Source organism: Mytilus californianus, unplaced genomic scaffold (assembly GCF_021869535.1).
Source record: "Mytilus californianus isolate M0D057914Y unplaced genomic scaffold, xbMytCali1.0.p SCAF_4, whole genome shotgun sequence".
In the NCBI taxonomy this organism is placed as follows: domain Eukaryota; kingdom Metazoa; phylum Mollusca; class Bivalvia; order Mytilida; family Mytilidae; genus Mytilus; species Mytilus californianus.
Window position 1 is genome coordinate 25940977 of NW_026262690.1, and position 52256 is coordinate 25993232.

At 31.6% G+C, this 52256-nt stretch overlaps 1 protein-coding gene across 3 annotated transcripts; it reads left to right on the top strand.

Annotated features, from left to right (window-relative positions):
* Positions 1-783: 783 nt before the first annotated feature.
* On the top strand, positions 784-40654 carry LOC127737798 (run domain Beclin-1-interacting and cysteine-rich domain-containing protein-like). Of its 3 annotated transcripts, none has more exons than XM_052248714.1 (23): positions 784-827; positions 8458-8611; positions 9895-10120; positions 11128-11234; positions 11788-11953; positions 12372-12869; positions 13867-13997; positions 15176-15349; positions 15811-15853; positions 17621-17680; positions 18791-18838; positions 19918-19998; positions 20402-20447; positions 21966-22116; positions 23719-23799; positions 24241-24314; positions 24825-24889; positions 26986-27286; positions 27616-27694; positions 28882-28956; positions 29876-29969; positions 30723-30795; positions 35469-40654. In XM_052248714.1, the coding sequence occupies exons 1-23, from the start codon at positions 793-795 to the stop codon at positions 35527-35529; spliced, it is 2823 nt and encodes a 940-aa protein (XP_052104674.1). In that variant the 5' UTR covers positions 784-792; the 3' UTR covers positions 35530-40654. The 3 variants fall into 3 exon arrangements, with proteins under 3 accessions (XP_052104674.1, XP_052104675.1, XP_052104676.1); XM_052248715.1 differs by having other exon boundaries at positions 17624-17680; XM_052248716.1 differs by having other exon boundaries at positions 13879-13997.
* Positions 40655-52256: the final 11602 nt, after the last annotated feature.

Sequence of the window (52256 nt, forward strand, 5' to 3'; positions counted from 1 at the left end):
ATACTTGAACATTTTTTTTATATACCTATATGTAAATGTACAGCTGGAGATCCTCAGATCAATAAAATGTTATCTAAGTATTATATATTAGTGGGGGGGGGGGGGGGTAGGACCTTTATCGGGACTCCGGGATCGGGTGTTTTTAAGCTCGGGATTTCGGGATTGATCCTTTCGGGATCCGGGAATTCTTTTTTCGAATTTCGGGATGTCGGGATTTAATTTTTTTTTAAATTCGGGACCTCGGGATTCCATGTTTTTAAGCCCGGGATTTCGGGATTAGGATCCCTCCTAACCCCCCTCATTAGTACTATGTATTTTCAGTGTTTTGATTATTTATCCTTATTTCTTTTTGGTAGGGGGGATTTCAAAAAAACTATTATCATTATTATCAAAATCAAGAAAAAAGTAGAACAAAGCATTGCAATCTCTTTATTTAATATATATTATGTTATATTTATTTATGTATGATTCATTGTAATTATTCTGCTCCTTGTGGGCGCTTTGATTAGCCAACTTGAAATAAAGTATCTGCATCTGTATATGTATCTAATAGACAATTCCTTTGTGAAACATACAGATGATTCGGCAATGTACCGTTGTAGAGAATTGAAGCTTAGTTATCCATACAAACAAGGCCAGTAAGTCCTCAGATTTGCTGTTCATAATGTAATGTTCAAAAGTTTGTATTTCCCGCTATTTTAACTTGTTGAGTCCTTCTGGATCTCTTATGATTTTACCTTGCAGGTAAACAAAATTGTGTTTTCCGAATGTAAATTAGTGATGTAAACAGGAATGGCGGACGAGGAAAATCCTCATTTGAAACATAGGTATTTTGTGTATTTATAGCAAAATTTTCTATTTTAAAAGCTCAAAGACAAAACTTAAACTCATAATTTTACTTTACTGAACGTTCTAACAAGTTGTCATTTTGTGAGTATATATGGAAACGTGTTTTCATTTCGATACGCCCTCTGACTGAGCCCTCCCTCTCTCAATTTAATAAGGACCTGGAGTATGAAGGCGGAGACATGTATAGTAGTATATATGTCTCTGAAGAAGGTGACTTTTTCTACTATGTCAGTATGATTGATTGCTTGCTGAGGTCCAGTCAATGATAAATTTGTTCTACAGTTCTCATCTGCTCATGGATCAAGATTGACAACTAAATTCAGTATGTATGTGTAGTGGTTATAGTTAATTTTAGATAAAGATAGCGAGCTGCAGAAGGTAGCTCTTTGGTTCTGTACTGATATCGCTGCTAATATAAGATTTATGAGGCCCATGGCCATGGGTCTATAAAATAAAGGCAACAGTAGTATACAAATGTTCCTGTATACCGCTGTTCAATAGTCATAAATCGATTAAGTGAAAACAAATCCGGGTCACAAACCAATAACCGAGGGAAACAAATCAACTATAAGAGGAAAACAATGGAACAACAGAAACACTGAACTACTACAAAAACAAACGCCAACATACATAGAAACGGACTAATTGATAACAACTGCCATATTCCTGACTTGGTACTCTATACATTACCAAAATGACCAATAATTTCCAAAGGTTCTTTTAGAGAGCTACAGTCACAATTGTGGGGACAACCCTCCAAATGAGGAAAAGTTCCCCAAATGAGTAACTCTCCCTCAAATTTTCCAAAAGATGAATAGCCCTCACAAGGGCTCACTTGATTTACTGTGAAGTTACAAGCCAATGAAAACTTAAAAAATGGACATTGTGTTAGGGAAATGTTTCCAATTTGGTGGGCTGTCTCCAACCTGCTCACAGCTACTGTGGTCCATGCATGTCTTACACATACATCATCATTACATGTGACAGAGTTGTCAAGTCACAACTGGAGATTTGAAAATTTTCAGCTGGAGTTTGGGCCTCATAACGAGATTTTTTATAGACATATTTATCGCCGTTTTCAGTGTTCATTTTGATGATAAAGCTACGTTCTTCCCCTTTTTTTTAATTATAACAGTATTACTATTAATGTATTCTCTCTGTACTGTTACCATGTGAAATATTTGTCAACACTAAGCAAAAAAATATTATTTGTATGTGATTTTGTTTCCTTTCCTCATCTTTGTCATCATTAGTGTGTTTCTCAGTTCTATCATCCAATAATTATAAATGTGTTTTACAGTGTTATTCCATTTTTGTAGCTAATTTTGATTTTGCCATGTTTAGCATAAACACTCACTCAGTCCTTATATGATGTTGAGAGCAGGCATGGGGTAATGCAAATTTGTAATTGTAATGCATGGTAATGTGTCATGGTGTGTTATTTGACTTATATTTGTGTTAGTGTTATTTTGGATAAAAAATATGTTTTATTTTAAGAAAGAAAATTTTATGTTTGTATTTTGCAAAATTTTTAATTAAGCCGTTTAATTAATTTTTACCTATGTAGTGGCATTAGTACTCAAAATGCCACAGTTTGCTCAAAGCACTTTGTATTGAAATATTAATTGTAATTAGCATATGTCACTTTGAAAGTTTAAGATTTTATCAAAACATTATAGGATTAGGCTTTGTTAATTAAAGTCTATTTTTGCTAATGAGAGTAATATTAACATGTCGAGATATATTTATTTATTTTTGGATTTAGTATAAATATCGTTGTGAAATTTAGGAAAGGCAGTCACCTTTCGGAAACCTAAACTTGCACTGCTAAAGTCTACTATACTGGATCTGTAAGACTGTTGATCAGTCTACCAGTTGACTTTGTAGTGTTAGACAAAAATGTTATTTTTGACTCACCTTTTATTTTTGATAATTTTTTAGAAAACAGTCAGTGTTTCGGAAGCGTAACCTCTCACTACTCACGTCATGATACTGGACCTATAAGACTGTCTACCAGTCTACCAGTTGACGGTTTAGTGTTGAGACAAAATTTATTTCTGACTCATAATTTAACTTTAGAAAATACTTTTGAGAATCTTTTATTTTTGAGACTTTTACATTTTGATTTTGAGATTAAGTTCATTTTATGATTTAGTAGTTTTGGCATTTATTTTACATTTTACATTGTAAGGAGAAATAGTTTTACTTTGGATTTGATATTTAGATTTGATACTTTGTACTTTAATTATTATTATTATTTGGCATTGTTTAATAATTGATTGTTATCATCATTCCTCTAAATTGTTATTGCTAATTAAATTATGAAAACCTTCCTTGCGTTTTAGCTATGCCTATCAGAACATTAAGTCTAGCGATAGACTGACCCCCTGTCCCTTGGTTCCAGCACATACGAGTTAGCTCCCCCTTATCTAACAGTGCTCTGTGGGACCTTGGTGACAGATATGGTGGAGGACCCGGGCATGATACAAATGAAATTCTGAAACAGCATAGCTAGAATGTAGGTTGGCAAAATTCATTCAAAATTATCTAAAACTTAAATTTTCAAAATTGAAACAACAGCAGGAGAGACAATGAGAGGAAGAGAGAACCAGTAACAGCAGAGACAAGTTGCAGATTCAACAACACACAACTAAAAGATAAGTACATCTTGCTTATTATATTACGCTTTAACATTTTAAGTGAAGAGTACAGATGTATGTTGATTCTTGGTGTGAATCTGTAATTTTATAATATTTGTCAACTTTACAGAAGTTAACGTTCAGTTCAGGAGAAACTTTATTTGTGCAATTAATTTTATATGATTGGGAAATTTGACTCATAGTAGAGAGAATATAACATAAACAAGATATTGACAAAAATTCCTTTTAGTTTCAGTTTGGTAATTGGAATAGAAAAATCATGGGAAGAAAGAGTATTTCAAAAGGATGGTGCTGCCAAAAAGACAGATGTGCCAGGCTATCCAGTGTTATACCAGGGACAGCAAGTTTCCAGTTCACAACAACCATGGAGAGGAACTTTGTTGAAATTGGACTAGAGAACCGTCAAGTGAGATGTTTAGTCGACAGTGGAGCTTCTTTTAGCTGTATCAGCCAACATCAATTATACTGTCTAAACACTACTACAGCCATACAGAAATCAATGATCAATAGTGCAGTCGGTGTCTGTGGAGAAGTACATGCAATAATTGGTGAAATAGTGCTACAACTTTCTTTTGGACAATACAAAGTTAACCAGAAATTCCGTATATTTGAAACGCTACATGCAAAAGCTATTTTAGGATTGGATTTTTTGAGAGTCAATAAAGTAAAAACAGATTTTGAAAACATGACTTTAACGATACCGACTCAGAAGAATACAGAAATGAACATTGAACATCATGACAGTGCTGGTCATGTTACCATAGCAACCTTCCAAGACAGTAGTACATAGAAAACAATCAGTTTCTATCTTTTTTTTGTAGTTCTAGGAATTAATAGGAGTGCACGCCTGTTGGTTCTTTTTACTACATCAATTTGAATTTTGGATTACAGGGATATTATTTTATAATTCATCTGTTAAATTTCCTAACAAGAAAATACAGGTTGCATTGGGAGAAGCTAGCTAGCTGACAATTATTGTACATATCTTTTTCTTACTGGCGCCAGGTTATAGTTTGTACAGAGTGTATTGAGATATTTTTAGGTGTTCCTATGTAAATGTTTATATCATGTTTGGGGACAAACATATAAGAGTAGGGGGGAATATGTCATGGTGTGTTATTTGACTTATATTTGTGTAAGTGTTATTTTGGATAAAAAATATGTTTTATTTTAAGAAAGAAAATTTTATGTTTGTATTTTGTAAAATTTTTAATTAAGCCGTTTAATTAATTTTTACCTATGTAGTGGCATTAGTACTCAAAATGCCACAGTTTGCTCAAAGCACTTTGTATTTTGTGGCAGGGTCTAACGGTACCTGCCAGAATCCTGAATGAAGGTCGATAGTTGAATAAAGCTCAGGCTTGGCATCAGCTAAAGTATCCAAAATGTCAGACATGTGTGGAATTCCAAATGAAAGTGGCTCTGTTATCTTGTTTAGCACACGGAAGTCCACACAAAAACGAAATTCACCATTTTGCTTCTTCACGAGAACTACAGGGCTGTGGAAAGGTGATGTAGACTCTTCGATGATACCATGTCTCTCCATTTCATCCAGTTGTCGCTCGATCTCAGCACGCATCTGTGGTGATTGACGATAAGGTGCTAAACTAACAACCTTATCACCTTTTGTATGAATGGTATGGTAATGCATTTCAGTTTTACCAAGTTCAGATAAATCGAGATATATTTATTTATTTTTGGATTTAGTATAAATATCGTTGTGAAATTTAGGAAAGGCAGTCACCTTTCGGAAACCTAAACTTGCACTGCTAAAGTCTACTATACTGGATCTGTAAGACTGTTGATCAGTCTACCAGTTGACTTTGTAGTGTTAGACAAAAATGTTATTTTTGACTCACCTTTTATTTTTGATAATTTTTTAGAAAACAGTCAGTGTTTCGGAAGCGTAACCTCTCACTACTCACGTCATGATACTGGACCTATAAGACTGTCTACCAGTCTACCAGTTGACGGTTTAGTGTTGAGACAAAATTTATTTCTGACTCATAATTTAACTTTAGAAAATACTTTTGAGATTAAGTTCATTTTATGATTTAGTAGTTTTGGCATTTATTTTACATTTTACATTGTAAGGAGAAATAGTTTTACTTTGGATTTGATATTTAGATTTGATACTTTGTACTTTAATTATTATTATTATTTGGCATTGTTTAATAATTGATTGTTATCATCATTCCTCTAAATTGTTATTGCTAATTAAATTATGAAAACCTTCCTTGCATTTTAGCTATGCCTATCAGAACATTAAGTCTAGCGATAGACTGACCCCCTGTCCCTTAGTTCCAGCACATACGAGTTAGCTCCCCCTTATCTAACAGTGCTCTGTGGGACCTTGGTGACAGAATGCATTACAGTTTTCCAAGTAATTGCATGCAATGTGTAATTCAGCAATTTTAGCATTACATGTAATTGTAATTTAATGCATTACTTTAGCAAAAAGTTGTGTAATTTTATGCATTACATTGCATTACATGGCATTACTTTTTTTCTGATACTATATATATATATCTTTTAACAGATTAACTGATATTTAATAAAAGCAGAACATAAGATATCTTGATTAACTAAAAAGTTATCATTTGAATATTGATTTTCTATTTATTTTTCACACTTTACCCACTTGTACTTAATCATAGAGAATGGGATTATCATTCTCTTACTTAGTTTTTTATTCAATATATTTCATATATTTTCCTGCATAAAAAGATTGATATTTGAAAAGCATTACTGTAAAAGTGTTCCATTGTTGTCAAAAGATCAGAGATTACCTTGTCATAATCGAATAACAGATAATTGAACAGTGTCCATGTTGTCATAAAACACTAATTAGTTTGTTTTACAATCAACAACATTTGGTCATAAATTAAGTTCTGTGTTTATTTTATAATTAGGAAAGAATTTCTCAATAAATATTTTGATTGAAATTAAAAAAAACAAAAAACAAATATATATTTATAAAAGAAAAGTTAACATTAAGTTAAAATGAAGATTACACTTCATCTCTGTCACTTCTTTTTAGAGAAACACAGATATGTATTATATATTGAAACTTTAAAATCAAAGATAGAAGAGCAACCAACTTTGATAAGTTTTGTGAAACAGTCAGGTAGTCCGAAATATCATTGGGATGATCCTAAGCAAGAGGAGGCTACAGATGCATTAATTCAGTATATTGCTGGTGATTTACTTCTGTTTGCTACAATTGATAGCCAAAACTTCAAGAATGTTGTAAAAACTTGACACAAAATTTAACATTCCAAGCAGAAAAAATCTCTCGTCTAAACTTATTCATACTAAAGCCAAGGATATGCTTGAATCTTTTGTGATTTCATGTTGTTTTTCAAAATGTTTGATTTTTCTTTTCACTTGATAATAAAATTTTAAAATGTAATGTGAAATTCAATGTATAACTTTTCAAAAGTAATTGTAATTTAATGCATTACTTTGATTAATGCATGATGATGTAATTGTAATTTAATGTATGGTTTTGTCAAAGTAATTGTAATGTAATGCATTACATTGCAATGTAATTCCCCCCATGCCTGGTTGAGAGTGGTTTTTAACATCCTTGACTACCCATGAGGGTCTTGCTCGCTCTGCCCTGGCTTATACCTTTTTGGGCCTAGTCATTAAGTAAGGTCAATACACACTTTATAAATTTCAATTTGAGCAATGAAAAGAAGTATAGATCTCACTAATAATTTTCAAAATAATATTTTCTTATTTGTCCTAAGACATTCAAAATCATTAAATTACCATCCTTATATGATTCTTTGTTCAATTTGTATTTCATTCATATTCTTTTGTCAATTAATATTATTTTAAGGAGGGTAACTTAAAACATGATAAAACAAGGGAAGTAACCCAAAATTTCTTTTAAGTGTTTTCAAATACACAAAGCTTTTATTACATAACGGCAGTTAGCCTGAGGTAAAAATCGTTGATTAATAGTATGTTTGACACCCAAGCTGTCAATTGAAGCCATATAATTATACAAGTTCTTTGATTTACAGGTAAAAATTACCTTCATCAGTGACAGAAAAACGTAATTTATGTTGACATCGATGTTAATAAAAAAAAGAGACTGACAAATTTTTTTGGGTTGAAATTTTGAAAAATACGGAAGATTTGAATTATAAACGGGAGGGATGGAAGAGGGCTTAAAAATTGAGAGATTTTGACTCCCGCCGGAAGAATCACATGTCTGCTTATATCTTTAGCATTTATGCTATATGTACCATATGCTGATCTGTAAATCCTATTCCCTATTGTGACATTTTGGCTAAGTGTGGATTGATATAGAGGGTGAAACATTCATTAGAGCAGACAACACTTACCCTGAGATCATGGGATTCTATCAGGTTTTGTTTTTTACCTTTGATTTGTATATCCTAAAAGGTTATAGGTATATATAATCTAAAGTTTCCTCTATTTAGAACATAAAAGTACTGTGTAGGATGTTAAACCACCCATTTATCTATACTATGTATACTATACCTATAAATGGTCTACAGAATTGCAATGAATATGAGTTCTTAAAATGAATAGTTCGTTGTGTGTAGAACCAATCTGCTGAGTCAAATCCTTTTCGACTGATTCTTACAGAATATGCTTTCAACAGATATCACAACACTAGCAGTGTGACTGATATGCTACATCGTCTAAATTGGCAAAAAGAAAAAACATGAAAGAATAAAAACCTGACTATGTTTCAAGTACATTAGTATATTCTCACTTAATGCTTGTCAAAAAAGTATTAACCCTACAATAAACCTAGTCAAAGAATGACAAAGATGAGCTAAAGGGCAGTTTTTTTTTTATGTTTTTAAATCCAATAAGCCAGAGGAGACAAAAATATTAAATATTACAATTGCGGACATGACCAGAGAACATCTAACTAATCAATGAATATGATTGATTGTTTCAGATTAGATCACCATTACTTGATAAACAGCTTGAAATCTGTGGTGGAAGGTTTATTGGCCACTCACAGTACAGATGTTTGGAGTACTTATGGTGGACTAAATCGTGTTACAAAAGAAGTAGAAAAAATTCTCTACCATGGATTGAGAAGTACACAGGTATTTTGTCTACCTGTCCTAATGTGGTCCATGTAATATCTAACAGTCTCCTACTTGATCTACAGGCCCAACTCTTTACATATAAAAAGAAGATGTGGTTTGATTGCCAATGAGTCATCTCTCCACCAGAGACCAAATGACATAGAAGTTATGATTGCCAATGAGACACCTCTCCACCACAGACCAAATGACATAAAAGTTAACAACTATATCATGCATATGTATATGTATACCTATATTGTATTTGATAAATTCCCCAAAAAGATTAGTGGGTCTGTAGTCCAAAATTTTTCTTTTTTTTGTGATAACTGATTTCAATTATATTACTCGAGACCTAGGCTACTAAATTTTGGTTTGGGTCTTAAATTTTAGATGAAAATCTCCATAGTGCTTCTGTTATTCTCTTAATTTATTGTGGAATGTTGGGCCCGTAGGTGGGAAATGTTAGTCTTTTTCCTGCAACTACTTCATTGTCTACTTGAATATTTCTATCACTGTTCCTATTAATCTTTTATTTGGATTTTTGTACACAATCCACTGATAATAAGATGACTGCAGTGTCAGAATTGCACTATTTCATCATTCAGAAACGTCTTGGAGAAATCTTTAATACATAATTGTGCATGTTAAGGTTTCATCATTCAGACTGATATTGGCTTGGCTGTATATTATATGTCAGAAATAAAGAACTTTTCTTGGTTATTGGCAAACCAGAACCAAGAATAAAATAACACAATCTGATTAAAATACAGGTCCTAGGTCCAAGCTTTGCTTACAAGGATATGAAAATGCTCCATTTTACTTTCTGTTTTGAATACCTTTGGACATCCTCTGCTTTTGTTGGATTAATACACACCTTCAAAAGTTTGAAGGCTGACATTCCATAGGCTGATGTAATAATTACCAGACCAGGAAGTAAAACAGAGTGTTGTCAGATCCTTGTAAGTAAAGCTTGGACACTGGATCTGTATTGTAATCAGATTGGAATTAACATCAATTAATGTTGTGTTAGGCTATTAACATCAATTAATGTTGTGTTAGGCTATTAACATCAATTAATGTTGTGTTAGGCTCTACAAAAGTACTAAAATGAATACAGTATGAATGACTGTATCAGTTCAGATGATTTGTTTTTGTTTTGTTTGTGTGATTCTATAAACCATCATTTAACAATCTGTCTTATTTTTATGATAAACGTTTTATCAATGACTCTGTCAATTATAAAGTTAATTTATAACCAGTTTAGCCAAATTGTATACATAACTTGTTAAACAATATTTCAGGGAAAGTTTGGAAGTCAGGTGGATTTTTGGCCCTTTGTACATGGACTTAAGAGGCTGAATCCTATCCAGTCTCCATCTATTGATAAAATCATTAGATTAGCCCACAGTACACAGGGCATTGATAAAGGTCATGTATGGGTGAAGGAAGGTTTAAGAGAACACAATCTTACAGCTCAACTACAGACTCTAGTACACAACAGAGAACATTTAAACCAGTTTTATTATGGTTTGTACACTTAATAAAATTGAAAATGGAAATGGGGAATATGTCAAAGAGCAGACAACAGCTGAAGGGCACCAATGGGTCTTCAACGCAGCGAGAAAATCCTGCACCCGGAGGTGGTCCTCAGCTGGCCCCTAAATAAAATTGTGTACTAGTTCAGTGAAAATGGACGTCATACTAAACTCCAAATCATATAAATGAACTAAAATTAAAAAACATACAAGACTAACTAAGGCCAGAGGCTCCTGACTAGGGACAGGCGTTAAAATGCGGCGGGGTTAAACATGTTTTGTGAGATCTCAACCCTCCCCTTATACCTCTAGCCAATGAAGAAAATTATACTTAAAAATGTATATAATAAGTATAACGATAAATAGACTATTTACACATTACAGACTTTTGACTGGAATTTATAATATTCCGACAGGTGACTTACTCTGCAATAAAACAATCTGGTACTCTGTCACGTAAGACCAACTGTAAGAAGTAAAATCAAGCTTAAATTCAGGACAAAACAGAAAAAAAAATTTTAAACCTAAAACAAAACAAGTAATTGTAAAATAATAAAAGGTTATTTTCATTTTCTAGCACTGAGTCAATACTTCTACTTGTTGACTGCTAGTTTCTTAAGGTTTTATCATCTCAGTAATTGTTTTCTATACTGACATGATTTATAACAATCATTTCTTAAATTCTTGTTGACAAATTTGGAAAGTATTAAAAAACTAAAATTTCAAATCCATCAGGCGAAGTTGACCTCAGTTTGATTTGTCTATTCTATTAGGTCTCTTTTGATCATTTTTAAAACTCTTCATGTACTTAAGTGTTTATACATCACTGGCTTCAAATTTCCTGTCCCTTAATAATTGAAGAAGTGATAATGACAGGTATAAAACAAAAATATAAAGATGTGTAGAAATATGTGCAGGGTTTTACCTGGGATTTTGTGAATTTTTGTTTTACCTGTTATTTTATGATTTTTTCCCCTGATTTACTGGTTTTAATTTCAGATTACAGTTTTCTAAATACCAAAGAGTACTTCCATTCTATGTGCCTATGTCTACAAGCAGTAGAACAGAACAGAGTTACCCTTTTGGCAGAACTAGATGTCAATCTTGTATGTTTTCTTTGTCAATATATATTTTTGTTCATCAGGTTTACAGTTTGATATAAAATAATTGATTATTCTATGTGCATAGTTGTTCTAATCAATCTTTAAACCAAAATGCAGAAATTCTGATAAACTGAATCCATTCAAACATGCTGCAACCATTTGTAACAGTTAAGCAGGAACCATATTATAAGTTATACGGTTTGCTACTAACCCCCTGCAAATCCATAGGGGGTCAATAGCTAACTGTATAACAAATTTATCGCACACAGGACTTTTCATGCCAAGTTTTGTATAAAAATAAACAATGACAAAATTAATGATATTAGACATGAAATCTACTGACCGCCTACACATCCATTGGTGGTCACCATGTGTAGGCATTAATCCAATCACATGGTCACTAATTTACCTGAGGTGCGATACATCAGTTGATGCTGCACAACAAGTTGATTTTCTTTTCCCTGAACAGATATAATTCATCTTATAAACATGTATGTAGATATATGCTGTGAATCTGTTTTAATTCAATCATATGTTTTTCTTTTTTTGCAAAAAGTTAAGTGGAAAAAGAAAACCTGATGTTAAGAGAAGTGAATCATTGCCAGTTATGAGAAGGGCTTCCAGTCACCATGAGGCTTTGGCACTTGCACCACGTTTTGCATCTCCAAGACAGGAGAGTGTATTTTCTTTGTCAGATGAGCATGCTATACCTGTTAATGTTGGTATGCAATACAATTTTATAATTCAAACATTCTGCTGATAAAATAAAGTAGGGGTTGTAAAGCAAGGGTCTGAAAACAGGATTATTTTCCTGCCATGACTATTTCAGATACAAAAAAATGAAATTAGATTCCTAATTTTAGTCAATTTGAAGTTTTGAATTTACTAAGATCAGAATTTTTCAATACTTTTTTGGTCTTTAATTGCAATATTTTGGTTAGTAGTTACGAAATCCTGATTGCAATGCTTTTCTGTTTCAACAATAAAACTCAATCTTGGTATTTTCTGACAATCAGTAGGTTAAAGCAACAGTGCAAACACAATAATGACTATAGGTTGATAAATGGTCACATGGTATTTCTATTTTAGTAAAAACTAAATTATTTTATGATATGAATATTTTTCGATATACACTTATAGGTAGTGCCTCTCCGGTAGAAGCAAAGATGTTGGCAAGAGATGCTTTAAGAACTGTTTTGCGAAAATCTGGCTCTGATTCCCCAACTGATTCTCCAGAAGCAGGATTTAGTTTCTATGACAACAATACAGAAGATCCTTTGTCTCATGTTTCCATGACAGAACATATAGCAGATTCTAAAGAAAGTTCATCTGAAGATCAAACTCCTCAGGGAAAGTTGCCAAGCAAATCAACACTGTCTTCTGTTAAAAAGTCTTTGACCCCTGACCCTATTGGAAGTTCTGAAAAAAATTACAGTGGTAGACCTGGAGAAATTTTCTCTGATTCAGAAACATTGACTGAAGAAAAAAGGAATGTTGTAATGAGAACTTCAAAAGCAACAAAGAAAGGTCATAAAAGATCTAGGTCAGATATGTCATGGCTCAATGCAGTAACAAAACCTCAAAGAACAACGAGAAAACATAGTGAAGATATTGTAGGAGCACCAGAAGTAGATTCAGGTATTTGTGGTAGATAAAAATTTTGATAATTTATTCCTTCTCATGAGCAGATCCATGGTCCGAGAAAAGGGGGCGTAATTGTTAAAAATGTTATAAATAATGCAGAGTGTAGAGAGGCAAAAAAGGTTTTTGAAGATTTTAAGCTAAAAATTATATTTTTTTCTGATCAAAAGAGATATATGCCCTGTAAAATTTTAACATATTTCTTCATTGGCATATATAAAAAAAATTATCCTCAAACTCAATCTTATAGGCTAAATGATTAAACATTATTTTAAAATTTTAATACAAAAACCCTTTAATTTTGATTCAATTCAGATTGGAGAATAGTAGATACAAATAAAATGAGATTTGGGTATATGCCAGTGAGGAGGAATCCAATTAAACAATCAAAACACATCTTAAATCAACATATATGATATAATCTTCACCAAGTATCTATACCAATGATCAATCTGTAAATCGACCAAGTCTAAAAAAGTAGTAAATAATTTTACAAAAAGCCACTGAATGGATTCCAAACAAACTTATTTGACTTTTACTGTTTGTAGGATGAATATAAACTAAAGAGATGTGGTATGAATGCCAATACAATAAGACAACTGTCAATCAAAGTCCAAATAAGGTGGATTTAAGCAGCTATAGGTCATTGTATGGCCATTAACAATTAGCAAAACCCATACCCTAAAGTCATCTATAAAATGCACTGTCATAACTTTCATACATCATAGATGTTCAGCACATATTGAGCTTTTTTTTTATGTAGGATTCCTATTATGAGACTTCTCTTTAGAATAAAACTACATGTTATAGCATGAGTGTTATGATAGCTGAAAAACAAATTTGATAAAGAATGATTGGTCTGAATTGTAGCACAGATATCTTTAGCAATGATCGAAGTCAAAACATGGCATGTATCTCCCTAACAAAGATTTCATAGTTTTAGATATTTCTCAAACCTAAAAATTTAAATGGCATTCATGAATTCTAATTATAGAAATGTATTTAGGAACAGATGTAAACTCCCCAGCCACACCAGAAGGATACATGGGTAAACCAGCTCAAGGGCAGTCACTCATCCATTATCTTTCAACGCAGGACTTCCATACTTGTGCCAATCTAGATAAAGTAAGTTGGAATACACAAGATAATATTTTGAAACATGTATTAGAAAAAACCTTTTGGTCCAGCTAGAGGTATTTGTCTTTACTTTTTATTATTGTTACTAAATATAAACATTGTGTGTATCTTAGAACATTGTTCTTCTTCTCAGATGTATATTTATTGTTTTGATTTTAAAGTTTAATGAAACTCTTTCTTGTTGCTCTTTTTAACAAGAAAGGAAATTAATAGGAAAATTCGCAGATTTAACAAAAAGCCTGTTACAATTTTCATATACATTCAATGCCAGTATGGTCATGTGAATCTGCATATTTTGGAAGCTTTTTCAGTTGATAACTTTTTGTCTCTAGTTTTTTGGCGAAATTTTGATATTTTATTATTTTTATGTATCAGACTAAGTTTTCACCTGTCACAAGAGCAGCATTTTGCAAATGTAAAATCTACAATTTTACCATAAACTATAGAAATCAACTTTTCCTGCTGTATAGGAAGGCCCTCAAAGTTGTTTATTATATCCCCTATCTAGGAGTGGGGCATATATGCAGTCACTTTGTCTGTTTCTCTGTCTGTTCATCCATCAAATATTTTCGCCACACTTTTCTCTGGTACTATTGAACAGAAAGAGTTCTTCAAATAGTGGTGAGTTGTAACATGTGAACTTTTTTGGATCTATCAGAAACCTTCTTCCTGTTTTGTGGTACTTTGAATTTTTTAATACTATAGGTTGAATGAAAACAAACAGCTTATTCGTACTTTCTTAGGTCAAGATCATCAGCTTGAAAGTGATGAGTTGTAACTTATCAGAGCTTATTGAATCTGTGAGACACCTATTTCCTGTTATCTGATACTTTGATTACTAGAAGGGGTAGTGGCTGTCGTTTGTTGGTGTTGTTCATAGGTGTTTCTTGTTTCTCGATTTTTATATAGATTAGACCGTTTGAATTGTTTTACACTAGTCATTTTGGCCCAGGGGCCCTTCATAACTTGCTGTTTGGTGGGAGCCAAAGCTCCGTGTTGAAGGCCGTACTTTGACTTTTAATTGTTAACTTTTTATACATTGTGACTTGGATGGAGAGTTGTCTTGGCACTCATACCACAGCTTCTTATTTATATTAGAATAACAACTTCTTCTTGCAGTTCATATTAAGTACATGTTTTTATGTTTAAACATATGTATATTTAAGGAAAATGCACACTTCAGTATATCAGAAGCATTGATTGCAGCCATAGAACAAATGAAATGGAACCATATTATTTCACCACATCAGAATCAGGAAAATGAAGAAGAGGATTCAGACGAGGAAATACAGCAGTTAAAACAAAGGATAAGGATAAGGAAAAGAGAAAGATTAAAAGAGGTAAACACTGTATTATCATACTGACTTAAGATTGATCATCAAATTTCTGGTTTTATTGTTTTTATCTTTATTCAAAGATGCTTTGGATTTGTAAAAGAAAAGAAATAAAATAAATATGTAAAAAAAAAAAATTACTTTTTCTGTATTTTGAAGTTAAATTTGTTTTTGATTTATTTAATAAATAAATTTAAAATGATTATTTATAAACAATGAGGGAAATACCATATTCAAATGTTCATTTAAGATTTTGACCAGACTTTTAGATAAATTTTATCTTTCAAAACAAATGATTAGAATTTTATAGATTTTAAAAATAGTTAATTAGTGTTTATTACAATAAAACAGTACTATTTCTAAAAAATTATAGCTTGGAAAAAAATTCCTAGAAAAAACATTGCTCTAAATATAAAGAATGTAAAAGTGTATGAATATATATCTTCAAGCTATTTGATTTTTTATAGAAAGCCCGTGGATTACCAGCTTTCAGTGATGGTGTAACTGACAGTAAGTTTAGATTTAAAAGGTGTCAAATTGTACCAAATCTTACCTAATCTTACTGTTGTTATTTAGTTTATTTTTCATTTGTTTAAATACAAAAGCGTTTGATTGCTAATGTTTTATAGTAATAATAAACAGCTTTTCTTAACACCATACTAGGAATATCTAGGATGTATATATGTATTTTTTTTTTTATTAATTGCATCAGCTTGAGTGGTCTTCTTTTGCCATGCTGTCACAAATTGCAAAATCAAAATTAACATAGGGAAGAGCTATCATGATAAATTTTCAGTCAGTAATGAACAGACAAGAAGTAAAACAAGTATATTGCTTGTAATAAACAGTTGTTCTTAAAAGGTGTAAACCATACTCAATGAAAAGTAAGAGAAAATGGTTATCAAAATGGTTTCATGAAGGGCTGATTTTTTATAGGAAGAAGACCTCAAACTGTTAAAATTTATATTTCACTGTGCTATGTATTAGCTTCGTTTTTGTCTCCCAAGCAAATTGTGAGAAACATCGAGATACTTAGTCAGCAGCAAAGCCATGACAACATAACTTACTTTATAAAGCTTTATACTTTGGAGGAAGAACACCTGTTTACTTCATATCTTGTATATAGATGCCCTTTGGTATGAACTTTCTGTCTGGCATATGTCCATTGTCATTGACCTCATTATTATGAATTAAAGGATTACTATATTTGGTACATAGAATCATAGCAAGGTCTTTATGTCGGTCAGACAGGGTTCACCTGGTCACCTTACAGTTTGTTTCTCAGATACTTTAAGTTATATTATTGTATGGTGTACATGTTTTTCTAGCAGGGTTCATCTTACCTTGGACCTCTTTTTTAATAGTTTATTGGTCAACTTTACGTTTTCATGTTTATGTCTGTTTCTCAGATACTACAAGCATAGGTCAACTATATTTTGTGTATGGAATTATTGTAAGCTGACAGGGTTCATCTGACCTTGACCTCATTGTCATGGTTCTATGGTCAACTTTAAATTTTCATGGTAAGGTCTGTTTCTTAGATACTATAAGCAATTACTTGACTTTATTTGGTCGATGGAATGATTTTAACATACACCAGAGACCAAATGACATAGAAGTTAACAACTATAGTTCAAGGTATGGCCTTCAACAATGAGCAAAACCCATACCGCATAGTCAGCTATAAATGGCCCAGAAATGACAACTGTAAAGCAATTCAAACAAAGAAAACTAACGGCCTGATTTTGTACAAGCAATGAAGGAAAAACAAGTATGATATACAGCAACAATCAACAGCCACTGAATTACATGCTCCTGACTGTTTCTCAGATACTATACTTAAACATCAACTATATTTGGTTTAAAGAATGTTTTAAGGTGTACATGGCAATTTGGCAAGGTTCAACTGACTTCCACATCATTTTCATGTATAATTGATAATGTTAATGTTATTGTGATACCTCTAGTAAAGCCCTTATCTTAAAGACTTTCACCATGAAATTCAATCAAGATCAGTTAAGCAGGCAAGACATTTCAGCATGTGGACTCGTGTGTTTTTATTATTATTGTGAGCTTAATTGTGTTTATTTTGCCAACTACAGAAGAATAAAGGTGCTTGGAATGCAACCCTGATTACCGATTATTTAGCTCTTTATAAAGATGGAAATGAGGGATTCAAATGTTGTTTCCATATTTTATTGCTGTTGTTGAAAAATTATGCTTAATAGCTTTGTAGTATTCTTTTTATTGTGTGCTTAATTGTTGTGATTATATTAGCAGCTACTAGTCACAGTACATCACCAACATTCAGCTCCCCCATAGATACTGAAAACTCAGGTGAGTTTGTTGGAATGTTTAGCTCAATTTACAACCAATCACATTCCCTCAATAGATACTGCAGATTCAGGTTAGTTTGTTGGAATGTCTAGCTCAAAATACAACCAATCACATTCCCCCAATAGATACTGCAGTTTCAGGTTAGTTTGTTGGAATGTCTAGCTTGAAATACAACCAATCACACACTCCCAATAGATACTACAGATTCAGTTTAGTTTGTTGGAATGTCTAGTTTAAAATACCCACTCCTAGATACTGCAGTTTTGTGTTAGTATGTTGGTAAGTCTAGTTCAGGTTACTACCATTCAGCTCCCCATAGATTCAGGATTCTCAAGATGACAACAGTCACATCAGGATTAGTCTTAGTAAAACAAAGCCCTTTAAATACTGAAATATAAGCATTCATTAGAAAAATGTATAGGCAAATTTTTCTCCGAATAGTTGTATCTGAGAAAATTCTGATGAGAATTGCATCCTTGATAAGCCCATCTGATTTAATATGCTTTGATTTTGGAATTTTTTAGCGTAAAAACTGTTAGAAAGTAAAGGGTAATTTGAATAGACCTTGATGATCTGTAGCATATAAGTTTAGAATGTGAAGAATATATGAGTGGTTTTGATAATGTTGCTGGAAACAGGAACAGAATAAAAAAAAGAAAGATATGGTGTGATTGTAAACGAGACAACTATCTACCATTGACCAAATGATGTAGGCTTCTTTTAAACACATACAGCTTTTGAAGAATTGTTTAATACATTACTAGAATACTGATGACTGTTTTTTTTATAGAATTGTCACACAGCTTAATTTTTTTACAATAACGTCTCCAACAGGTTCAAAAATTTATATGGTCAATTTTATTTGAAATTCTAGTGTAAGATACAAAAACCTTAATGATGCCTGTTACCAAATGAAATAAATGTTAATGCTGCTATAAAGGTTGAGTGGTATGTTGAAGCTAAACATATGGTTAGTGCAAGTATAGCAACTTTCATAATATGTAATTGTTGTTAAAAAAACATTCAGTCACAAATGAAAAAAATTATACAAGTTCAGAGGACTGGTGTAAATTTGATGACAAACTCATTTTAATATTTTGAAAATTTTAGATAGTAGTGACTCAAGTGCAATTGACGACGAACAAATAGAACTTACAAGTAAGTTATAAATATGTATACATTTTAATATATAAAAATGTTTTTCTGTTACAAATCATGATGTATTGTTTTATGTGTACATGTTATGCTGCCCATCAAGGGCCCTTGATTGGAATAATAAATATTCTTATTCTTATTCTTATACATTGTGTAGTTACATACAGATAGTATATTTTGTGGTTCATCCTATACTTCAGATTCACCATTTTCCATCCTTATATCAGCAATACCTTTAACTTATTATTAATTTCTTATTTAATTGTTTAACACCTACATGCAATTCTTTAATGAATGATCGTCATAAATTTTATTTATTTATGGTGTTATGCAAGTAGTTGTTATTCATGTAATTGTTAACATCAGGGTATCTATGTGTTACTGATACATAATTAAGTAAAATCCCAGTTACAGGATACCAGCCGAGTACCCAGGAATGAATTCCCTTTATAAATCTACCATCTTTTAAATTGGATATTGTACCGAGATGAAAATTATGTAAATGTGCTTAAATTTGTAGTATTTTAAAGGGTATTCATTAAACTTTCAACTTCTATTAATTTTTGTGTCATTCTGTAATACATATGGTGGATGATATTCTGAATAACTGGTCCAAATTTCATTTTTGAATTTAGCTAGGAAGTGAATAAAATGACCCTATTAATACTTAAAACAGTTTTGCTCTTCTAAATATTGGTTATGACCCATAAGAATTGTCCCAGACACTTTGAAAAGGGGCTACAAGTATGAGAAAGTAATTGAAATTTGGCAGTCAAATATAGGGAATATGAAATAAGTCCTTTTAATTATGATAAAATTGCATTGAAGTAATGGGGGAAATAATTGGGTCCCCATTCCACCTAGTTTATTTATCAGTTTCAAGTATCAAGATAAGGTCAGTTTCTCATATGCTTTAAGCAGTAGGTCAACTATATTTGGTGTAAGTTTGGAATGATTGTTAGATGAACATAAGTCAGTCTGGAAGGGTTTATCTCATCTGTATCTTATTTTGATGGATCTTGATAATGTTAACTTATGTGATGTCTATAAATGTTAATATTGAGCTAAATTTTTCATTTCAGTGTCAGAAAATATAAGTGAGAATAATTTGTTATTGATGAAGAAAGATGGAATGTCCTTATCACTTGCTTCATTATATTCAGGTAAACATGCTTGTAATGAAACCAAATGTTCTTTAATAAAATAGACTGATACAGTTGTTTACCATCAGATCTTTACTTATCTTTGGTTGATAATACGCTTGTGGTAAAACAGACTCCTATTTCCCCTTTCCATTCTCTTTCCTATTAATTTTGAGGTCATTTGGTCAAATTTCAAGGTCACAGCAGCAATTAATAGGCTTAAATTTTTGCAACATTTTGTTTTCAATCATTTAAAATGTTTCAGTTTTCATAATAGATAATATTTAAAAAAATACCATACACTTAAAACTGTTTCTTCAACTACAAATCCATAAGATTGTAACTAGCCTTGTGCAACAATACTGATTTGGAAATTTTGATAATCTTGACTGAAAGGATTTTTTCATGTATGAATTATTTGCAGATGGTGATATCCAAGACAGAAATAGTAAGATGCTAGACAGACAAGGGTAAGCCATTTAGACATCAAGTGAAATAAAAAAGGATTACTTAAACTTTAATATTTTGAGCTTGAGGCAAAATTCTTCAATTTTTACAGGAAATATCAAATAGATTTATCCTCAATTTTACAATACTTTTGTCCTATTCTTTGAATCTTTGTAATATATAAGACAAACAGGCTTTAAAACTCATACAGAAAATAAATAAAACAACAAAATATTTCTGCTCTATATATTAGTATGTGAATTTTACAACCAATACTGTGATCAGCAATTTTATTTCATTTATACTGCAGCTAGAACACTTCCTGTTGTCTATCTACCAAATATAGTTGATTCATGTCATGTCAATTTTCTTCACAATTTGGGGTTCGTTAAAGGATGGAAATGCATTTTATATTTTGTATAAACATTTTCATAATTATAACTATAATTGTAGGCATTTTTAGCTGTAGTATAAAAACAATGTTAGGTCAATGTTAAATATCCACTTTTTAGCTCACCAGGGCCCGAAGGGCCCATGTGAGCTTATGCCATCACTTCGCGTCCGTCGTCTGTCGTCATCGTAAACTATTTCAAAAATCTTCTCCTCTGAAACTACTGGGCCAAATACCTTCAAACTTCAACTAAATGTTCCTTAGGGTATCTAGTTTATAAATTGTATCCGAAGTTTTGATCCTTTGACAAACATGGCCGCCATGGCTAAAAATAGAACATAAGGGTCAAATGCAGTTTTTGGCTTATATCTCAAAAACTAAAGCTTTTAGAGCAAATCTGACATGGGGTAAAGTTGTTCAATTGGTCAAGATCTATCAGCTCTGAAATTTTCAGACGAATCGAACAACCCATTGTTGGGTTGCTGCCACCGAATTGGTAGTTTTAACAAAATTTTGCAGTTTTTTGTTATTATTTTGAATATTATTATAGATATATATAAACTGTAAGCAGCAATAATGTTCAGCAAAGTAAGATCTACAAAAAAGTTAATATGACCAAAATTGTCAATTGACCCCTTAAGGAGTTATTGCCCTTTAAAGACAATTTTACACAATTTGTTCATCAAGTTTGCTAACATTTAAAAATCTTCTCCTCTGAAACACAGGTGAGCGATTCAGGCTCTTGAGAGCCTCTTGTTTCAATTCAGCATGAAACAGTTGAAGGGCTTGGTTAACCTTGCCCTTTCTCAGTTTCTAAGCCTCATACAAAAATTTAATATTTTTCTGACATTGAACTTATATTGTACATTTATTTGTTATAATGTTATGTAATATAACCAATAGCAACTACATAAACAAGCAATTATTTCACTAGATGCTACTCATTATAGCTGCTTGCATCTACTTATAAAGTGCTCATGTAGACTGTATATAATTATGTTTGTTCATAATTTTGTGGATGGCCTTGAATCATAATTTATGACCAAAAAAAAATGAAAAGATAGATTGCAACATGTAGGGAAAAGACAAAGAGACTCAAGCAATTAGATTTTTTTTAAAACCTTAATATTGTAAGATATATAATTTATAGCTCAGTTACTACAGAAAATGGTGTGAATGTAACCAACAGTTTATCAGCAGAGTCTGTTGCTATATCATTACTGAAGAAATTCTCAGAGAAACAACTTCCAAAGGCTTCAGATCTTGTCTGGCTTGTATCTGAAAGTGATGCTCCTCAGAAGGTGATTTATTTATGTGGTTTTATTTATAGTTGGCTGATAAGTTCAAATTCATGAGTTACCACTGAACTTTAGGCAATAAAAAGCAACACCCTATCAATCAAATTAATGAAAATACAAAAAAAAAAATTCAAAAGGTTAACAATTTGTTGGAAATTACAATATTTACACGGTGCTGATTAGATTTTTTTTGCATGGAACCATCTTTTGAAAAGTTTTTTTTTTTAAAAAGTTTGCACAACATAGTGCAGTGAGTTTAACATTTTAATCGAGCCTGCAATTTTTTGTGAGTGGAAGCCAGATATTGTGATCCTACATTATGGTGCAATTGTGTTCTCAACAAAAGGTTTAGTCTGTGGTTAAAGTTTAATTAAAAAAACATCAATTACTTTATCAAATCTTCATGGAGTTTTTGGAAACTTGGACAGAATCTTTTTTATGATCAATATGCAATATCAAGAGCAAAATTTTGGAAATGAATATCTCATATTACTGTATTTTAAGGATAAAAATACTTAGTTTTTTATGTATTTTAGACATCAATAACTCTGTTAAACCTTATTTGAATTTTATAATACCTAGAAAGAAGCTTTTTTTATGATGAAAATGTAAAATTTTGAAAATATTTTTATGCCCCACCTATGATAGTAAAGGGGCATTATGTTTTTCGGTCTGTGCGTCCGTTCGTTCGTTCGTCTGTCTGTCTGTCCTGCTTCAGGTTATAGTTTTTGGTCAAGGTAGTTTTTGATGAAGTTGAAGTCCAATCAACTTGAAACTAAAATACACATGTTCCCTATGATATGATCTTTCTAATTTTAATACCAAATTAGAGTTTTGACCCAAATTTCACGGTCCACTGAACATAGAAAATGATGGTGCGAGTGGAGGCATCCGTTTACTATGGACATATTCTTGTTTCTTCATTTTTCTGTATTGGACTGATAGATGGACAGTTTTTGGCACTTAACGTTTACATACAGTCTGGAATTTAATATTTTAGACATCAATGAATTTAATAAACCTTCATGGAATGTTATGAAACTTGGACAGGAGATTAAGAAATAGCATTTGAAGAATTTTTTTAAAAATATAAAATAAAAATTCTGTATTTTACTGTCAAATTGCCTTTTTTTAAAAGGACAGCAGCAATAACAGACGAGACACAGGTTTCTGTGGAACCCATTCCAAGTTTTTAAAATATTATCCATGCCAATTTCAAGCAATTTATTGATGATATTTACTCAGATATATTCAAATTACAGATTGATATGTATGTGTATGTAAACCATACTTGTCAAGAAAATTTATTAAAAAAAAGTTGCAGAGGTAGTTTTGCAAAAATAATAATACAATGTTTTTTAACCTCTCAATGCATAAATGTAGGAAAATTTTACCCTTCAGTGCTCACAAGCACTTTGATTTAAGTTAGACAGATATATTACCTTAAGGGGTGGCTTATATTTTTTCCAGAATAAGTCTGTAAGCTTTCATCCAGTGGTGTTGGTTTTACATATAATAATTTTTAATTGAGCTTCAGTGTGAGATTTAAAGTTCATAAATATATGTGTTCTGTGTGTTCTGCAGTGTACAGTATGTTTATTGTAGTTACTCCCAATGCCAGACTCCTATCCTATTTCTCCTGATGATGCTGAAGATTTGAAAACTAACAGATATCATACATTCCAGGTAAGATTAGTGTATAAAGTAAAATTATTAATGTATAAGGATTTGATTTTGATACACAGGAAATTCCTGCTACATAGGAAATACAGAAAAAAAAAAGTTTTGTATTTTACTGTGAATTTTGTATATTATCTTCTTAATCATACTTAAACATTGCATTATATTGCCATTATTCTTGAAATCCCTTGTTGATACAAAGAGGATGACTTCCATCATACAGAAATCTCTTAATTTCTATATTTAAAGTGAGAAATAAAAAAACTACATCTTTAAGTTAAATTAAATGAACCTTTTCAGAGGCTATTTTTCATTGTCATTCTATATCGCATTAAACCATGTTTTTGGTAATTTTGAATTTGCAATGATATAAATAATTTGTGTTCATTTTTCAAGTTGTGTGTTTAATATAAATGCCAAGCTTAGTGCTTGTAACTTACATTTCAGACCAGATTACGGGGTAACATGGAATGGGCTCCACCAAGACCTCAGATTATCTTTAATATCCATCAACGTCCTAAGTAAGTCAAATGATCTTTTTGTGTCAAATTTTGTTTTTAAACATTAAAAATGTTAGTATTTTTATTCACTCTAATCCATATTCATTTTTTTTCTAAAATATATTTACATATTTTATGTATATTGAGATGAAATGTTTGACAATAAGTAACTTTCAATCTCAGTAACAAGGCATACTTTATACACCACTATCAGGTTTCTCTGATGGAAATTGTGGTACTATACAAATTTTTCAGTAGTCCAGTATACCTGTGAATTTGGCTTGTCTAATAATCTGTTTATAGTAGCATCTATTACTGTATACCAGGTAGACAGAGAAGTCTCATCAAACGTACAGCATAAATATAACTGTGTTATTTGGAGAGAAATATTTGAATAAATCCTCTTTAAGTAGTGTGCTTTCTTAAGCACAGTCTTATATTCTTTTATGTACAGTAACAGTTTAAAGTATTTATAGTTTGAGATATTGAAATCATGAACTAAATAGTATAGTAATTTTGATATTATTACAGTAGGAAGAAAGCAATGGAGAAGCAGAATTATCTCTGTGCGGGTTGTGGTACAAGGGTTGAACCAGGTCAGTTAATATTTTATATGAAAATAAGAAGATGTTGTATCATTGCCATTGAGACAATTCTCTGTTAGAGACCAAATGACGTAGAAGTTTTATTACTGAATGTTTATTTATCCTTTTAATAAAATTGAGAATGGAAATGGGGAATGTGTCAAAGAGACAACAACCCGACCATAGAACAGACAACAGCAGAAGGTCACCAACAGGTCTTCAATGCAGCGAGAAATTCCCGCACCCGGAGGCGTCCTTCAGCTGGCCCCTAAACAAATATATATACTAGTTCAGTGATAATGAACGCCATACTAAACTCCAAATTGTACACAAGAAACTAAAATTAAAAATAATACAAGACTGACAAAGGCTAGAGGCTCCTGACTTGGGACAGGCGCAAAAATGCGGCGGGGTTAAACATGTTTATGAGATCTCAACCCTCCCCCTATACCTCTAGCCAATGTAGAAAAGTAAACGCATAACAATACGCACATTAAAATTCAGTTCAAGAGAAGTCCGAGTCTGATGTCAGAAGATGTAACCAAAGAAAATAAACAAAATGACAATAATACATAAATAACAACAGACTACTAGCAGTTAACTGACATGCCAGCTCCAGACTTCAATTAAACTGATTGAAAGATTATGTCTTCATCATATGAATATCAGGCACAATCCTTCCCGTTAGGGGTTTAGTATCATACCATCATAACATATATGAGAAGAACATAACCCGTGTCATGCCAACAACTGGTTTTTAAATAAATGTGTTTAGTGCCGATGCAAAGACCCTATAAGTGAATCAATATTAACGCCAAAATATGCAATCTTTAATGACCTGACAACAGTATCGTAACTATATCCCTTCTTAATAAGTCTATTTAAAGGTTTTGTTAGCTTCAGAGGTGAATACTGACATTTTTGTGCTTTATAAAGAATATTTCCATAAAAAATTGGATGTGAAATACCTGAACGTATAAGAAGTCTGCATGTAGAGCTATATTTACGAATGATGTCCTTATACCGATGATAAAATTTAGTAAATGTTTTGACTAGTTTGTGATATCGAAAACCCTGGTGTAATAATTTTTCAGTAATACATAAATTTCTCTCGTTAAAATCTAAAACATTGTTACATACACGAGCGAATCGTACAAGTTGAGATATATAAACACCGTAAGATGGTGACAAGGGAACGTCACCATCTAAAAATGGATAATTAACGATAGGAAATGAAAAATCATCTCTTTTATCATATATTTTAGTATTAAGCTTTCCGTTAATGATATAGATATCAAGATCGAGGAAAGGGCAGTGGTCATTGTTAGTATTAGCTTTATTTAAAGTAAGTTCAACAGGATAAATTTCATTACTTCTCTTATAAAAGAATTAATTTGAGTATGTGTGTATCCCTCTGGCTCACTGTAAAACTCATCTTAAATTGTTTATTGATTTCCTTGAACCCTATAAATCATTTGTGATAAACTGTGATCAACACCTATTATGTTATTTGGTTGTTTGGTCAAGAAGGTTTTAGAAAAACCTCCTTCACATGCAGAAGTTTGGTTGGTTAACCCAAAATATAAAAGTTTTGAGAGCATTAAAATTCAAATGGCCAAAACAGAAAAGCAATAAAAAAAAAACATCTGTCATCTTTCACTGAGGTAATACATTTTAGTTCAATCTTAGTTTTACTTCAATTACATTATTTATGATATAGAATTTTACAGACAAAATGAATCGTATACCTCATGCCATTTCTGAAGTACTGGTGACTCTGCAAAGTGTACCCCAAGGACTAATAGTCCTGAAAGCTGAAGTACCAACTTTGTGCAAGTAAAAAAATATTATACTAATTTTCATGCACACAGAACATGTTTATGGAATGATTTTTGACACTACATAGATTTTGCCCTTTCAACCATTGTCTTTTGATGAGGCTTGTACATCAGTAGAGCATTATGGTCTGAACTAATCTCTATTCAACCTATCATCATGGCTGAATACTTTCTAACAGATATGAAACATTTGTACACTCTTATTACTTTAATAAAAATAGCTCTGTGCTGGATAAATTTCATTATGAAATAATATTTTTCTTTTTTCAGGATACATCAGCAGATTTCGATACTGTGAATACTTAGGAAAATTTTTCTGTCAATGTTGCCATAGTAAATCTTTATCATATATTCCGGGAAGAATTCTGAAGAAATGGGACTTAAACAAATATCAAGTGTCAAACTTTGCCCATGACTTATTGACTAAGATCTATACGGAGCCTTTGTTCAATATCTCTGATATTAATCCATCATTATATAAGAAAGTGAAAAGTTTAGATAGTATTTTAGAATTACGACAGCAGTTACAATATGTGAAGAAATTCCTACTTATCTGTAAAGATGGTACCAAGTAAGTTCTTTTAAAATTTGGTTTAGAATACTTTGATTTAAGAGTTTGGGTACGCTTAGACAAACATTTGTGCATTCTTGTTTTTCCTAACATACCAAATATTGCTGCTATGAGAGTATTGATACCGCGATACTAGGGTATGTTTTCAATTACTTCTTTAAATGAATTGCTATACATACATTTGATTGATATTGAAAGCTAAATTACAAGGCTATTAATAATTTTTAGATTTGTATGATTTTCCTAGATTTTAAAACAAAATGTTTTTGTCATATTTACATTCTATTTCTATTTTTAGTTTTTACACTACATGTTTGTTTTCTTGTCAGATTGTTGAGTGATATAAAGAACCTACCACCATACTGGTCTGATGATTTTCACGTATACTCACTATGTGACCTTGTTAATGTACGTATGGAGTGTTGTGTTTCAGATATTATAGTCATAACTTGTAAGATATTTATTGTATTGTATTTATACATTAAAATGCACTCAATTGGATAACTCTTTAATTATTTTTGCATAATTCAGTTATTTGGATAGATTTCTTCTGCACAAAACCATTTTCTTTTCCTCTATAGTAAAAAATCTGGTCATTTGCATAGCTTGGTAATTGACCTTACTGTTAATTGCATAGAAAAAAATTGGCATATAGGTATGATTGTTCATACACAAAATCAAACATTGTCCAAAGACAATAGACTATTTTCATATTAAAGACTTTTGACTCTGGGGTATTTAATTTTTTTTACAGGTAACCTACTTTGTGGTAGGACAATCTGGTACTTGGTAAAGTAAGGGCAACAATTGTTGCAACTGCGGGAAAAAATTTAAATATTTTCCAATGATTTTATTGTGTATAGATAACATAAAACAATTAATATTTCCCCAAATTTGCAACGATAAAAAATTATATACTCCTAAGTCAAAAGTCGGTAATATGAAAATAGTCTCTTGACTACATTTTTGTTGAATTTTTTTTTATTTGTGTAATTTATGATTTTTTGCATTTCCTTCAAATACCAATTTTTTGAAGAGTAACACTCACAAACAAAAATCTGTAAAGGGTCACTTCACTTCTTTGCCTATACAGAAACTATATCAAAGGGAAATGAAAGAGTGTTACAACCTTGGCATGTCAAAGGCACTTAAGTACACTTTTATTATAAATAATATTATTATAAAGATAACAACTCTGTGTATAGTATAATATTTCATTTCAAATATGGATCACAGAAAACAAATTTACTTATAGATCAATTACAACTGTTTCTATTTTTTTCATTTTTCACATATAGGAAGTGTCATTAGACTGCAAACAGAATCTTATATTTAAACTCAATAATATTTCATCAGGCATTTATATTTTATTCAAATTCAATAATGTACATGTATGTTGATCACAGCACTTTATTGTTCTTTGGGGATTTCTGTTCCGTTCCATCTGGTATGACCTCAAATCCTTATTTAACGAAAGCACACTCTGTTTAATTGATACATTTTTCTTCGAAACAGACTTGCAAATAATTGAAATCCACTGTATTATAATTTATGAATTAGTGGAGTTATTTTAAGTTCATTTTTTAATATTTTAGGTAAAGAATCTACAAATGTTAAATCAGTTAAGGAATATAGTCACCTCATCATTAACTCATGTAGAAAATTGTCAGGTAAGTCTACTATATTACCACACCAATATAACCTGTGGAAAATTGTCAGGTAAGTCTACCATATTACCACACCAATATCACCATTTTGGCAAATCAGCATCATATATTTAAAATAGACTGGACTGGTATATACAAAATAACATAGTACCTTCATGAATATCACTCTTAGAAAATTGTCTGGTATGTAAGCATAAAATCCATTTAAGAATTTCTTAATAGATTAACTTTTTAAAGTGAATCAAAGGAGATGTGGAATATTCATTAATAAGACAGCAACCCAATGTCACAAAACACCCAAAAGTTACATTGTGGTGAACATAGTGTCTTAAATCAGTTATTTGTTTTAAAGTGTCACCAGAGATTTTATTTCTTGGATCATAGTATGCATATTGAAATGTCAGTAGTTACATTGATTTTTATAGGCTTGAAGAGATCTGTTATTGCTGAGTATTATATAAATATTACTTCTGTTATAACAAGGACAAAATAATGACAGTGGCCTGGTGTTTGAGTGGTCTAACTAGTTCATCTATTATGACTAGCCTTGTGAGTTTGAACCCCGTATGTGGCAGGTGTGTTTGACTCCAATCTTTATTGACAAGGATTGTCAGTTTCTCTGCTGAATGTTTTCTCCACCCATAAAAGCTGACTGTCACATCATAGCCAATAGTGATGAAAGTGGAGTCAAACACCAACAATCAATCAATCATTAAAATAATGACACACAACCCAATACATAACACCATTACATTTATAAGGAGCAAACATTGTAGTTAAGACTTAGAATCTGGTAACTCATCTTGGTATCAGCAAGTTTGAATAGATTTAAATAATTAATAAAGCTATTACAGAAAAATTGCATACAAAATGGCCACTTATAGGTAATCAGTTCTTTAAAAATTTTTTGTTTTTGTTATAGTTTTGCCAGGGACTTGGTTTTATATGTGAACTGTGCAGAAATAACTCTGATGTTATATTTCCATTTCAACTCAATAAGGTTGAAATTTGTCAAGGTGAGTAAATTTTAACAATAAAAACATAGAATTTTTATGCTCCCACCGCAGCAGAGGGCATTAAGTTTTACCCTTGTCCATCTATATGTCTGTCTGTACATCCGTTTGTCCCAAAATAAGTTTCCTTCTCTAACTGTAGTTTTCCCTAACCAAATGTTATGAAACTTATATACAATGCTTATTACCACCAAACACAGATTGAATTTGGGTGGCGTCACTTTGGCCGTTTTCGAGCTATGTCCCTTTATAAATGGAAAAATCTTCAAATTTGCAACTTCCGCACTCTATCTTTACTTTGCCACAACTAGATTGAAATAGTTCATTGACTCATGCATATTAACAAGCAGGGGCATCTGGGTCCAATGGACACATTCTTCTTGTTTATGTGTAACTTCTAAGTTATATTAAAATGTAAATTAATGAAGTATTTGCAAAAAAAAATTTGATGTTATATTAAAAATTTTGTTATATGATATCTTTTTCATGTAATTAGATTTTCAAAAGCTTTATATGCACATGCTTCTCTGGGCTAAGCTTATATCTTTTCCAAATATTAAGCCATAAAGCTGATGTTGATTATTTTGAAAGTTATTGTTTAATTTCTCTGTAATAAATATAAATGTTTCATTGTAATGATATTTCACACAATTTTAGACTATAAGTTTCATAATAGACAAATTTTGTGTTTCCTAATAAGTTTAGAATTGTAGAAGTGATGTTTTTTCAGATTCGTCTAAACTTAACTACTTGTAGGTTGTAAATCCTGTTTCCATAAAGACTGTTTTGTACCAGATAAATGTCCTAAATGTGCTAGATTAGAAGCTAGGTAGGTAAAACACATATTAATGTGGTGTTTTTTTTTATGTATTCTTGCTGTGTGTATGCTCTTTTATACAGCGATTACATACCTAATATTGGTTTTTTTTTTGGCATCAGGCCTAAGATATAGCAGTTGAATTTTCCCTGTTTCCATTATCAGTGTTTCATAACCTTGTACAATGCATTTAGATAACCGTGACATTTTCGCCGAGTGTTAGTTTGGTAGTAAAATGTCTACTGCAAAAGTAGCGAAAATTTCCTGATATAAGGTATTTATTCTTGAGTAATATCTGTTATGTCCACTACTTAATTTTTAGCTCACCTGGCCCGAAGGGCCAAGTGAGCTTTTCTCATCACTTGGCGTCCGTCGTCGTCGTTGTCCGTTGTCGTTAGCTTTTTACAAAAATCTTCTCCTCTGAAACCACTGGGCCAAATTTAACCAAACTTCATCATTAGGGTATCTAGTTTAAAAATGTGTCCGATGACCCAGCCAACCAACCAAGATGGCCACCATGGCTAAAAATAGAACATAGGGGTAAAATGTAGATTTTGGCTTATATCTCTGAAACCAAAGCATTAAGAGTAAATCTGACATCGGGTAAAACTGATTATCAGGTCAAGATCTATCTGCCCTGAAATTTTCAGACAAATCTGACAACCTGTTGTTGGGTTGCTGCCCCTGAATTGGTAATTTTAAGGAAATTTTGCAGTTTTTGGTTATTATCTTGAATATTATTATAGATAGAGATAAACTGTAAACAGCAATAATATTCAGCAAAGTAAGATCTACAAATAAGTTGTCATGACCAAAATTGTCAGTCGACCCCTTTAGGAGTAATTGCCCTTAATAGTCAATTTTTAACAATTTTTTGTAAATTTTTGTAATCTTTTACAAAAATCTTCTGCTCTGAAACTACTGAGACAAATTTAACCACACTTGGCCATAATCATTATTAGGGTATCTAGTTTCAAAAATTTGTCCGATGACCCCGCCTTCCAACCATCATGGCCGACTTGGTTAAAAATAGAACATAGGGGTAAAATGCAGTTTTTGGTTTATATCTCTGAAACTAAAGCATTTAGAGCAAATCTGACAGGTGACAAAAATGTTCATCAGACTTAGATTTATCTGCCCTGAAATTTTCAGACGAATCCGACAATCCGTTGTTGGGTTGCTGCCCCTGAGTAAGTAATTTTACAAAAATTTAGCAGTTTTTTTTTATTATCTTAGATATCATTATAATATCTAATATCTAATACTATTAATTATGATTTTAACCTTATTTTACATGATTTCCAAAGCATCAGTAAATACAGGTCAAATGCAGGTGAGCGACACAGGCTCTTGAGAGCCTCTAGTTCTTGCTCTCTGCCACTTTGTTTATTGAAATTGTTATGGAGTCCATCCATCCCTACTATTGCTCTATTCAAACCTAATTTCTAGGGCAAGATATCTAAAAAGTATTTTGTGTGTTATGTGTTTGTCAAAAAGTTTGTACTGTTTCTGTATTTTACAGAGAGATTTTTGGAACTTTTATGACAGTATTTGTTAGATGTTTTTGGCGTCCATAATTTTATGATTTGTTGATATTACCCAGCAACTGACTTTTTCAATGCACACTTTTAGTCTGATCAAAGTCTAGCAAAGAATTCAACTTCATCTTGTTGTGAGGTGAATGTGTGTGCTCTATGTTGAACGTAACACTGTGACTTTGGAATTAAGAACAGCAATAAATGTGCTGTTCCTTTGCTTTTGGATTTGTTATGTGCATGTAGTGATTTTGTGTGATGAATTAATACACGATATTCTTTTTTTTCCATTGCATACAAGTATATGTGGCCTTTATGTGATTAAGGCAATGTTAAATTACAATGCTTTTGGTCTTTAAAGATGTAACATTTAGTGTGGAATTTTTTTTTTTTTTTTTTTTTTTTTTTTTTTTTTTTTTTAATTTTTATTATTTATAACTTCCAATTTACAACATAATACAGTGTATACACAAATAATAACAATATATAATATATAAATCTATTGATATTATCTTAACAATACATCTTTTTATTAGGAAGCAAATTTTTTTTTAAATATACAAATATAAGATAAAGAGTAAAGCAGTCTGAACACCGGAGAGAGAGAGAAAGAGAGTGAGAGAAAATAGTGTGGTGAGTTTTCAATACAATTCATCTAGACATTGAATTCTATTTTAGCATAGTAAATACAGCATTTTCATTTATAACATGTATAATATTAAATTTAAAGTGTATACATTTTTGTACTTAACTAAGTAATCTATTAAAAATGTTCCATTCTCTGTGAAACTGATGTTCACATTTGTTTTTCATAGCAATATTTTTGTCAATTGCATACACATATTTCATCTTCTCTTTTACTGAGTTTATTGACAGTTTTTTTTTAAAACATCTGGTATTATAAACATATTGCTTTATGATAAGAAAAAGATTATTTTCTGCATTGCCTTTTGATATTTTTGCAATGTTACCAAACAAAAAAACTTCTTTTGTAAAAAATACACTAACTCCATTGGTCAGAAACCAATTTTCAATCTGTTCTAATAATATCTGTGTATGTTCACAATCCCAAAATAAATGTTCTAATGTTTCAATTTCTCTATTACAAAATGTACAATTTGGATTATCATAAATCTTAATTTTATGAAGAAATTTGTTTGTAGCTAAGATTCGATGATTGAATCTATACTGCAGCCACTGTAACTTAGTATTATTTGTGACAACAAATGGCATTTTATAAATTTTTTTCCAATGATTTTGATCAAAGCCAAAAATTTCAGTCCATCTTAACTGACCAGTGGGAACACTTTTATTTTTATTTAAAACAATATACATATCTTTAGATCCTTTTGAACTTTTAACAAGTCTTTTAATAGCAGATGGAATTAAAGGTAGTTCTAATTTGTGATTTTTTCCCACAAATGATTTTGATGCTTGATGTATAGCAGATATAATACTATTATATCTCATGAAATTCACATTTATCTGATACATTTCTTCTAATTCTTGATGAGAGAAAAAAGTCCCATCTTCATTTACAATATCATTTATAAATCTTATACCATTTTCAAACCAATCTTTATAAAAAATAGGTTTATTTGCTACCTTTATATTATTGTTAAGCCAGATTGGACTAGCAAGAAAGCATTCCCAACTGTCATATTCATCTTTTTCTCTGAGAAGTTGCCATGCTTTCAGAACATCTTGCCAAAATTTATTTTTTATATTTTGTTGTAATTTTTGTATATAAACACTTCCACAACCATAAAATTTTTCAAGTTCTACATGAACATTTGACAAAAAAACATTCTGCCATTTGTTGTCTGTTTTAAATAATCTCCTTATCCATGTACACTTCAGTGCTAAAATAAATGCACTAAGATTTATCATTTTGAGTCCACCATCTTCAATATCATTTTGTAAAACATCTCTCTTTATTCTATCAATTGGTGAACTCCATATAAAATTGTACATAAGTTCAATAACATTTTTTAAAATATCATCACTTGGATTTGGTAAGGATATAAACAAATGATTTAAAATAGGCAATATCAATGTCTTTACAACAGTAATTCTACCAATAACAGTAAGATTTCGTTTTGACCATTGTTTAATTACACATTTTATTTGTACAATTTTTTCATCATAATTAATTTTTACAATTCTATCAAGATTAACATCAAAGCTTATACCTAATAACTTAAAACATGTTTCTCCCCATGTAAGGTTTCTATTTTGGCATAATACCTCATTACTATACTTTTTATTTCCTATCCAAATAACTTGTGTTTTAGAAAAATTAATATTTAAACCAGATATATTTCCAAACCAATCTAATTCATTTAATGCTTCATTCAAAGATTCTTCTTTACCATCTAAAATAAGAGATGTGTCATCAGCAAATTGTGAAAGTTTGTGCTCAGCTTGAGCAACTGTAATGCCATTTATTTTATCATTATTTCGTATTTTTAGTGCTAATATTTCAGCACAGAGAATAAAAATATAAGGCGACAAGGGATCACCTTGTCTACAGCCTCGTTCTATAGAAAAAAATTCTGATAGATGTCCTCCCTGATTAACAGCTGATTTAATATTTTTATAAAAAACTTTAACCCAATTAATTATTGATTCTCCAAAATTGAACAACTTCAAGACACTGGTTAAAAATTCCCAAGAAATTGAATCAAATGCCTTTTCGAAATCTATGAGCAATAAAAGTCCTGGAATGTCTTTTTCCTCAGTAAATTGCATAATATCATAAATTAAACGAAGATTTTCTCCAATATATCTCCCACTAATAAATCCGGTTTGATCGAAATCTATCAGTTTATCTAAAACTGTTTTAAAGCGTTTTGCTATAACTCCAGAGCCAATTTTATAAACTGTATTTAATAAAGATATAGGTCGCCAATTTTTTAAGAAATGTCTAGGTTTATTTCCTTTCGGCAGGCATGTAATGATTCCTTGTTTTTGCGTAACAGATAGTTCACCAATCTCAGTACTGTGTTTAGTGTGGAATTGATTTTACAGAATACATGTGACTGCCCACTTTAATTTTATTACTCACCTCTGATATTCAGAAGTTGTTAATTGTAAATGTATGAAAACTTCTAGTTAAACATGACTGACATTTAATTGAACATTTTACAGAAGACAGAGAATGGAACAAAAGTTTTCAGAAGAATTTGATGAAGAAGATAAAAACAGTTGATAATGGTTGATGTTCCTTGAACAAGGATTTAACAATATGGTGCTTACTCATTTGTATGATATTTGTGTCCACCACAGATGTGACTGAGCCAAATAAATCTTCCTTTGTCTATAGTTCATTTAAAAGCTACTTATATTTGAGTGTATATCTCAGAGTTATTTCACCTTTGCGATCATCTTGTGTAGTTTAACACTCAAGAGGGTTATCAGATCCTGCTCAGCAATTTTTAAGTCAGAAGCTAAATTTGGTTTTTTCAATTAAGTCATTTTTTTTGTGTTACTATTCCTTTCAAGAATTCACAGTTATATGTTGTTGATATTTCAATGCTGCATACAATAATGATATTTTACTAAAAATTTCTTTTCGTTTAGTAAAAAACACAGTTATGGAACATTTATATCATTGTGACCTACATTTTATGTTCAATATCTCAGGCTAACCTCTGCATTTTTAATCCTAATGGTTAAATTTTCATTAATTTCTTTTATTGGTGGGTCATGTATGTCTTACAGACTAGTGATTGGCATCTGGTGTATAATTGTTTCATTGGCAATCATACCACATCTTCTTATTTTTATATCAACATATCATTTTGTTTTTGTAAAGTTCATACTTAATTTAGTAAAATAGAATAATAACATTTGGGGCCTTATTTCATACTATTAATATAATCCCAACAAGTCATTGGCTAAACAAGAGGAGCAGTTGGTCAGAAATTTAATATTTGACTGTAACGTTTTAATCTCTTAATATATACTGATAAACTTGTCATAAGTTAAGACCTTAACAATTTTCAATTTAAAGCAAAATTTCGATTTTCTGGAAATCTTCATCTTCAAGTTTTAAAAAATATAATTTTCGCAAAAATAGGTTTTTAAATTATTTTTTAGTTTTTAACATTTGGCTATAATCAATTTCTAACTGTGAAATGATGGTAATAACATGAATAAGTATACATGTTATCAAAATCAATACACGTAGATGACATTTCACAGTTTGTACTGTTCTATAGATGTTAGTATGACAAATTGTGAGAGATTTTTTAAGCACAAAATTGAGAATGGAAATGGGGAATGTGTCAAAGAGACAACAACCCAACCAAAGAGCAAAAAACAGCAGAAGGCCACCAATTGGTCTTCAACACAGCGAGAAAATCCTGCACCCTGCATGACTCTTTATTTGGCTTATGAAGACAATTTGCTTTTAATTTTCAGTGCTTCTTTATGGAATAAATTGATCATCATTTTAATTTTTTTAATGCCCCCTCCGTAGTGGAGGGGGCATTAAGTTTTACCTTTGTCTGTCCGTCCGTCCCTCCGTATGTACGTCCCAAAGTTGGTTTCTGTTCTCTAACTTAAGTTTGCTTTTACCAAATTTTATGAAACTTATACACAATGCTTATTACCACAAAATACAGATAAAGTTTGAATTTTGGTGGCGTCACTTTAACTGTTCTTGAGTTATGCCCCTTTACAAATGGAAAAATCGCTGAATTTTTTGTTTTTGGTTTTCTAACTTAAGTTAGCCTCAACCAAATGTTATGAAACTTATACACAATGCTTATTACCACAAAATACTGATCAAGTTTGAATTTTGGTGGTGTCACTTTTACTGTTCTTCAGTTATGTCCCTTTATAACTTTATATGATATGCAAGCGAGTCATCATCTGTGTCCCACGTACACATTCCCTATTTATTTTCTCAAAAATATACACATGGCAAATTAATTTATTATATTGATTTATATTCAATTGTTACATATTATAAGGTTATGATAACCGGTGACAAATATTCTGTGATATTTTCAGTATGATAATGTTGATCCCAAGATAATCATTACAAATTGATTGAGGATTATCCCAGTTGACTTGCAGTTTGAAAGACAAAGGGATGAATTTTTCAACGTACCATACTTAAGTGTAATTTATAAATTTATCTAGTCCTTATTTTTTGTCAGGAAATTTAAACAGGATACCTTTTTCTGTTGGTTATAAATGCACCATCAATTGTATAGCCCTTATATTTTTTAATTATTTTGCTTGGAATAAATTTGGTGGTTCTAACTTTGCTTTCTTAGGGCTAATAAATTAGAATGAATGTGGGAGGATAGGAAAAGACTTCCAAATTACCCTCACAACTAACATACTTTGAGTAATTTTGTGTACACCAAATGGACACATAACTATAAATTACCTATGACTCATGTCTAAAAATAAAATTTTTCTTACCTCCCACATTTATTTAATGGAATAGCCCTTATATTTTTCATGATTGTTTTGTTAACATTATGTCATTTAGCAGATACTTTTTGATAAAGAATAATGTTCAATACAGCTTCCAATATTAATCTTTCTTCAGAAAGAGATTTCATACTTCAGAGGTTTGTCAAGTTTAAATATATGACTAAAATATTAAGATTCAATTGTATTACATTTGATTCAAGGTTCAGCAAAGGAGTAAGTTCACAAAGGGCTGGTATTGGCCCTAAGAATTTCATGTTTTTTTGATCCGGCCAAAAAACTAAAAATTTCACAAAGAAATAGTTGTGATATAACTATTAATAGGAAATAATTTCTTCTTGGCACATCACATTAAAAATGAAGAAGAAATGACCCCTCAAGTATGCATTAATTGTGAATTGTGTTGTAATGTTATTTTGGTAAAATTTTCAATAAGTCAGAAAAAATGCACAAAATCATTGTTTTTTTACCATATATCCACAATGTACTGACTTTGATGCCTAGAATGTACTCTTAATGAAGAGATTTATTCAACCTAGTAGGAAGGTGTTTTAAATAGATTCATTTAAAAACTGAATTAAAGCCATTTTGACATTTTATGATAAAGTTGAATTTCAAAGCCATATTTGGCCTAAAGTGAACCTTTTCCTTGATTTCAGCACATCACTTTGGTGCTGAAGTAAAACATTGTTTTAAGATGAAGGTATTTAAGAGATAACTATTTGAAGCTTTGCAGATGTCCATTGGTAGTTTGACTGTAGCAAATTGAGTTTACCTGGCGATGCAGAGCGAAGACTTTACAGTAAAATTAACGAAGGACGTCCACAAAGCTTCAAATACAATACAGTTATCTCTATTCTAGTGAAAAATAAACAAATCATTCAATTTTAGTCATTTTTTCAGTTTAAAATTTTCATTAAACGAAAATTCTGCGAAATGAAGTTATCTTCTTTGGCACCTAAACTACGTGACGACATGGGGCGTTTTCTGCCTTCTTGTCAGCCTCAGATTGTAATTAAATTTGATTTAAAGAAGATTTCTAGTTGTAAAATGTGAGTTTTTTTTTGCTTATTATTGGAGAAATTACATGTCAATACATTCCGGAATTCAAAATGTCGGTCTCCCTAGTTACAGACGGGGAGATGGAGAATTTTATGCTGATTGTCATCCAATCAGAACCATTGATACAAAAAAATTGCATTAGAATAGGTATTTTTGGCAATTATAAACTGAACATCAAACCATAGTGTAAATCCATTAATTAACATGCTTGTTAAGATATTCACATTATATTGTCAATAACTATATATATATATGAATTTGACATATTTTTGGGAGTACAAGACTGAACACTTTTTTTAAGAATAAAAACAATGTGTTATTTTTAAACAATACTGAATTAATTGGTATAATTAATTTTCTATCAAGCAACTAAGAAATTGTATTCCATTTTGTTTACTTGAACCCACGAATTCATCAAAATTATTGTCCAAGGATAAATAAATGGTTCACAGCATATCTTGCAGTAGCATGTTAAAATAGCAGTTAAAAATATTGTTTTTTTCATTTATCAAAAGTATAATACAGTAGCATTTTTATGGTGATTGTCATACAATTTTTCTTTTAGAACAAGTTCTCAGCTTTATAGCACTTAAGTTATTAATACTTCTTCTGATTTGAATTGCATACTATGAAAGCTTAAAACCAAAGAGTTGTAAAATATGATTTTCGATGATCATGTATTAATTTATGCCTGAATTTACACAAGAAACCAAGGACATTTAAATCAATCTTCAAAATTTTCATTTCTATGCTTATTTTTTTAAGAGCTAATGAAAACCAACTGTTGTTTACATGCATCTTGGTAAGATAAGGTCAAGGACCACTCGGCCACCTAGACTGAACAACATATATATATATAACTCGTCTCAAATTTAGCCCAACAATGTTAGATCTTCAAATTTGTGTTAGCAAATTTTTGTTCTTCCCTCAGCGGGATTCGAACCCTTGCTTCTTTGACATCGTGGCAACACAGCCTGCACCGTGTCCAGCGACCTAGACCACTCGACCACCTAGGCTACATAAAAATATAGCTTTCAGTGGTCGATGTAATGCCTTTCCTCGTCGGCTTTATCTAGGGTTGTAACACAGTACATGATGTATATATAGTGGCAAGTAGATGGTGTACCTTTCAGATCAGCTATTTTGTCTGTCGCAAAAGATGATAATGTAAATTACCATGGTGCCACATCAAATTTTAATTTTATTATACACATCTAAACATATGACAACTTTATGACAGACATTCTCCATCGGATAACACATGGTTATACAGGGCTAACACCATAATATATATATAACTCGTCTCAAATTTAGCCATACAATGTTAGATCTTATTAAGTATCAGTTGAACTGTGTACAAAAGAAACATATGTTTTTCAAAGAATTATGGAATGTGAAATACAAAAAGTGCAGATAGATTTAAAGAAAATAAATGTTTCTAGCAGTTTTTATTATACAAAAAAACATAATACACTTGATTGAATATCAACAGACATGTTTATGTTGATTTTCCCTTATTCCTTGAAAGAAACCAAATTCAGACAAATGTTGATTAAATTTTTTCAATGTGCCAAATTTTACAGAAAAACTAATAAATATTCATTGACTGATTCTAACATTATACATGTTGAGAGAACAAATAAAATGGTTATGTCATTTTATTAAATTCTTATGTGACCTTGGTTTATTGGTGATTGCAGCATAGTGTCCATGTTTGTTGAAAATGTAATTTAACATGTGGTTGATTAAAATGTATAATAACTTTTAAAAGAAATATTTTAATATAAAAAAGAAAGTGCTGTAATAATAAAAGTTCCTATTTATCTGTTATTTAAGTGTTTTATTGCAGGTGCCTACTTAACAATTTCCATAGTATAACCCATTATCATAATGTAAATACTATGTAAGGGAGATAATAATTGATATTCTGGTAGAATGGGGATAAGGATATATTCCCCTTATATTCCAGGCTGAGTCAAACTAGATATCAAATTTACTATCATTCATACGGAAATGACATGAAACATAGATTTCTATTAGTCAAATGTTTGTTTAATTTAAAAAAAAAAGTGTTGCCTAGTGGTTACAAGAAGACAAAATACAAAAATAAGCTAATGGTCTTATTTACATCCACTTTATTTAAAAGGGAGAAAAAGGGGGAAAACACAAAACAATTTAAGCTAAAAGACAGAAAATGGTAACAAGTGGACAATATCTTTTGTCATCTGTAAAACAAATCATAATCCATAAAACTTAACCCAATATTTCGACTGACTATGAAGTATTCATGTAGTACCTTTGCCAAAATTTTAATCTGAATCTTGAAGGTTATAGGGTATAAGAAAGAAGGTTAACCATGAAGTCGTCAAATAAAAAAAACTCCCAAAAAGAAAAATAACCGAAATGAGCAGCAATATTATAAGAATTCCAATCGACTGTCAACACAGATATTATCTTCCTTTTCCTGATCAAGGATTTACTATAGAAATCTTGCCCTGATTAAAAATAAGGAAAATAAAGATGAACAAATAAGTGATGATACAATGGGGAATGTGTCACAGAGACAACAACCCGACCAAAGAGCAGAAAACAGCCGAAGGCCACCAATGGTTCTTCAACACAGCGAGAAAATCCCTCACCCGGAGGCGGGCTTCAGCTGGCCCCTTAACAAAAATGTGAATTAGTTCAGTGAAAATGGACACACTAAACTCCGATACATATACATGAACTAGAAATAAAAAACCATACAAGACTGACAAAGGCCAGAGGTTCCTGACTTGGGACAGGCGCAAAAATGCGGCGGGAATAAACATGTTTTGTGAGATCTCAACCCTCCCCTATACCTCTAGCCAATGTAGAATAAACGAACACACAGCAATATGCACAGTAAAACTCAGTTTAAAAGAAGTCTGAGTCCGATGTCAGAATAAGTAACAAAAGACACTAAGCAAAATGACAATGATTCATAAATTAACAAAGGACTACTAGCAGTTACTGACATTTCAGCTCCAGACCTCAATTAAACATATGAAAATCAAGCACAATCCCTCCCGTTAGGGGTTTAGTATCATACCATCATAAAATATATGAGAAGAACATAACCCGTATCATGCCAACAACTGGTTTTAGAATAAATGTGTTTATTTCCGATGCAAAGACCCTATGAGTGTGTCAATATTAATATCAAAATATGCCATCTTTAATGACCTGACAACATTATCGTAACCATATCCCTTCTGAATTACCATAAAAGATTGGATGTGAAATACCTGAACGTATAAGATGTCTGCATGTTGATTTATATTTACGAAATTTAGTAAATGCTTTGACTGGTTTGTGATCGCGAAAACCCTGGTGTAATAATTTTTTAGTAATACAGAGATTTCTTTCGTTAAAATCAAATACATACACGAGCGAATCGAATAAGTTGAGATATATAAACACCATAAGATGGTGACAAGGGAACGTCACCATCTAAAAATGAATAATTAACAATAGGAAATGAAAAATCATCTCTTTTATCATAAATTTTATATCTATCCAAATCAGCTAAAACAACAAACAACACCATTTAGGATTGCAGCCGATCCTTAACGTTCCTAATGTCGTAACAACAATCCCGTCCCCTTTTCCCGAATGTAACCTACCGAATTAGACTTATTACCTGGTTTGTACTAACATGAGCAACACGACGGGTGACAGATGTGGAGCAGGATCTCCTTACCCTTCCGGAGCACCTGAGTTTCTGTGGGGTCCGTTTTGATCAGTCTTTAGTTTTCTATGTTGTGTTTTGTGTACTATTGTTTGTCGGTTGGTCTTTTTCTTTTTTAGCCATGGCGTTGTCAGTTTTATTTTCGCCGGACTGATGAGTTTGAATGTCCGTCTGGTATCTTTCGCCTCTCTTTTACTTGAGGTCAAAGTGTACTCAAATCAGAAAGTTGAGGTCAAAGTGTACTCAAATCAGAAAGTCTTTGCTCAAATAATTATTTGTGCCTCTGTCAGGACTGCAGTTACTTGCATGTCTTTATCGATATGACCAGGCGGACATAAATGATTGACAGCTAATTAATTAGTCGTCGTTTTCGTCGTTCTAAGAATTCAAATGTTCTGCAAAACTATCTTACAGACGTCTGTATGTTTTTCCGATGTATACTAGTATCTGTTGACAGCTGTTCGCATATAACGGCGTTTTTCATCTTTTAAATATAGATGAAACCAAAACATTTTAGTGCCCTGAACATCAGTAACTTCCGATTTGAAATTAAGGGCATGATTTGCATCTGGACCTTCCACAGCGTCTAGTTCCCCAAATATTCATTTGGGATTTTCGAGAGCACAAGTTTTGGAGGAAAAAGTCGCGGGCTGCAGCGTTACATTAAATGTGCGATGTGTCATGTTTACTATTCATATAAATTCTCGTATCTCGTGTTGAGCTGTATACTTCTGATATGAGAGGAAATAAATGAATAAATCTTATTTTGTCTCTTTACTTACCTTATCTTTCAAGGAATCATAAAAATAAAAAAAAAAACAACAACATTATGATATTTCGTTGTACTTCTTTGCAAAATGAAAAAAAAATTGCACTTTTAAGAACCATGAGAAACATCCTTAAGTGTTTTGCAAAATAGATCTGTACCGATCGTTAAGTTTGATATATTACAAAAATAATTTAACCTAACATCTGAAATTAATATCAATATTTCTCTCGAAAATGACGTTTTTGTTTTATTTACAACTTAAGTATTCAAATGTTTAATAGGTCAATATCGACTGGCAGCATAATGAAATGAGATTCATTTGTATTGCCTTGGTTAACTCTGTCAAGATATCATCTCAAAGGGTAATTTTGAATACAAATTACTGTGATGTTAAGATAAAAACAAAACCTTCGACCAGGTAAAAAGCTTTAAACCTCCATCGAAAACATTCAAATTTTCCTAAGTGAATATAGAAGAAAACGTTCACACTCCCTTCGAATCGATCAATGCTCAAATTGTAAATAACCTCATCATAGATACCAGGATTGTAATTGTGCACGCCAGACGCGCGTTTCGTCTACAAAAGACTCATCAGTGGACGCTCCAATCAAAAAACGTTAAAAATGACAAATAAAGTACGAAGTTGAAGAGCATTGAAGACCATAAAATCCGGAAGGAACATAAGATTAACTTATGTACTAATATTTTTAAAAGTGATATCTGATATTAATCGCATATGAAGGTAGGACAAGAGCTCAGCAACATTTGTGTCTTTGAAGATAGATGTAGCACGAGTGTTCAAAGAACCATTTAGATTTTATCCTGATTTGTTTATCACAACTTTCACCCAACTCGATGAGTATCTAGTTTTTTCTTTTTCACGTTTTGCCAATTGTCTGGCATAAACTTCGACTGAATTTATAAGTTTTTGGAATACGATTGCTGTCAAGCAATCTGTAAGACTTTTACCATTGATTCCTTTTCAAGATTCTCACGTCTACCGTTATGTGCTTTATAATAAGGAACAACTCAGATAATCAGATTCTAAAGATTGTTTTGTTTTAATGAGTAAAACAAACAAACAGATTGAATTTAAAAAAGAGAGGCGAAAGATACCAAAGGGACATTCAAACTCATAAGTCGAAAATAAACTGACAACGCCATTGCTAAAAAATAAAAGACAAACAATAGTACACAAAACACAACATAGAAAACTAAAGACTGAGCAATACGAACCGGAAGGATACGCAGACCCTGCTCCACATGTTGCACCTGAGTGGCCAAGTCTAATTCGGTAGGGCACTTTTGGGAAAAGGGGACAGGATTGTTAAATTTTTTTTCATAATCCTCGCGTTTTGATATCTCCCTTTTTTAGTTGCGTTTATTTTACAATACGGAGAATCAGTATTAAGAAGTATCTATATTTATCCAGAGACATCACGTCATAATGGGGATTCCATTGTGTTCTGTTGGTAAAATTCGAGAGTGGTTCCGGAATGAAACTTTTTCCGTCAGATAAGTACTGAAGTGGTGTTCCAATCAATCAGGTTACCTTTATGAAATTTCATATTGAACGTCCATAAGGAAATGAAGAACCACATATATGGTCTTCAATCAAAACGTAATCCAAACACTTTGTTTATGTAATCCAGCGCATGCGTAGTTTTCTTGACCAGGGGTATCATCGACTAAACCCCCTCAGACGAAATAGGCGAGTGACATTTTTCAAAAAGACGCTTAGTTAACGACTTTAATGCACCCACCTAACATACGGCTATATTATATATCATTCGAAAGCTTGTTATCTGTACTTTCTGTTTTGCCCGGTCGTCAATAATTCGTACGGTGCAATTTTCGTTAAATCAAGGTTAAAGGTCAAAAATGAATATTCCAAAATTTTGCTACAGTTAAACAAAATGCCCTTTTCTGGTACCTATATGAAATTTGTTCATCTAAAAATTGTCGGAACCTTATAAAACAAAAAACAATAATTCCAAATCAAATGCAAACTTAAATGTTAATTGCGCAATATTTACATAAAATTGCATTTCTTAAAAAACTTCCAAAAATGATATAATTGAACTAACAGCTAAATGTTTCTTGAGGTATGAGTATATATATGTAAAAAATATAATAAATTAATGGTTTATAAGCCGAGGGAATTTTCGCATCATTGTAAACTGTAATTAATGTAATATAGCCTAAGATGCGGCCTTCTAATGCAACTTTTGCAGTTGCCCTATAAAAACACCATCTACAAATATTGATCATTTTGCTTTTCTTTGGCTAGATAATATAGTAAATATCAGAAGAAAATGATTAACCGGTTTTGAATAGGGGTATTGAAAGTGCTTTAATGAATAAACAAGGTATATATAGTAAAAATGTGTTTCCGATGTCGAAAGACGAAGTTTTATTCTCATTCAATATTCGAATTAATATTATTTGCACACTACGCTTTATTATTCACAATTCTTTTTAATGTAAGCTCATTATTACATATTTTATTAGTTGTTTTTATGAATGCAAGTTAATGTTCTGGAAGATTGAATATCCTTACTGAGCAACTGTATTTACCACCTGTTTTAGGTAGTGTTGGCACATTTCTGTGTAGTGTATTAGGGACTGTTGTTTGTTTGACCGACTTTTTCGCTGTGTTCATGGTGTTATCTTTTTTTTCTTCAACTATCATGGTTTTACACTGCCTCATTGTTATTTTCTTTAAGCCAAGGCAAAGAAAACCTGCAAACTCAGATATCGATGTAAGATATAAACCTTGTGTCCCTACGTCCGTTTGTCTTTAAGTGCACATATGGAGATTAAAAATGAAGGGATTTTTTTTTCAGGATAAACAAATAGAGTTGAATAGTTAGCAATTCTAATGTACCATTACATCTCTTCTTGTAAGCTATCTCATAATCTTAAAACAATCTTACTAAAATATAGATCTCTGATTTCGTTATCCTCATGATATACTAGCATGCGAGTTGTTACAGATCTGAATTTAAATCAGATTGTTTTAACCCATGTTATTTACACTAATGCATGTTATTTTTCACGTCATCTAATATCACTTCTTATTGTTATGAGATCTTTGCACCATTAGAAACCCAAACGAAAAATTATGACTATGGTTTTAGACTGTCTCATTCTTATATATCATGTTTAATCAATGCATGGCAGATGATCTACTTAAAAGAAAAATGATAAAAATACCGTACTCCAAGGGAAACTCAAAACGGATTAAAATGGTGCATCAAACCTGGCTTTATAGCAAGCTAAACATTTCACTTGTAAGAAAATAGCGCTCTGGTTTTCTGAATGTCTCAAATTAGAATAGTGCGTGGTACATTTACAATTGAATTTTAATGCAAAACCATAGGCAATTGAATTTAGAATAAAAGTGGTTTAAATGCATATTTATATATCAATTTTTATAAAGAAAATTTATTTGTAGCATGTAGCTGTAGTAATTTAAAACATCTACATCAAAACTGCTTTGTTTGTTTAGAGGTTGCCTACTTTTACAAAAGGCCATTGGTGCTGATTGGTTGAATTTTTGTGTGACACCTACACGTCATTCATACTAACAAATATAATAAATGTATAATTCACGGGGATTGTCAGTTTTCTGCTGAAGGTCGGTTGATCTCTCTTGGCAATCCGGCTTCCTCCTCCAATAAAACTGATCGCTACAAAATACTGTATATGATGAAGATATATGAGGTCTGGACCTGGCATGTCAGTAACTGCTATAGTCCTTTGTTAATTTATGTTTCACCGTCTTTTTGCTTATCTTCGTCAGTTACCTATTCTAACATCAGACTCAGACTTCTTTTTAACTGAGTTTACTGTGCGTATTGGTTGTGTGTGTTTTTTTTATTCTGCATTTGCTAGAGGTATAGGAGAGGGTTGAGATCTCACATACATGTTTAACCCCTTCACATTTTTGCGCCAATCTTAAGTCAGGAGCCTTTGCAATGTGTTTTTTTTTTACTTTAGTTCACTTATATGTTTCGGAGTTAAGTAGTGAGCGTCCGTTTTCATTAAACTAGTACACATTTTTGTTTAGGTGTCAGCTTAAGCCTGCCTCCGGGTGCAGGATTGTTCCGTTGTGTTGAAGACCCGTTGGTAGCCTTGGGCTGTTTTCATGCTTTTTGGTTGGGTTGTTGTCTCTTAAACACATTACCCATTTCCATTCTAAATTTTATTTAGTAGTCAATAGTACCGAAAGTGGCGTTAAACACCAACAATCAATCAGTCATCTTTATACTACAGTGTAGTTTGTTTACTACTCCGGAATTGAAAGTGTAGTTATAACGAACTGCTAGAATTTTTAAATAAAAATAGATTTGCAAAATGTGTCAATTTACATTTATTTCAAGAAATAATTATATTACTTAATTTGATAGGATTGACACAAATAAAATTTTTAGTTGCCAGCTTATAAACTTTTATCTCCTTAGTCAGTTCACGTTGCAGTAGAAGGTAACAAGAAAACGAGTTTAAAACAAACATACATATTGAAATATCAAAGTTTTGCTCCCTAATTGTCCCTCAAAAAAGAATCCCGCGTGTATAATATCCTTTAAACACTTCTGTAATTATAAGATTTTAGTTTTTTTAATCTCATATTGACTACATACAAATTTTGTTTACATAGAACATCAAAAAAGCTATCTTTTTGCAGATGGTGGTATTTTGGGCAACTGCACGAGTTGCTATAATAAGCATGAAGGGTAATTGCAGTAGTTTGATGATGTCAAAAACTTCCAAAGCACTAAATAGAATATTTAATTTGGTTCTATGGTAAATAACAACCGAATAACAGACAAAAAATTTGGTTTCAGTGCAATTTTATCATTTTTACTTGAATTTCTGGAAAACATCCCTATTTATTAAAAATCCGTCATTAATATTTTAAAGTGCGTTTGATAAGTGATTGTTAACATCTGTTCTAACAGATTTTCATATTTTCATGCAAAATATTATTATTCAGAAGACAGAGTATGCAAAAATGCTGACATATTGTAAAATTAGAAAGTGTGCAACCTTGACCTTTCATCGTGATTTGACGAAAAATGCACCGTACGAATATTTGACGACCGTGCAAAAAAGATAGTACAGATGATATATATGCTTTCGAATGGTATATGATTTGGCCGTTTGTTAGGTGGGTGCATTAAAAATAAAATTTTATGGTTAATGTCACTCATCTAAAAGAATTTTTTTCAAATTATCAACATTAAGAAACTATACAACACGTGTTGCTCACAATAGATATATCTTTGCTGTTGATCAAACATAATAAAGTCAAATTCATTTAACATGTTAATGATCATCAGATGTGTTATCCATTCGTTTGATGTGTTTGAGCTTTTGATTCTGCCATTTGATTAGGGACTTTCCGTTTAGAATTTTCCTCGGAGTTCGATATTTTTGATATTTTACTTTTTTATATGTAATTATTCCTGTTTTGATAAAAATCTGAGTAGATCGATAATAAACTCAGCTATTAATAGATTACCTGTGTGTAGACTTTTCCATTTAATTCAGGGGTTAGCATGTACAGAAGCCTTCTAATCATCTAAAGACAGACCAAGAGCAAAATTTAGAAGAAAAAGAACTGCATTTATTTGTATTTAACTAGTAATTGGACTTATTTCGGTTCTTTTTTTGCTGTTATCATTAAGTCTAAGATTAAAAGTTTTTCAGAAATCAATATGTCTTTGTCAAAATTTAATGAAATTGTTGGAAAATTACCTGGATTGCGATTTGTGGCCATTTGATCCCTAAAGCCAAAAAAAGAACAGATTGACATTTTTTTTACAAATGTATATTTAACACTGAGTATGTGGGATTGATAAGTACAATCAGAAGGAATATTTCTAAAATGAGTGTGTTTGAATTTCCAAGAATGACACAATAATTACATTGTTCATCTATAAATATACACTGTACCAGAAATTTTTTAAGTTAAAAACTATTTTTATAATGAATCAAATAGCGAATACATTTGTAGTTGAATACATTTTGAGAAAGAATACTAATATCAAAAGAAACAATGGCGGTCGTTTCCCTCAGAGCAATCAAGCTCTTTGGTTCAAGGTTGTACAAGTTTCTTATCACACGTAGCTAAGCAAGACGTAATATTGTATCGATCCGACGATACCGCTGATGGTAGATTATTAGTCCCCGAGGGTATCACTAGTTCAGTAGTCAGTTCTGAATTAGTGATATGATTTATAACATGATACCTTTCTAAAATTGTCCGTTTATAAACCTTTCTGAAATTGTCCGTTTATAAAATAAAGAAATATTAAGAAACCAAGTTCCAGCTTGCTCCGGCAAAGTTAGCCTTATATGGATTTGGCTATTATTTTTAGGTCCCATGTTGTAAACAGTGAAATTGTGAAGTTGTCACATAGCTCTCCACGTAACTCAGTTCTTATACATCCTTTGCTTTCAAATATTTTGCTTTAAGCGTTCCTGGTGATGGGAAATCCATAAAAGCGTTTTGGACGCTCAAAATCTATTAAGGTATAGAACCACTAATTCAGGCCCGGTCGGAAAGAACATACAAGAAAGTAGTACATATTGTAAACAAAATAGTTCCTACGCATAGCTGTATCTTTGTCGATAGTTGGAATATTTGGGTAGTTTTAGTATCAAATGAAAGCTTGGGGACTTGGGATCACTGTAGAACCCTTATTGAAATTTTTATTTGAATAATAAAGAAGTATATGAAATTTTAATAGGAGGGCTCATTTGGCCTGTTGTTCAGATCAGAAGTTCCTGTTTTTGTACTATCAAACTTCCGGGAACCAGTACGCTCTAATATGCAATTAAAGGTATGTTGATTTTTTCAGCACAAGTCAGGATAAGGTACAGTTTTGACATGAAATAACTGCCACTTTATTTGAACTTAAGACAAAGTAGCCATTAATGCTTGAATTTGCAGAATTTAACATAGAAAGCAATGGGGCTATGAATTAGTGGTTTTATACCTATTAGTGTTATTTTTTTATGTCGCCTGCGACGGAAGTTGCGGAAAGCTAGACGTAGGTGTTGCTTTTCCGGCGACGTTGGCGGCGACGGTAGAGGATGCGTTTACAATTGTTAGGTTTTCTGCTTAAGTCAATTTTGAAAGGAACTACGTGTGATATATCAATGATATTTTCCATAAAACTGCATTACTATCAATACATATTAGTTTGATGACTATTTCGAGGCCCTGCCCCCTAGGTCATGGTTCAGCGACTTCCAAATCTAAGTTTTCTGCTTGAGTTAGTTTGATAGGAACTACTTGTGATAGATGAATGATATTTTGTATACAATTGTATTACTATCAATATATATCAGTTTATATACTATTAGGTCATGGTCCAGCGACTTTGAATTAATTAGCAATTTTCAATGTTATTTTTTCTGCTTAAGTCAGTTTTATAGGAACAACTTGTGAGTGATCAATGATATTTTCTAAAAAAAAATACATTACTATCAATTTTGACGACTATTACAGATCATTAATTTCAGGATTGTTATAAATATTGAGAAGAGCGTCGGCGATAAGTTATCTCCTTGTTTCACACCAGTTTTACAGCAAAACCAAGATGTAAGTTTCCCGTTTAGTTTAGAACACAGGATTCCGAACTCTGATAGATATTTTTTGTAGAATTGCATACTTTTTCATCAATCATATTTAACAAAAGCTTGTACAACATGATATGCCTGTCAATAAATCAACCCATTTTCTCAGATCAACGAATGCAACGAAGACCGATGGATTATTTCGTATGATACTATTCAAAGTAAAAATATGTTTTTCACATAATCTGTTTTTTCGAAAACCATTATGTCTGCAAATATGTCATTGTTTTCAAGATAACGCCCGAGGCGCTGGTTAATTAAAGAACTATACAGTTTACTAGTATATGAAATTAAAGAAGACTGGTACCTTTGTAATTCATTGGTATTCGGATATCTGAATAGGGGTCCTACAAAATTGGACATATGATGGCTTTTCCCCAAATGGGCAGAATAATACTTGTGTCAAATATTAGTTGACAAAGTTCTTGCAATGTATCTATGATTGCAGGAAACCTCAAAACACTATACGGAATCTGGACGTAACCACTAGCTTCACCGGATTCATCAATGACTTCCATCGGGATATCCTTTATGGTCCTAGAACCGAGCCTTCGTATCTTTTCCAAGAATTCGTTCGGATTCGTTGTTGACATTGTTTCAATATCAACTGCCACGACCATCTTGTACGCACGTTCCGTTCGTCTAAGACTTTTATCGAAAGCATATCATGGTTGACCGTACTCGCGTCTTATGGCTGCTTTGACATTACGGCTACCGTTTCATTTTCTGTAGCATGCGGGCATTATCCTTTTCAGTCCTTTCATGACCGATGGCCATTTTATTTTTGTGATCAACATGAGAAATCAGTATCAAAACATTACAGCCAATGTTGGTCTACTCCAAAATTGTGTTCAATTTTGCAAGAGTGCGTTTGTAGTTTAGTTTTTCTGCATTTCTTTGATCAGTTTGAAATCCTTGTTCGTTGGAACATAGAAAACATAAAACAGATGTTCCATAACTTTCATTCCGTTCGTTTCACAGCAAATTACATGACTAGTCTGTGCATTTACGTTCGTATAACTAATTTTAATTTGAAATACTGTTTTGTTAATGAGTTTTAATGTGGTTCGCCACCCTTAAATATTATATCACTGGTAAAACTGTTCACTTAAGATTTGATAAATGAACAGGGAATGAAAACCGTATACTTAAACCATAAAGTGGTGATGCAGATGATTTATTCGTCTTTATTTGTTTTTTTCTCTCAAACGAAGGATTTTCGTATTATTGATAATCCCTGAAATAATTTCAGGGGAATTTGTAAAATATTTCTTAAAATTTTCAGTGATTATGT

Excerpts from the sequence above, each read along its gene's own strand:
- LOC127737798 (XM_052248714.1), top strand. The coding sequence starts at position 793 with ATGGCGGACGAGGAAAATCCTCATTTGAAACATAG. Across the intron at positions 828-8,457 it reads AATCCTCATTTGAAACATAG|ATTAGATCACCATTACTTGA; the intron begins GTATTTTGTGTA and ends TGATTGTTTCAG. Across the intron at positions 29,970-30,722 it reads TAAGGTTGAAATTTGTCAAG|GTTGTAAATCCTGTTTCCAT; the intron begins GTGAGTAAATTT and ends AACTACTTGTAG.